The sequence below is a fragment of the Citrus sinensis genome, chromosome 3, assembly GCF_022201045.2.
Source record: "Citrus sinensis cultivar Valencia sweet orange chromosome 3, DVS_A1.0, whole genome shotgun sequence".
In the NCBI taxonomy this organism is placed as follows: domain Eukaryota; kingdom Viridiplantae; phylum Streptophyta; class Magnoliopsida; order Sapindales; family Rutaceae; genus Citrus; species Citrus sinensis.
This window is the reverse complement of record NC_068558.1, coordinates 21,917,523-21,988,689: the sequence shown is the minus strand read 5'-3', so window position 1 is coordinate 21,988,689 and position 71,167 is coordinate 21,917,523. Positions and strand designations below refer to the sequence as shown.

General features: G+C 32.9%; 2 protein-coding genes and 1 pseudogene across 3 annotated transcripts; all 3 read left to right on the top strand.

Annotated features, from left to right (window-relative positions):
- Positions 1-18,369: 18,369 nt before the first annotated feature.
- Positions 18,370-19,106, top strand: LOC102620362 (60S ribosomal protein L27a-2-like; annotated as a pseudogene).
- Positions 19,107-25,384: 6,278 nt separating this feature from the next.
- LOC102620643 (NAC domain-containing protein 86) lies at positions 25,385-29,202 on the top strand. Of its 2 annotated transcripts, none has more exons than XM_006478067.4 (3): positions 25,385-25,628; positions 25,733-26,013; positions 28,550-29,202. In XM_006478067.4, the coding sequence occupies exons 1-3, from the start codon at positions 25,472-25,474 to the stop codon at positions 28,853-28,855; spliced, it is 744 nt and encodes a 247-aa protein (XP_006478130.1). In that variant the 5' UTR covers positions 25,385-25,471; the 3' UTR covers positions 28,856-29,202. The 2 variants fall into 2 exon arrangements, with proteins under 2 accessions (XP_006478130.1, XP_015385668.1); XM_015530182.3 differs by having other exon boundaries at positions 25,733-26,016.
- A 9,558-nt stretch (positions 29,203-38,760) lies between these two features.
- LOC127901279 (uncharacterized) lies at positions 38,761-65,002 on the top strand (the record flags this gene model as incomplete). The annotated part of the gene is given in 4 exon segments (XM_052438275.1): positions 38,761-39,462; positions 41,668-41,737; positions 42,359-42,796; positions 64,923-65,002. Coding segments are annotated over 4 exon segments (1,290 nt in total), but the record flags the coding sequence as incomplete, so codon positions are not given.
- Between the last annotated feature and the right edge of the window lie 6,165 nt (positions 65,003-71,167).

Sequence of the window (71,167 nt, the reverse complement as noted above, 5' to 3'; positions counted from 1 at the left end):
AAACAAATTATCGATAATATAACTTTATTATTTAATTTGGTCGATGCTTTGTTTCAAATATTTATATATATTGGTCGATGCTTTTTAGAAGTTTCTTTATTCTGCTTCCTTGCCAAGTTGTTGTGTAGTGTGTACTACTGCTGTGCATTGTCGCGAGTGGAGAACACTCATCTAGTCAGCTGACCGTTCTTAAGCTATAGCCGTAATTGTCTTTCACTTTCTCCAGAGAGGTCCGATCACTAGTCCATTTATTTTCCTCCTTTTAACCACTCGCTCAATCGTCGGTGACAATTGAAAAATGCACGGATTGTTTAATGGAGCACAAATAAGAAAAGTGATAAATTAGAATATTGTGTTTTTTCAATGACGTGAATAAATTGAGGTAGGGGTGGGCAAAATATCCGATACGATCCGACCCGATCCGATTCGAAAAAAATTGGGTTCGGATCGGATTGAATTGAAGGCTATATCTAATCAGATGCAATATTGCCAACCTGATCTGATCCGAAAACTCGATCCGGTGGCTTCAAAAAAAAAAAAATAAACACTTAACACTCGTACACACAAATCACAATTTAGTATTCACACAAAAACAAACCCGATACCACACCATACACACACGTATACAGACACAAATTACAATTTACACAAATACACACCACACTATCCACATGCACACCACACACACAGACCAGTTGCAACCTCCTTCACCAGCTTACCCTCAAGCCTCAACCTCAAGTCAACTTTCAACACTCAACTGTCTCAATAACAGAGCAAAACACACACACTCATACAGATGCAGTGTAGTCACCGTCGATCATCATTTGCAAATGCAGCCACCAGATCTGTTGCTCCGTGCCTGCACAATCACCAATTTCCTCCAAATCTAAGATCCACTCCAACCTATCAATTCGAAATTTGTCCTTTGAAATTTTGATGGTATATACTAATTTTCATGTAAATTGCTAAAGTTTATATATGCTCAGCAACTGTTTAAGCTTTGGGGATTACTTGTTCATATTATCATATATGTTTTTTTTTAATTTTTTTTTCAAAAGACAATGGGTTTACAATTCACATTGTGTTTTTCTTTCGACTAATTAACGAATCTATATTTTTTGAATTTGTAACATCCAGCTTAAATGTTAATCCAAGGAATGTTTTCAATTAAAATTTTTGTTATATATGAATTGAAATTAATTATTCTGTTCTAATCTGAACCCGATCTGAACCGAATTCAACTTGATTTTTTTACTCGATCTGATCTGATCAGAATATATTCGAATAAGATCGGATCAGGTTATAAGTTTGGGTTGAATTCAGATGAAATTTTTCCCAATCCGATTAACCCGAAACCCGATCAGATTCCGAATCCAATTTTTCCCAACCCTAAATTGAGGATCCATCAGCTATGGTGTTCGTTTGGCACCATACCCCATATTTTGTCCTTTTCTTTTCAGTTCCTATGAACCATTAGATTCAACATAAAACTAGTTTTGATGATTTAGATGGATTTTATAGTTGTTAACTTTATGATTTCTATTATTTGCTTGCACACTAAAAATGATGAAATTTCAATATTTTGACATATAACTTTCGATTATTTAAAATTTTTACACTTAAGTGCATTACCTAATTTGACTTTTTAATAACTTTTTTTAAATTTGCATTAATGCATATTATTAATTTAATATATAATATATCTATGTACTATTTAGTGATCACTATTTAACACATGATAAATTTAACTGCATGCTAAATAAATTGACATTTATAACTCCACTCTCAACATTTAGAAGTGATTAGCCCATCATCATCGGTGAGATTTTTTTATTTATCACTTTAATCACATAAAATTTAATTATACCCTTATTAAAATTAAGGTAGAAAAAGATTTAATCACCATCACATTCAGTCTCAAAAATGAATTTCTCCTTTTTGTTCTATCTCAAAAATGAATTTCTCCTTTTTGTTCTAACCATATCATATGTCTCATGGCATATGCAATTGCAATTACACCTAAAAATTATGAATCAAAATTTTTCATGCCTAGAAGCGGCTAAAAGGTTTGGTTGTTGAAATAGAAAGTTTGAACATATTATTTGTAATCATGATAATAAAATTGGCGGTGATTGTATGCAATTTGTTTTTTAACTTATAATGATTATATGCAAATGAATACTAAAAAGTAAAGTTATTTTATCATGTACAAAATATAATTCTCTAAAATAATAAAATCTAAAAAAAATCTACTTTATAATGGATGTTTGGGAAGTGAGAAAATGAAGGAAAGTGGAGGAGATGAGAAGAGAGTGGAGAGAAAAAGAGAGAAAAGAAAAGAGTAATGATTAAACATTAAAATAATATTAGTGGGTATCTTAGTCATTTCAAGTTAAGATGAGTGAATGCTAAAAGTTAAAGGATAAGATTATTTGAATTCATAAAATATTTTTTATATGAGAATAGTTTAGGAATATAAAATTTTAGATGAAAATGGTTTTGAATTTTGAAGAGTAATTTTAGGGGTTTGAGTAATGAGCTAACTGTAATTTTTTATTATATTGAAGTAAAAAATGTAGATGAATGAGAAAGTAAGGAGCAAACTTTAATTTGCCAATAATTATCTCACAAAAGCCAAAACCGGAGGAATGGTGTCGCAGGGGCACAATAGCTGGACCCATAAATTGATACTGATTTATAAATATTTCAACACATTTTCTGTTAAATATCCTTCTTTAAATATCATTGCCAATGATCAAAATAATCGGTGGTCCACACTTCACACTACAGTTCTATTGCATGTAAAAAATTTAAATATAGCAAGTATTATCAAAATATACTGTCTTTTTTTTTTAACACTTATTTTGATTAACCAAGTTTGATCATGAAAATGAGTAACAATATTAGGTGTTCTGAATTTATAGTAATTAATTTATGACAAGATCATTACTTTCTATCTTGGTAGTTGTTATCTTTTTACCTCATTATTGAGGCCAAGGGTTCAAATTCCCTCTTGTATTTTGCCCATGTGTGGTTAGAAAAAATGGTAAGAGAGAAGAAGAATGGAAAAGAAAGAGAGGAAGGGAAAATAAGTGAAAAAGATAGTTAATATCATTTTCATTATTTGGTTAGATATGAAATTTTTCTCTCTCATTATTTGTTTCCCTTCTCATCCTTTTTTTTTCTCTCCTCTCCTTATATTTCTTCAAATAAAAAAAGGTAATTTTTATATGAGTAAATTTCACTGTGCCCCCTAATAGAGTGACTATCTTCAAAATAGCCCCCAAGGATATGAAAACATCACTCTACCCCCCAATTGTCGTGACTTTAAACGGTTGACTAATGTTGAATAATTAAATTACGAGATTATCCTCTTGAGAAACATAATATTCTATCTAATAGTGTTATTGTGTGAGGTTTTGATGTGACATCTCTGTCAAAAAATGTGGTAGTGTTAGCCTTATAAATATTTAAAATGTATATTTACTTGTTTAGTCAAAAAGTTTTAAGTTGATTCCTTATTTGCGCTTTGGATTCAAGAAAATTACAAGACATGCCATTAAATAACACTTATTTACTGGGATTTGCTCTGTGATTTCAACCACTCATTTTGAAAAAAAAAATCATTCTCTCTCCATGACTATAACAATTCGAATTCAAAAATCAAAATCATCATTCTCTCTCCATGACTATTACAATTCGAATTCAAAAATCAAAATCATCCTTCTCTCTCCATGACTATTACAATTTGTATTCAAAAATCAAACTGACCATTATTTTACAGATTTGAACAAGGTCCATACTTAGCAAAATCCCAAACATGACATAACAAAAAAAAAAAAAATAACAGTAGGTATGTCATCTTCAAGAGGAAGTTGATTTAATGTAGAAGACGAAGATGAAGATAAAAAAGAGAAGTTGGAGATCAATGAGAAGGTGCTCAAGTTCAGAAACAAAACATGCAGAGATTATGGTAAACATGCATCTATATACATCTTAGAGTCTGCTGCAAATCCTAAGAAGCTGTATTACAAATGCAATAATAAAGGCTGTAATTTCTTCAGATAGTGGAAACTAAGTATGTACGAGTATAGATTACTTATAAGAGGATTGGGAAAGTTACATGACGGTTTCGAAAAGTGATGATGATATGTGAATTAAAGACAAGAAGATGCTGGAGATGGGAATTAATAAACTTATTGCAAAATCACATTCAATCATTAGGGTACTGCATATTATCTTGCTCATGCTGGTACTTTGCATGATGTATGTGCTTAGTGTTGCTCATAACTGAAGTATGAGGGTAGAAATTAGTAGAAATTAAATTAAATTAAATAGCTGAATGAAAAACTTTTATGTACCAAAGAAGCTCATGTATTATATTTAGTGATATGTATTTTCAATTCAACAAAATATTACACTTATGTTGTTGTAGTTAATATTCACCATCACTAGTAGCATATTACATTTTGCCTTTCCAACTTCTATGAAAAGGGATTACAAACCAGACCAAATATTAACTGCAACAACCCCAAGAAATAGTAATTTAGCCTAACTAATTAGATAAAAGGAAATTATCATTACACCACCTCTATTTACTCTTATGTTCATCCAACCACCACAAAATTATAACATGTTCTCTGTACCACTTTTCTTTTTAAATTTGTATCAATTAGCCATTTTTACACTAACACCGTTAAATAATTAAAGTAAAATGATAATTTTACCCCTAAATAAATTAGAAGACCATTTTATTTTATAAAAACTTTAAAAAATAAAAAAAATTATAATTATAAAAATACCCCTAAATTTAATTAAAATAAATCTCAAAATTAAATTTTTATTTTTAATAAAAAAATATAATTACAAAAATAATTGCAAAATTTTTGGATATAATAAAAGTCCCTAAATTATTAAAAATTTTGATTTATTTTTTAATAAATAAATTCATTTATTTTAATAAAATTTTGTAAAATTACATTTTTTAATAAATAAATTCAGTTATTTTTTATTAAAATTTTACAAAATTATAATTTTCTAATAAAAATAATTATTAAAATTTTTATAAAATCTAAATTTAATAAAAATCAGTTGAGCACCTCTAGTTGAGATTTATTTTTATTAAAATTAGGGATATTTTTATAATTATAATTTTTTATTTTTCAAAGGTTTTTATAAGATAAAATTGTCTGTTAATTTATTTAGGGGTAAAATTATCATTTTTTTAAATTATTTAACAGCGTTAGTGAAAAAGTGGCTAATTGATATAAAATAAAAAAAAATGTGGTGCAGAAAACATGTTCGAATTTTGTGGTGGTTGGATGAACGTAAGGTAAAACAGAGGTGGGGCAATTATAATTTCCCTTAGATAAAATTATCAAATTAACAATTACACAAAAACATGAGCACACATACTGCATCTTAGTTTTTTAAATCTACAATTAGGTTTTAATTACATATATATATATGCACTGTCGTAGTAGTGTATTCAAAAGCATCAAAATATCAAAATCAACAGCACTATTTTCTATAAATGTCCATACTGTTGCCATCATGCCATTTACTGTAGCAGTATTTCTCTACAACATAAATCCCCAATTAGTAGTTACCATTTTGGCAAAACAAAAAAGATTAATTTTTTAAGAAAAAGAAAAAAAAATATCTTATATAATTTTTAAAGAAAAAGAAAAAACTTACAACCAATTTGAGCGACTGCTTTGCCCTTCAAATCTCTCTTTGTTTGAACTAGGGCAGATTGTGAAGTGGTCCCACCATATTTGTCTCCCTCTCTAATTTTAATGCCACTTGTTGGTGGCACTGAAAATTGATCAAAAGGTGTGTTTGTTATTGTTGATGCATTCTTTCGTCTATCTTTTCCTCTGCTTATTCCTGCTGCTTCCTTTGTTGCTGAACCCCTTGTTGATTGTTTTGGGGTAGGCGCAGAAGTATTAAGTGATGGCTCAACTGCTGATCCATCAGATGCTGAGTTTCCAACAACGTTCACTCCTGTAAATGATGATTCTAAGCTAGAGGTTGCTGCCAAGTTCTTGCGATGCTTCTGTTCAGTATAGTTAAAGTAAATTTTATAGTTATAATGTTAGTACACCTAATCCTTATGATAAATTCATATTACTCCCAACATATAGTGACAAAACTTCAATTTACATCCCAAAAAATGTAAAAACATCAACTTACCTCCCATATGTAGTCACTCTAGATAGGGGCAATTTGAAGATAACGTAACAGTAACTAAAAATATTTTCAAAAATAAAAAATTAAATTGTAAGCAAATTCAAACTTACCAATATACGCGTTGTCTTCTTACCTCGACAGTATGAACAACATACTACAAACCTTCTTCTATGTACTAGTGGTTCATCAACCTCCCTTCTTCTACATGTTTTAGGTCTGTCAGGTGGTCTTTGAACAATTGCAGGTAATATTTCATTAGCTTCAACATGTGGCCATTTAGATTTGTCCGGCAATGGATGAATAATGCCAGCATAACATCTCAAATATACATACTTTAGGAAACAAGGGCAACATACTTCTCATAAGTAGCCCAAATATGAGCTATATTAGGCATTGCATGCTTATAAGGTAAGCCACTAATCTGCCGCAGCCGACAACTAAATGTATTCTCTTCAAGGTTGACAATATAAGACTATTGGCCTGTTTTAACTTCATATAAGGCATCACTTCTTGGTATGACGTGATAATTTCTACCAACCTTCAGCATGCTGATCATCTTCTTATTAATAAAAGCAGGAATATCACTTGACCACTTCAAACAAGTTTGTCTTCTCTCAATTATTATTTTCATCATGCTCTTTCTAGTGTGCTCCACCAAAGCTATTGTGAGGTACAATTTTCACACTTAAATATAATATAATTTAGGAAAAATATCCACCGTCCACCTGTTTTTTACAACTTTTTCAAAAATACACAATTCCTTCTTTTTTTGGCTGGAATCCACCTAAAGTTACATTTTGTTTCACTTTTCCACTTCCGTTTGGAATCCGTTAAGAAAATTAAAAGAAACTTAAAAAAATGATCATTTTACCCCCAAAATGAAAATTACAATTTCACCCAAAAAAATACAAAAAATAATCAGATTTAATGATGAATATCATTATTGGTACGTTAATGAAGTACAAAAAAATCTTAATTACTAGAGATTATAACTCAATGAATAATAAAACTCTATTTATCTTAAATTCAATTCATGGTTTGTGAGATTGTGTTATTTTTAATACTACTGTTATAATTTAGCATTCTAATTACAGACATATTTAAAAAAAAACATGCATTTGATGGTTGGGGAATTAATTTCTTTATTAACCGATGGAGAAAATAATTAGATTTAATCTAATTATTTTTGACAAATTTTAAGGTGAAATTATAATTTTCGTTTTGAGGGGTAAAATGGTCATTTTTTTAAGTTTCCGTTAGTTTTCTTAACGGATTCCAAATGGAAGTGGAAAAGTGAAACAAAATGTAACTTTAGGTGGATTCCAGCCAAAAAAAGAAGGAATTGTGTATTTTTAAAAAAGTTGAAAAAAATTGGTGGACGGTGATATTTTCCCTATAATTTATTTTAAGTTAACAAGCTCCCTTAAGTATTAAAATAATAATAATATAAAATATTTATTCTAAGTAATGATGACATAAGCAATGACATGAGTGATGATGTAAAAGAAGTATGTAGAGAAAGTTAAGAATTATATAATTTAGTAAGTAATTTATGAAGATTAATCTCAAGCATTTCAAGATTTATGGTGGCAAAATCCTAGCCATCCATTAGCCTTAAGAAATTCTATAAATACCCCTTACCCCCTTTCATTTTCAATCCAACCTAGAAATTTCATTCTCTTCTATTCTAAGTCATAATATCAAGAGTAGAGAAATCCTTAATTTAGAAAGATCTAGAGAAGTCAAGGTCAAGAGGTAAGTAACATTTCAACTACAATGTAAGGAAAAAAATATTTTCATATTTAACTTCAGTTTTAACCATTCCTTTATATTGTGATGGCTATTATGATGTGATTAGTTATAATCTAAATTCTTATATGGTCGGCTATGCCGCCTAATCTATGATACTTAATTACGTAATGGTCGGCTCTACCGCCTAATCTATGATACTTAGTTACGTTATGGTCGGCTCTGCCGCCCAAGCTATGATACTTAATTATGTTATGGTCGGCTTTGCCGCCCAATCTATGATACTTAGCTATGTTATGGTCGGCTTTGCCATCTAATCTGTGATACTTATACTTAATTATGCTATGGTCGGCTATGCCGCCTGTATTAAAGAATCTTGTTCTTAAATAGTGTTGTGTTGATTTTGTTATGCATCTAGGAACTTCAAATGTTATAATATAAGTTGCATTAGATACATGTATATCATGGATTACATTATGAAGAAGATATTTCAGAAAATGAATTTATAAAAAATAGGTGGCAAAGTTTCTAAGGAAGGAAAGCCCTCAAAGTTAAGTAAAAAGAAATCTTTTGGGGACGGTGATACATAACGCCCAAAAAATAAACTAATGAGGCCCAAGGGCATAACGTTTAAAGAATAAAAGTGTCAGCCTTATAGTGCAACATACCTAGGGCTTTAACAAAGTTGTTTTGTAAGTTTCTTTTAAAAACTTAATATGATTATCCATATGCATAATAAGTTATACATGCATCTAAGTGTTATCTTACTGGACATTAGCTCATAAAGTCCTTACAATGCAGGTAATGATAAATAGGGTAAGCTGGCGCCAAGTCCTAGGCAAGACGAAGTGCATATGGACATAATAGACCTTGGGATTTTATGATGGGCTTAGTTTTGTTTTAATAAAAAAAATATCTTAGCTTTAAGTAATAATCCAATTTTGAAATAAATTATGGAATCTCTGTATGACTTTTACTTTATGTAAGAAAGTTTTGTTTGTTGTGTGAATTTTTTTTAATCCATATTTATAAAAGCACAGTGTTTTAAACATCTTTAAAATGAATATTTAAGTGGAGTGTTACAGCTATAACTGGTGCTTTTCTCATTTCACCAAGCCATGCATTCCAACTTTTTGTCATGTTGTTTGTTGTGTGATTACACTTTACTCAAAGACATGCACTGACTAATGCTTGAGATTTAACTTTCTCAGCCACTGAAATGCATCTTCATCAATTTTTCATATACCATTCATTGCCTTTACAAAAATATCTTTAGTTGATACTCTAACTGCCCTTCAAAACTCATCCCTTAACTCCACTTATAGGAATCTTGTCTCGAGGTTTGCAAACACATGTCTTGCACAGAACCTATTTTGTACTTTAGTGAACTCCAAATGAAGTGCATTAAGTACTCCTTTTGTCTGTCAGTCATGAATGTCAACTGCCTATCATCAACTAAATACTCTTGCAAGTGGCTAAAAAACCGAGTCCAGCTTTCAGTATTCTCATATTCACAAACACAAATTGCAATGGGAAATATCCTTTGATTTGCATCCAAACTTACTGCTAAAAACAACACACCTTTAAATGGTCCTTCAAGTGATAGCCATCAAGCCCTATGAATGGCCTACAACCCTCCTTGAACCCATATATAAGGCCTAGGAAGTTTACCATAATCTTTTGAAACCCGCACTTATCAGCGGGTGTGTCATGATTTGTCACTTTCAACAAGGCCAATGCCCCTGGCATTTGCTGTTTGATGACATTTGCATAATCCTACAATGACTTGAAACTCTCAACATGGTCACCACCATAGCTGATTTTAAAATTCTTCTCTTTGCCCTATAAACCTTTTGTGGAGCAACGGTCACCCCATGCATTTTTTTTTTCAGATCATCCACAAGTATGTCAACACCTATCTTTGGATTAGCAAGCACTTTATTATGGTACTTTCTTGTTATCCAAGCTTCAGTTACCTTAAGATTGTTATCGAGACCTTTACATGTGTGTATGTTGTGCAAAGTCCGAATCTGAAAGCACTTGCCCCAGTTTTGAAGTGCAACATATACTCTAAATGGGCACTTGTCTGCATAACAACCACACAAAATCCTTTTTCTCTCGAACTTGATCCTCATACCCTTGAAATTTTGTTGAATACAGTAATCCTTCAGAGCCCATGCAAATTCTCTGAAATTCTTGAACACTATTCCCTCTCTAAATTCTATTGAACATGTGCTCACACAATGCATGAGACATCCTGCTAAATGAATGCTCATCCTCTGAGTGTCAAAGTGGCCCATAGTCACCATTGTCACTTTCATATCCATCAAGTAAGTCATCATCTTCTTTGTTTTGAACTTCGTCTTCAAGTTGACTCTTATATGCTCTTGTGGCTTCACACATGTCATCTTCTAATTCAGACTGGATGTGGAAGTCTATTTCCTCAACTGGTAGCATCTCATCATCTTTGTCTGTATGTCTTGTTGGGCCAGCACCATCATCCAAGTGGCTTGATTTACTCTTTTTGCTTGCCTTGGGCTTGTTTATGACTTGCTCAGAATCTACAAAGTTAGCCATTCTCTTCTTCTTTATGGTCTTTTTATCAGCCTTAATTGTAGTAAAATGAGGCATCCTCTGATTTGTAATCCTTTGAGAAGCTCTAATTTGGACAACAATAGACTTTTTCTTGTTAGCTTGCCTATGTGAATGGGTGATAGTAATAGGTGACTTGCTGACATTTTTCCTCTTTCTTTTACAAGGTTCATTTTGCACAATCTCTGATGGTAAATCATTAGTAGGCACTGTATCTTCTGCTTGATCAATTGCTACCTCTGATTGAGAATGTGCAACCATGGATCTTCTAGACCTATGGGATGTATTACTCTTTAAAGATTGGGACAATGGTGGATCAACAGCCTCAACATCTTCCTCATTAGCTTCCACTGCAAAGTCATCCAAGCCTTCATCAACAACATGAAAATCATATAAGTGATCATTATGCTGTGAAAGGTGTACAGAGTTAGTTTTACCCTCATCAGCACCCTTTTCTAGACCACCATCACCTAAAGGATGATTAAATGTAGGTATTGATAATGAGGTTTCCTCAAACTAAGGTGGTACTGTTGTTGCTGGTATTAAGAATGAGGTTTGATCAAAATGTAGTGGTAGTTCTGGTGTGACTTGATTAAAACATGGAAATGTTTTATCTGTAGCCCCTTTTGTAGGAGTGACAAAGGGACCAAACACATTGAGTTGTATATAGTTGCTGATAGGTGCCTTCAATTTCTCTAGTACCTTTTGTGTAGTTTGAATATCATGTTCAACTTTAGTGGGGACTCATGAGTAAGATCCGAATGTGGTGTGGACTTAAAACTGGTGATTTGAGCTGTGGTTTGTGTTGCAATCTCAGGTTCTGCTGCTATGGTGGGTTCAGTTGTAGTTTGTTTTGCAAGCTCGAGTTTTGCTGTAGTGGTGGGTTCAGTTGTGGTTTGTGTTGCAGGCTTAGGTTCTGCTGCAGTGGTGGGTTTAATTATGGTTTGTGTTTCAGGATTGTCAGCTTTTGTTGTAGTATCAAGTTCAGTTATGATTTGTGTTTAAAGATTATCTTTTGCTGTAGTGGTGGCCTCAGGTGTAGACTCTGATTCTGAAATGGAAAGCCTACAAAATTTGGTCTTTGAAATTTTTCTTGAACACTTTCTTGCCATTGACTTTCTTTTACCACCTCTTTTTTCAGTAGCAGTTGCATGTACCTATTGTTGTGCTTCAACATTGTCGGTTGGTTGCCTCTGAAACACAAATAACACACTCTAAGGTTCAGCATCAGGCCCAGTAGTAATATCTTCTATATCATCCTCGAACAACTTCCTTTTAATTACATTCGTCACATTAAGTGGTATGATGGTCATGTCAAACACAATCTCTGTAAACTTCTTCTCATTGCACAACTGCCATATCTGATACAGCTCATGATCATTATCTATTGTACCTTTCTTCTCATTCCATGGCAGTGTAACTTCAATGATGAATCTCTCATCTCTATAATTGTTTCTCCCAACCATTTTTTTCATTGCAGCATTGATCAGAACGATTCTATTTAGAAAGTCAGGGTCAATGAGGTCAACCTTAAAAGTTTCACTAAGAAAGCTGACAATGCATTTCACCCTCAAGTGCCCCTTCCATAACAAAAACATTACAAATATTAATAACAACACCAATGTAAGCATGATATCTAAAATTAAAAGCAAAACCAAAATATTCATCACCAAAACCAAAACATACAAGAAATATATCAATAACTCAGTTTCTTAGTTATGTTTGCTAAACAACCACTTTTTTTAATCTCCAGCAGCAACTTGTTTGTGAAGGAAATACTATAAATTTTGTTAATGGTACAATGAAAACAAAATGCCCCAATTCACTAAGAACTAGGGTTTAAACCTATTTTTCTTCAAATAATAACAATAATAGTACAAATTTTTCATATATACAGGTCATTGTTATAGTTAATATTCTCCTGCATTTTAAAAAAATGATGCTAAACCGATTTTAATGGAAATAACTGAATGAAAAAATTAAATTCCTTACCTCTGCCATCGTAAGGTTGTTGTTACCAGCAATCACTCTCCAATGGTCACTTTTTTTGTTGTCTTTCGAACAAAAAATGAGTTGTTTATGGCCAATATTTTGATGCTCTGTTTCAAAGTTTCTCTCTCTAAACTGTGAACAAGATGATGGTTCGCGCCAAGAGAAAAGTATCCTCTACTGTTTTTACATTTAACCACTTATATATTTTCTCATTAAAAAATTTGAAAATAATTTATTATAAAAATATTACCCTATATAAAATTATAAAATTCTAAGGAGTGGTTGAAAGACTACCTTGATTTGACATGTCATAATTCTTTAGGCTAACGCTCGTTACGGTATTTGTTCAAATACAATTTTACCCTTTAAGCTCATAAATTAAACGAGAAGATCACGGCAATTGGGGTGTAGAGTGATGTTTTAGTATCCTTGGGGGGTATTTTGAAGATAGTCACTTTAGTAGGGAGGCACAATGAAATTTACTCTTTTATACTTGGTTGGAAGTTGGTTGGGCTTCAATAGGCCAACATACTTGTAATGTAACATTGAGAAAGAAATCATCAACTACTTAACTTTTGATAAAAGCTTAGACATATACTCAAATATCTACAAGTATATGGTATTCTAAATGTATTAATATTAGTAATTAGTATATCCTTTTAAATAGTACTTTTGTTATTGGAGTTTGTATAAGTAGAGCTTTTACCAAAATGATTTTTAGTTATTTGATTGTTAATAAGAGTTTTTATTAAAAATAATAAAAATTACTTTAATAGATAATCTTTTCTAAACTTATGTTATGAAAAAAATGAAATAAAACCATCAAATAAATGAAAGATATTTTAGACATTTTAACACTATACAAAATTGTTTTAACCTCTACTCTCAAAAGTTTAAAAACATCTGTTATGGTCGTCATTCGATTCAAAGAATTCTCCGTTTCAAAACCATACATGAGATGAAAATCTCATACGACTCCTCCTTTATGTGCATTATGAGAGCTTTTAATAGAGGTAAAATAACTTATTTAATCATAAAAACCTCAACTCAAAAAACAACTAAACAATAACAAACTTTTTGAAAAGAACTTATGAGATTAAATATGCTTGTTAGATAAGCAATACCAAACATGCACTAAGGCTCTTTTTGGTATAGATTTTTCAAATATAACTTATTTAAGTAGAACTTTTACAAATAAAACTTTTGTTCGAAAAAATTTTAGTTATTTGGTTGTCAATGAAATCTTTTATTAAAAATTATAAAATTACTTTAATAGATGAGATTTTAAAGTTATATTATGAAAATAATGAAATAATATTGTTAAATAAGTAAAGTATATAAGCTGATAGCCTGATACTAATTGGATTAGTATTAATTATAAATATTGTATCATGTATTGCATTAATATTACTTATATGTGATTCTGCTTTTTATTTTATGATTAAGTATGAACTTTAACAATTAATACTAATACAAAACACTTGTTTGGGATTGAGATTAGGCAGCTGTGACTTAAAAGTTATAGCACTAAAATGTTTAGTAAAACTAGTTATTGTAACTTGAAAGCTAAGTTGATTTGATTTTGCACTTATAAAAAATCTATTATATCTTTATTAATTTTCTCAAAATTATTATTTAAAAATTATATTTACTAAATAATATTAACTTTTATTTTATAGTTATAACATTTTTGCTACAACAATAAGTTATAGCACCTCAATTTCAAACAGAGCCAAAGTTGCTAAGCTTGAACGCTAAAACAAATGCAATTCATCACTAGATGCTAGTGCATAAAAAATAAGTTACTTACTATATTGTATATCACACAAAAGAAAAATCAATGGGAATTTTGTTCGTCTTATTTGTAAGAGATCATCAATTAGTGAATTTTTATGAATTTTGCATGATTTATGATGAATAATATTGGATAAATTATATCATAATTAACATAATATGGTTGAGTGGTTTATTTTGTTAATTGAGTAGCTTTCAAGTTATTTTATTTGGTTGGTCACTCGAGTTCAATTATATATAGGGTAGAAGGTTCAAAAGAAATTTGATTGCACTTTGTTGATTCCTCTAGCTTTAAAAAAATTTAAGAAATAAAAAAAATGTCACGTACATATTGACAGAGACCAAAGACAAGATGTTTACCCGTAGTAGCAAAGTACTTGATCATTTGCAAAAACTTAAGATATTATTTAAAGAAATTATATATTAATATTAGTGAAACTATTACTTGTAGGTTACAAAAGTAGTTTGTAGCTTTTATTTTGCATATAATGGTTGGTTGAATTTATTATGTCATCAGTTGTTAATTTCAATGAAGTAGTTATTTTTTAAGCAAACAATTTTTTGCCTGTAAGTGATCGGCCCATAACCTGCTTTTTAGGTTACTCCTAATTGACTGCATGTTTCTCTACCAACTATGAGATGATATTTACGGTGTGTTTATTAAACGAAAATCTGAATAGGTGGGGATTTGAATGAGCTGGAATGAGAATGGGAAATTTAAATAAAAATAAGTTGTTTACTTAAGCTAAACGAATTAGAATTTGAATGAACTACATTCCTATTGATGTGTTTACTTTATCTTAAAATCGAACTGGACTATTACAAGTTACTAAAATATCCTTTGCTAATTGTTGTGTTATTATTATTACTACTACTATTATTCTATTACTGATAATAAAAGACTTGTTTGTAAATAATACAAAACTTTAGGTATTTTCATAATTTTTTTAGGGACCAAAATGTAAAAATAATGGAACTTGATGTAGGGCAATTTAGGGATTATAAAAATTCAATTAGGGAAAATAGATAGTTTTGGGAATTGGACTTTGATTCTCAACTTCCCTTGGGAATGAAATCAATGGGAATGATTCCCAAATTTGTGGGTTGCGCCCGATTCTGATTCTGATTTTGATTCTCACCCTTATTTTATAAATTAAAAGCTGTGAACGATTCTGATTCCGTATTCTGATTCTCTAATTAGGATCTAAACACACTCTTGAAAATGACCTTGTTAAAACGCAAGCTAATTGGGTATGTTATCCCATTGGCAAAGTAGTCTTGGCCTAGATAAAAAGAATCTAAAGATGAGTGACCAAAAAAAAAAAATAGTAAGAGAGTAGGAAGATTCAAAAGATGAGAGAAAAGAGGAAAAAATATTATGAGCAACATGAATAAAACCTATCAATATGGGGTTGGAAGAGGAAGCTTCACTGTCTGATGGAGAATAGTAGTTTAAAATAAGGTTGTTTTAGTCATTAATAGTGGTGTGTTTTAAGAAAGTTATATTATTTTTAAATATTGTTACTGTAGGAAAAATACATGCTATACAATATAAGAGAAACAAATTCTGAATTTAGAAACATAAATTGGGACATTACAAAATAACAAATATTACAACTAAAATAACATTTACTGCAATGAAATAATAACAAAAAATAAGACAAAAGAATATAATGCAAACCAAGGACTATCTAATACTATAGTTTCTTTAAATTAAATTCAACTCTTAGAGTCAAGTGTTTTAAGATTTAAATGACGTCTGTTTCCTAAGATACAATGATGATTAATAACTTTGGTGCACAATCAAGTTATGCCAAAGCAAACTTCCACTGTGTCTGAACTCTATCAAAATGGATATGTGACAAGGGAAGAATATGAATTAAAGATTATGTAATCCTATTCTTCTATCTGTCATTTCTTTTTGGACATTCTATATGTCTCTTGTTTCTCATTATCACTTTCTTGAAATGAAAAAGAAAGGCAATTTATAGAATTTAGTAGAGGGGCATTTTTATCCATAAATTTTGATTTAAGTTTTTTTAAACCCACTTGTAACCATTACTTTTAACATATAATTAAAAGCATAACCCTATTAAACATTTGATTTAATTCTTAAATTAAATTAAAAATATAAATGTTGCCTCATTAACCATATATTAAATTTTGGATTTAGTTTCATATTAAAATATGAATTAATTTACTGTTATAATGTTACAATAAATTCTAAATTTAAATAGTAGTTGCACATAATAAATTCTAGAATTGATTTCATATTTAACTAGCCATTATAATTTTTATAACTCTTGTTTTTATTCAATGAAGTTAAGGTTGTACTTTAAGGGATAAGTTATCATTCACTATAGCATCATTTTGAGTGTACAAATATATGATCTTGAAGTACTCACAAAGGAAATTTTGAATCATCCTTGACTTTCTATTTACAGTAAGTGAGTCATACTCAAAATTATGCTTTTAAATAGCAACTCATTATTCCATTTTTTCAATAGATACAAAAATGAAAAAAAAAGGTTTTAAAAGATTTCTTGAAGGGTGCCAGAAGTCCAACTCTAATGATAATAAGAGTGGAGTTATTTGAATCCAATAAATTATTCATCAAACCCATAAATTTTACAATATTTTATTACAAACATGTCCTTCAAAAAAATTACTTGTAAAGAGTTCATTTGTTCTTGTCCTTCATCCGTCTTTCCTAGTATTAAATTTGTCTCTCTAGGAAGTCAAATTCAATTAATCTTCCTTTTGGACAAATCATCTTAGGCAATCCAATCAATTATTTTCCATGGAAAACTTAGTCTTTCATCTTTACAGACAAAACATCACCAATCTATTAACTTAATGATTCTATTCATAATATTCTTCTATGGAGATACTTATTTTGCAAAATTCTTCTTTGAAAGCTTGGTTAATGGTTACGACCAACCTATCGCAGTTTACAATTATATAGAATAGACTTAACACGATGATACTTATTCTATATATCTATGGAGATGCTATTAAACATTGAAAACTATAAACACGGCTCAACTAATGATTAGATGATAAAAGTTATTAAATAAATATAACCTAAAAGAATATCTTCGAGAGGCTGGTCTTTAAAAATATTGCAAGTTCATTCTTATCAGATATAGTTGTATTGATACATATGACATGAGAAATTGAGTAGAAAATTACTGTGATTGACTGAGAAAATGGAAGATGATGGAGGATATTTTGGGAATTATGATGGATGTTTAAAGTAAAAATATAATCTTAAAATTTTAATACCGTGTCTAATGAGTTATTAGGTATAGAGAGTAAATTTGTGTAGTTCCTACTTTTAATAGTAATATTCTCTCTCTACTCTTTCTCTTTGTTTTTTTTTCTTGCCTTTTACTCATTTTATCCTTAAAGTGGTACTATTTGCACCTTATAAAAATCCTTATAAAACCCCACTTCTTAGGATACCCCCTTTTTTTTTTCTATGAGGATATCCCATTTAAAGCTATTAAAATATCGGTTTCAGTCTAAAAACCCCCCCTATAATTGCAGTTATAATCCCACATTTTTTTTTCTCTAAAAACCCCAATCTCACTCTCTCTCATAGGGCTCCATTTCATTCTCTCTTCATAACTAGAACATTTTAAAGCTTGTTCTTAAATTCTTCAGTTGCTAATGAATCTTCCTTTACATTTGTATTATCTCTCATAATAAAAAATTATTTGTGCATTTCTCAAATTATAGATGAAAAAAATATTTTGATATTCATTTGTTTATATTTCGAATATACTTCTTTTTTTAAGCAATTATCCACTGACCACTTATTTTTTCATACTTTTTCAAAAAATACACATCCTTTTTTTCTTTGGAGAATTCCACTTGAAGTTTACATTGTGTTGCACCCGTCTATTTCTATTGTCACCTATTAAGACCTTGCTGATGTCATATGGATAAAATTGTCATTTGACTCGAGTAGAAAAAAATAAGTTAGAAACGGAAAAAATGGCAAAAGTGGTCTAGAGTTTCGTTGCGAGTGTCTCCCAAAAATGGCTTATGATATTGACCAATATTTGTGCACCTGAAATTTGCAAGTTGGAGAAGTTGGAGAAGGAAGTGGTTGCATCAGTTTCTAATTATGTTGAAATTGTCTCATTCGATGAAGATGGTAATGGTTATCTTACTATGTGCTTGGATAAGAAGAAAGCAACAAATCTAAGACTTGCTGTAATTGCTGTTAGAACAAGTGGGCATAGGGGGCTTGGGAAGCTTTCAATAAGAGGAAACAAATATAATTACGAAGTCACTTTGCCACCTCAATATTAACCTCGTATCCTTTGTAGATTTTGCTAAAATGACGCATGTTTCAAGAAGAACAACAAGAAGAGAGGGCACCTCAGTGCCATTCATGGTCATATCGGGAAATACAAAAAGGATCTTGGAGGTAGCAATAATGCCAGAGACATGCACCACCACAGAGTCCTCTTCAAAACGTATCATTCAATTTTTTTTACTATAGTAGGTATGAGGTAATTCCACAAGCTCCACAACAAGTACCATTACCCCATCATCAACATCGACAAGATTTTGTCCATACTCCCACAAGACGTGAAAGCAAAGGCCAGCAAGGGCAACATTCCAATGATTAATGTCACTCAGTTTGACTACTTTAAGGCTTTGGGCAAAGGTGTTTTATCAGAGAACTAGCTCATCGTTGTCAAGTCCAAGCTTGTTTCTATACCACTAAGAAGAAGATCAAGGAGGTTGGTGGCGTTATTGTGCTCACAACTTAGGGTTATTTCGGTAACTCTACCTTATTTAGGGCAAGAGAATATTATACGTTTGAGGGGCAATAATGTCATTTGACCAATATTCTGTTAATTCTCTTAACTGAGTGAAGAGGGAAGTGGACAGGAGGGGTGGGCAAATAAGATTTTGGTTCGGGTTATAAATTCTAGTTCATTCATATTAAAAAGCCTAATTTTATCTCCATAAAAAAAATAATTAACTAAATATGAAACAAATTTCTCATAATCTTATTCATATATTAACTAATCAATTAACATAAAGAATTCTATATTTAACAATTAACAAAAAAATTAACAACAATTAACAAAAGAAAATTAAGAAATTAACTAAAAATTAAAGAAATTACTAAATAATTAATTAATAGGAGATTAGAGAGAGAAGAAGAAATATTTGTTAGTGGAGGAAGAAAAGAAGAAGAAGAAGAAGAAGAAGAAGATGTTTGGCAGTAAGGAAGGAAAGAAGAGAAGAAGAATTGAAGAAGAAGAAGATGATGATGTTTCGCAGTGGCGGAAGGAAAGAAGAAGAAGAAAAAGAGAAGGAGAAATGAAGAAGAAGAAAAAAAGAAAGAAAAGAAGAAGAAAAGAAAAGAAGAAGATGATATTTGGCAGTGGCTGAAGAAAAGAAGAAAAAAAATAAGAAAGAGAATAAAGAAGTGGAGGTGTCAGGTGGCGGTTGATAAGTGTATATTTGGGAGTTGTGACGTGTTGTTAGGGCTATGAAAACGTTGTTAAATTATATATACTTTTTTAATTTTCTTGGTTAACCCGAAGCGAAATACAACTCGATCAGGTTTGAATTTTCAACCTAAACGGGTTGCAAACTTCTGTTCGGTTCGGATAAACCTAATTCAAACACCCACCCCTATGGATAGGTGCAACAAATGTAAACTTCAGATGAAATTCTGCAAAAAAAAAAGTTTATTTTTAAAAAGTATGAAAAAACTAGCTATCGGTGGATACTTATCATTTTTTCCCCTTCTTGTAGAGACTTTTACTTAAATAATTGAGAACAAATTTTTAGGCATTCTTTTTAATAAAAGAATCAAATATTATAACTTTTAGTAAACCAGTGATTTTTTTTTTGTTTTGTTGTGTCTTATGAGGAAGAAACGTGGGGTTTAATTAGTTTGTTTTCAAGTATGAAGGGTGAAATTTCAAATATATAAATAAGAGTTTGATAAAAGTTTTGAAGGGGTGTCAATAGTCCAACTCTTGTCCTTCTTGGATTTCTCACTCTCCAATTTTTTGGGGTTCTCATGGGCTTTAAATGAAGATGCGCTTTTGTGGCTTCCTTGTTTTAGAATAGCGCTATCAGCACCCTTTTATTTTCCTAATAAAACCCTCATGCATGGCATTGTAAATACAGACATTTATTATTCCAAATAAAGAGTATTGCTTTTGACACCCTATTACTAGATAAAGTTACATAAAGGACTTTTATAATTTAATTAAATTAAAATGTCTTTATAAATAATGACCCCTTTAAATCTTAATATATGATATAATTAAAATTTTTTTTTACAAAATCAAAATCAATGAAGAAATATATTACCTAATAATAAGATTTTTTTCTTGAGAAAGTATATTTAGAATCTAGTAACTTATTCTAAATGATAGTAAATTTTAATTAAAACTCTATTAAAAGGGTTTCATAAGAATTTTAAAAGGGTTGGAAGCTCTACTTCTAATTAAACCCTCTAATATTTTTCTCTTAAAAAAAATCATGAAATCTGATCTAATGAGCTCTTTGCCCCTTAATAAACCATACCCACAAAAATAAGTTGATATTGTTCGCTTTGGACACACAATTTGTTATGGTTTTTTGTTATTGGTTTTGCATTCAATTATGTCCATAGTCTACTTATTTAGGAGACCTCATGACTTATAAACTAGTTTAAGAACTCTCTCACCAGCAATATATGATATTACAAGTGGAGATGACCAATGGGCTCATGTGTGTTTGTGCCCGTGTCGCGTCGTGCCCACTATGTGTTTCACGCCGTGCCAATTTTGTCTTTTGCTTAGGCCCGGCTCGGCACACGTGCCACACTCACTTGTGCCGTGCCCACATATACCATGCCGTGCCTAAGAAAAAAAGCCCAATAAACTTTTCTTTTTTTAATTTTTTAAGAGTGCATTCTAAGCTGTTGGCATATTTTTTTAGGTCTTTGTGCTTTTTGAGATCTATGCCTTTAATTAAATTTAATATAATCGAAAATTGAAAACTCAAGTCCATATTCAATAATAATAAACTAATAATAGTAAGAGAATGTAATATTAATTACTAAGTTTGACCTTATAGTATTAGAATTTTTTTAATACTTAACAGTAATAATAATAATAAATTTTTCTTAAGGGTTAACTTAATTGTTAACTTGGACCTACATAAAGTTATAGATCATAGTTCACAATAATATTAATGCATATTTATAAAATTGTGATATTTATAATTTTATTCATTAAAATCATGATATCAATTATAGTTTTTTTTGAAACTAAGAATTAAATGAATTTAAAAAATTCAATTTCAATTTATTTGTAAAATCATAAAATTTTAAGTTTACTTTCATTAAAGAATAAAACGTACTTATTGCGGGCTTTTTCATCGTGCCGTGCTTTTAAGGCCTGCGTGCCTAAAATTTTAAGTCTGACCCATCCCACATGCATGTCATGCCGTGCCGCGTGCCCCACTGAAACGTGCTCGTGTCATGCCATGTTGTACAGACACGTGCCATGTTAGTGCCAATGCCACGTGCCGTTCGGCCCATTGGCCATCTCTAATTACAAGTAACCCATACCTTAAAAGAACTTTTAGGGCTTGGTTTTGAGTCCTAACGTATGATAGCTAGGACTCTTCTCCCTTCTTTATTCCAATATACGCTAGGACTCTTCTCCCTTCGTAATTCCAAAATTAGGTAGTAGTCATTTCCTCCACTATGAGTGGAGTAAGTTTTCCTCCAATATTTATAGATTATGCCATAATAGACCTTATCTAAATTGTCTCAGTATATTTATAAATATTAGTAGAGTTTTAATTGTAAGGTCAAATAAAAAATCTTAAAATTCACATGCATTATTGCATTTTTTTCTTTTCCTTCTGTTTTTTTTTTTGCAATTAAAAATGGCTCAAACATGAGGATAATGAATCACTTTGCGGCGATCTAATGCTAATAACCTTTCCGACCTCATCAAGAATCAAAATACAAAACTGAAAGAGGATTTTGTATATGTGAGAGTGAAGTGGAAGAAAAAATTAAGTTTAACATGTACACGTGCCACATGGCACTGTTCGATTAGTGTCCACACTTCTAACAGTACTCAATGAATCTCATAAATCTGCCACTTGTTTAGATGCTCATCATATGGCCTATATATATATATATGTGTGTGTGTGTGTGTGTGTGTTATCTCGTTCCTTCACTTTTGTGTTGACCTTATTGTTGAAGCTGCTTATAATACTAATAGCCCAGGATATAAAGAAAACAAATTGAAAGAAATTAACTGTAATAAATTAGATAATATAGAAGTGCTTTTCTTTTACCACACAGGCCATAGCTAGCAAAAGAGCAAAAGTAATTCAGAGATGTCAAATGATAAACCATCTTTTTCCACTTGATTGACGACAAAATCTTGAAAGATTGTAAAATGAAGAGGAAAGAGATAAAAGTACAGATTATGAAAAAAAATGTAAACAGATCGAAGATTGATTGTTCCCCGAGCAATTATTTCATAATAGGGTGGGGATTTAAAGAAACAGAAAGTACGACCGATTGAACTACAGAAAAGAGTGCCATTATATCCTTAATTTTGAAACCTATCTCTATTGAATAACATGGGATCAGGGGCAGACCGAGACTCTTAAATTACTCCGGGATATATATATAAACATATAAAATATATATATATATATATACACGTTTGTGTGAATGTCTGTACATATACAATAAGGGTTCCTCTATGATGCTGTAAAGTTTTTTACAGCATCAATAATGTATTAATTGTGAACCGTTAGATCTAATCAATGGTATACAGTATTTGTACTAAAAAAATTTAAAAATAATGGTAACCGTTCAAGTGGGTGGATAATTTTTGTAAAATAATTGTGATCACCCTTAGAGTTTGAAACAATTTCACTTAAATAGTATATTTATTTAAAATTACTTTTCAGCCCCCCTTTAAATTTGTAATATGATAATCTCTTTTAAACAAATCTTTCAAAATCAGTTACCATTAAGTATAAAATATAATATCAAGTAGGTTATTTAACACAAAGTCTTGTAATAATTTGTATTGTATGAATTTAATTACAAACCATTAATACCTAAACAATAATGATAATAGAAAGCATTGCAATAAACTATTTTATATGTGTTTTATTAATAATACTATATGAGTCATAACAAATGAGAAATATTTTATTCACCAATTATTATTGAAAAATATATGTCTATATAACTATAGAGTGAGAAATATTATGATTTAAATTTTTATCAAAAAATTAAACTATTTATTTCATGCGATTCAATGGTGGAGGATATAACATTATAAAATGTTGCTTTGACTTTCAATATCAACCATTAGAGTATGAGATATTAGTGGGTCAAATATTGTGCCAAAATTTTAAGTTAAAGTATTCCAAACCATATCTTTATAATAGAAATATAAAAACATACAATGATTTTTTTCCTCATTTTGTCCATTAAATATTATTTGTTGTAATAGTTTATTTATTGTCACTATTTATTATCATAATAAAAGTAATGACTCTTCGTAGCATAAAAATTTTATAATTACTATCAAAGAGTAACAATAAAATTATCTTTCATGATTCATAAACTAAAGTTAATTAGGAATATGTGTTAGATTTAACTTTTATGAAATTAACAAAGTGACATTTGAAAATAAAATGAAAACAAACTTGTGAAAGTTAAATTTTATAAGGCTGAGATAATTTCCTACCATGTTAATAAAAATCTAAAAATATACATGATATTCTTCACTTTTTTTTCCAACGTAAATATTATTGGAGGCAATATTTTATTTATTGTCACTATTAATTATCACAACAAAAGTAATGATTCTTAATAACATAAAATTTTATAATTACAATCTAAGGATATCAATAAAATAATTTTTCACGGTTCATAAACTAAAGCTCATTAGGAATATATATTAGATTTAACTTTTGTGAAATTAACAAAGTGATATTTGAAATTAAAATGAAAATATATAGGCTTATAAAACATAAAATTCCTATCATGTAAGGATATTAATTGTAAGATAAATATAAAGTTAAGAGAATAAGTATGTTAAATGGGTATTAAAAATAATACATACTTCATGATCAATTATACAATGACCCTTAATATTATATAAAATAATGAATATTTTAATATACGATATTAAATTTTATTAAAACATGTGTGATCAAGTAATTTTTATGTTACAAGCAATCTCAACAATGAGTTTATTGATGTAACTATGATATTTACTTAAGTATATGTACTTAGTTGTGTTATTTATTACTATTATATCATATATAAAATTTTCAATTGCAACTTATTTATTTGATTTGTATTAAATAACCTACCATTATATTTTATACTTAATGGTAATAGATTTTGGAAGATTTATTTAAAAAAGATTATCACATTTCAAATTTAAAGGAGGATTGAAAAATAATTTTAAATACAATATGCTATTTAAGTGAAATTGTTTCAAACTCTAAGGATGATCATAGTTATTTTACAAAATTCTCCACCCATTACACGTTTACCATTATTTTTAAATTTTTTTTTAGTACAAATATTGTGTACCATTGATTAAATCCAATGGTACACAATTAAAAACATTATTGATGCTGTAAAAAAATTACAGCATCATAGAGGAACCCAATAAATAATAAAGAAAAAACATAAACATCAACCTAACGGCGTGCGTAAACCTATTTCTCTTTGTTTCATATTCCATATATGTATATACATATGGACTTAAATAGCAGCATGCATAAACCCAATGGCGTGCATGGACCACCACATACATATGAACCGATGTTCAAGAATATATAAATAGGCGGTTATTAGAGTTGGAAAGATGTGGAAGAGTTAATGGATAAAGAACTCGAAGCATTATTTTTATGAGAAAGAAGAAAGGGCTTGCAAGAAACGTTTGTCTAAGAATCTTTAAAAGGCAAAGTGAAAATGAACCAAAGAGAAGGGGACTTTGAATCCTTTATTTATGAATTACAAGTCATGATAGTTGTAGAGATAAAAAGAAAAGAGTATAACTACTACACTTTGCACAGAGAGCAAGTGCTCAATCATAAGGTCGGAAAATCACAACAAATTAAAATGGCACCTGTAGGATTACCTCCTGGTTTTAGATTTCATCCGACGGATGAAGAGCTTGTGAATTATTATCTGAAGAGAAAAATAAACGGCCAAGAGATCGAACTTGACATTATCCCTGAAGTTGATCTTTACAAATGTGAGCCCTGGGAATTAGCAGGTCTTTACTAATTAATTTCTGTTTGATGTATATCTCTTGTATTAATTTCTCATTACAACTTACTATAATATTTTCTTGTCGTAATTTCATTTGCATTATTGTAGAAAAATCATTTTTACCAAGTAGAGATCCAGAGTGGTACTTCTTCGGACCGCGAGATCGGAAATATCCGAATGGGTTCAGAACAAATAGAGCAACGAGAGCCGGATACTGGAAATCGACCGGCAAAGACCGGAGAGTTACGTACCAGAGTCGAGCCATTGGAATGAAGAAAACGCTAGTTTATTACAGGGGGCGAGCTCCTCAGGGAATTAGAACTGATTGGGTCATGCATGAATATCGCCTTGATGACAAAGAATGTGACGATATCTCTGCTGGAATTCAGGTAGTTGGTACATTATAAAATTTATCATTACTCAATCTTTATACACACACACATATATATTTACTGATTAATTAATTTATATGATTATCATCATCATCGTATGTATAATTCTTTTTAATCAGTCCTGGCTAGCTTACAGAACATTTTAATTTCCAAATCATTGGCTTTCTTCATACCATCCTATGGTTAAAAGATCAACTTTGAATTTACTATGAAAATAAAAATTAAACACACATAATTTTAGCTACAATTAACTTTTTTTGGATAGAAGCGGTTGTCGACTCTCAGCCAATTACTTGTTTTTGAATATCTTCTTCCATCTTACGAAACAAATTCTGTCTTTTAAAATTCTAAATTTGCAAACTTTTGTCTGTAATAATTTTATTTTCTTTTAGTTTGTTTCATTAATTTTGACAATTATATGACCTCGGTTGAGTTGCAGGTGAACTAATAAGTCTTAATAATTTTATCTCTCAAGGCATAAAATTCAGTTGAATGTATGCCGTAACCATTGAGAAAAGTATTTTTTTAATCATTTCTTTATGGTACAAAGTACATAAAGTAAGTTAAAGTTTCCTCTATTCACCTAAGGGCTTGATCGTGTATTTTTCATGTAAATTTATTTAACTGACCATTTGAGTTCAACTCAAAGAAGATAAGGACAAAAAAATTAACTTTATCATTGGAGTTCATTATTTCATCATCATCGTAGATAAATTAAAACTCTTACAATGTAAAATGTTCTTATAGAGTAGTGGGAAGAATTAATTAAGGGTCATTCATATTTAGGCCTTCGCTATTTGTAAAAAAATGATTAGTAAAATGGATGATTGGAAAATTGTTCAATTAAATTTTAGGATTAGGCAGCATCAATGATATACGGTAATGATGAAATCTCCAAACGTGAAAAGTGCATGACGTGCATGGAAAGTAAGAAGCCAGCGTCACTGTTCCCTCACATTTCATGTCTTTTAATTGTTTTTAATTGTTTTGTTTTTGCAATAAAAATCAGATACAAAAATCGCTGACATATTCGTTGCTTGCTCTAGAATAGATCTTTGATCTCTTAAGTTGGAAATATTGGCTAAACTTCGATTTTGTTTTTCTTTAGTGAGACAAAAACAGTATCCCCTCAGAAGCCACGACTTGTATTAAATTTGATTCAACATACTTTATCTTTTTTAAAACTCTCTGATCTATGATTGTAGATTCTGTCAAAAATGTCTTATGTAAATCATTTAGGCTGTTTATATGCTAGAGCAAACCCAAAAAGCGGCTTCTCCATCACTTTCATGGTGAAGAATGTTGTCGGCTGCTTTTTTACTTTATTCCAAACACCAAAATAAGCCAACGAATATCAAAATCTAGAGGCATGCCCTGATCTGAATATCTCATTGGTTAACCTAGCCTTCATTTTCCTATTTTAATTTGTTTCACGTTCCATATTTATTATCTAATATCAACATGAGCTAATTGTGCGTGACTCTATTATATTGCAGCATTTGTAAGTAATATAATCACTTTTTTTTTTAATTTGTAATAATTTTTTGTTGTCTGTACAATTTATGAGCTAATTGTGCGTGACTATATTATATTGCAGCATTTGTAAGTAAAATAATCACTTTTTTTTTTAATTCGTAACAATTTTTTGTTGTGTGTACAATTTATGTATTTAGTAGAATAAAAAAGTTGTTACTAATTTACAGAATGTTTTTCGATGATAACGGTAATGTTGAGGGGCTTAACTTAAGATTTTTAGATATCCAATCCAAAAAACTAGTTTATTGGGTAGAGTGATCTATTCTACTTATAAATCCAAGTAACTCTCCCCACCCCACACTATTGGACCCCGGTCAACAATCTTGAGTTGTTCCGCCGCTATATTCTGGTTACTAGAGTCTAGTTCTGACAGCAATTGTTGGGAGACTTGTCCTAGGATTTATACTTTCTAGGTATCAAATTCAAAAGATTAACCTATTGGGTGGAGTGACTTATCTTACTTACAAACCCAAGTAACTTCCTTTACTATTTAATGTGGGACACAACTCAACAGGAAAAATTATAGGTTGACTTCTGATAATTAAGTTGCATTAGGATACCTCATTTGGACGTCTATTATTTGGAAACAATATATCTACTTGCCACTACCCACTAGGATCAACCTAAAACATTGACTCTTCACTTTCATATCTTGACTCTAGGCATTGCTATCAACAAGGATTTGGTTTAAGACCTTTACCCTTTACAAGCTAAATTTGAACCTTTTTTTTTCCTCTGAAGTTTCTTTAAGGACGAAGAACAGAACACACTAATCACCAGTTCTTACCTTTATTATTACTCAAAATCGGGTGACATAGGTGCAAAAGCACATATATGGCTAGCTGAAATACACATAAAGATCACTTTGTATGTTTCTCACAATCCAATGTTAAGGTTCCACTAATGCATGCAATAATGTTATTAATTTGTTACTATTTTATTCAGTATTCAATTTTTGACATATATTTTACTAATTATATTTGGCTGTTTTTGGCAGGATTCTTATGCATTGTGTCGAGTATTCAAGAAAAATGGAATTTGCTCTGAAATGGAAGATCAGCACGGGCAATGTAGTGGTTTATCATCATCCTTAATGGAGAACTCGCAGCAAAGTCATGGAATCAGCATTGAATGTGAAACAATGTCACCAGATGTTCCAATAAATTCATCATCTTGCATTGATGAGGAAGACAAAGATGATTCATGGATGCAGTTCATCACAGATGATCCGTGGTGTTCTTCCAACAGTACTTCTACTACTTTTACTGGTGACCAAGTTTCTCATTTGGAATTCACTAACTGAAATTAAGTGTTATTATTATGATATTCAAAGAAAACAAGCAAAAATATTGATGCTAGTGGGTGAATAACATAATGAAGAAGGACCAAAAAAATATATTGGTGTTGCTGATTTATTTCTTACAATAAGTTTCAGAAGAAGAAAAGAAATATATTCATAAAATTTGTCGGTTCCCATTGGTAGATTCTCTTTAATTTGCTGTAGTTACGTATTTTGTCATATATTGGTTTGGTTGGTGGTTTCTGTCGAGGCAATTCACAGCATGCTATGTGGATTTTTGTTTTGACGTTTTGTTCGAGGTGATGGTTCGAGTGTTATTCATAACTTGTGCATGGAATAAAACGCAGTTATTATTTGGTGCTATACACTAGGGAGATTGCCAATTTTCTCCGTACAGTAATCAACATATACCATTTTCCTCTTATTATTTTTATAAGTGCCAAAAACCTCCCTGATAGCATAAGTTTACAATATTATCCTTATTTTCAACTACTCTTTTATTTATGTTTATTATAAATTAAATAAATCACATGAATAGAAACTAAATAAAAAATTAAGCATTAAAAATAAGAAATATATGTTTTGATATAAGAAAAAAAATTAATAATAAAATTTTGTTCTTGTACTTATTTATTTTGTGAAAATTTTCTTATAATAAATGTATAAGAAAGTTATTATAAAATGATAAAAAAATTGTTATAAGAAAATTTGAATGACAAATAAAAATTTATTATAAGATAAATAATAAAATATTTTGCCTATACTTTTTACATTTAATTTTAAAATATTACAAAATGTTTATTATAAGAAAATGTTCACAAAATAAATAATTACAAGAAAAAAAATTTATTATTAATTCTTTTGCTCATATCAAAACATAAATTTCTTGTTTTTAATATTTAATTTTTTATTTAGTTTCTATTCATACAATTTATTTAATTTATAACAAATGTAAATAAAAGAGTAATTAAAAATAAGAGTAATATTGTAAACTTATGTTGTCAGTGGGGTTTTTGGCCATTATAAAAACAGAAAGAGTGTAAATGGTATATGTTAATTACTGTAGGGGGGAAAGTGGCAATCCCCCCTATACACTATGGTATTAGTTTTGTGTTTTGGCTTTTTATCGTCTTGTGTCCATGCAACTTCTTCTATCAATATCAAATTACGTGTTAGAAGCATAAAACATCAATTTTACATAATTGGGGGAATCGAAAATGTATAATTACAAAATGTATTTGAAACTCCAAGTACACATGTTCAATATCGAATTTCTAACAAATTAAGGCTTGTTTATAATTTTTGGTCGTTGATCGTGCTTCCAAAAGACAACTTCACTCTTAATGTTATGGGTCAAAGATTAATTATTTAGAACAGTATGGGTCAACAATTAATTATGGGTCAAAGATTAATTTGTTTACGACAATAATCCAAACTATGATTCTTCAAGCAAAAAAAAATCAAACAAATAGCAAATAGAAAACAAAAAAGAAGAATAAAATTAATCATACAACACAAGAATTTACATGGAAACTCTTATATTGGAAAAACCATCACTGCCAAATGGACAAAGAAAAAATCCATTATGCATTTCCAGGTGATGTCGTTTGAGAGAACAACATTTCATCTGGTGGTATTCTTTTCTAGATGCTCACAACGTTCATCCTCTTTGAAGGTCAGAGGCAACACTCAAAACCCTGATAACACCTAATCTATTAATAAACTTACTGTTTACTTGCAAAGAAAATTGAATATTCTAAATTCATACAAACAAGTTAACCTAACATCCTTATATATAGAGAATATTTTTTTGCAAGAGAAGTATTCATTTCCTTATGCAAATTGTATTCCTCTTTGAATAAGTTAAGTCCTAAAAGGAAATTACTTATTCCTAAAATAAGAATCCTTCTAAATAAGAAAGTATCTTAGGAGACATATTTCCTAGTATTTTCATAACATAAAGCCTTATTGAAAAATGCGACATATTTCTTAACATAATTAAATATTTTAGATGCGGATTTAAGCTTATGACCCACTCATGAGAATATAGTTTTTCTATTGCTAGTACAGTCGGATTTGTTAGGGGTTATTCAATTATTTAGAAAAAAAAGAATCATTAATGTATTGAGCTATATTTTGGATTATTTTGGAGGTGCAACAACTAATTACACCAAAGACATATTGTTTTTAGAATTTCTCATATACTAAGAGTTTTTAATTAAGTTATAGTTACTTATATGGGTTGGGAGCATCACCTTAGCATGATCAGTAGGAGCTTGTAATTTAGATAGATAAAGTGGATCCCACATTGAGACCTGCTAATTTATTGTTTTAAATAACTATTCTACAATGTCAAAGTGGGTGGGTCCAGAATAGAATCCACTAACCTGTCCAAATGACTCACTGGTGAGAATAATTTGTCTTTATTGGTGGTAGAGTCGGATTTGTTAAAGGTTATTCAATTAGTTTCCAAAAAAAAAAATAATAATTCAAGTATTGAGCTATAATTTAGATTATTTGTGAGGTGCAACAACTTATTACACTAAAGACATAATATTTTAGAAACCCTCATATAAGTTTGTAATTAAGGTTAGCTACTTATATGAGTCGGGTGCACCACTTGAGCATAATCACTAAAAGCTTGCCATCGGATAATGGGGCATAATTTATTGTTTTTAAATAAATATTTTACAATGTTAAAGTTGGTGGGTCCCATACTGAATCCACTAACCTATCCAAATGACAATATTTGAATGGTCATGGACACCGACTTATGTTAAAGTGGTGGACCAGACTATGTAAGTTTTTGTTATTATCTAAAAATTGATACTATAGTAGACTCAAGCCACTATATTACGACATCCAATTTAGGTTGTGGTTTACAAGACATAGATGTGTTCAGAGTTCAATTTATATTAAACTCTTAACTAAGTCCATTTAGAGGACCTTTGCCTAGAAGGGCATGCCTTATAGAATGGGCTAATAGAGAATCAATAACCCTATAAAGCCCATAAGTGACTTAAACAACCCATTAGTGCACTACCCATATTTGGGCTACATAAAGATCATTACTTTGATGTAATCTTAGGCCTAACCTAAAAGACCTTCTAGAAGACTCACTAAATCCTAATTTTATCCTAAATATAGCCTATCCACACAATTCATGTTGTCCGGTGGTAGGAAAGGTAATCCAATTCTAAAAGAATCATGACCTCATCCAAAGAAAGGAAAGACAATATATTCCTCATGATAATCATCACTTACCTTTTTCGTCAAGGATTCCAACTATTTTGTAGGGATCAATTTCTTAACTAATAGGATTAAGGTTTTACCTCATAGACCTATTCTTAATCGAAGTAACTGTATATAAAACCAGCGAGAAAAGGTATCAAGATCTTCTCCAACACAACATCACTCTTAGAAACATATTATAGAATCTTAAATCCTATCTTTTGGGATATGGAAATCTCAAAACATTATCCTTAAAGTCCAGGCCCAATTAGGGTTTCTTTAGAGCTCACCACTGGATTAGTCTCTTAGATATTCATTAACAAAAGTTCTTTATTATGTTGTGAACATCATCAACTCCTACACCACTATCTATAGTAGAGATCATTGTCTAAAGCCTAATACTTGCTAACAAGTCAACACTAGAGTCAAAACGTTTTTTGGGTCAAACAAATGCTAGATATGTTTGTGGAACTTTCTCTCGAAACATAAAATAGGAAGGCAAACTCATAGACTACGCAAAGCTTGAATTTGTTGTCCTCTAGCTAATCCTAAGATGAAATGTAGCCAATTGAAATTCATCTCCAACTACAAGAATGAGGTCAAGAATGATTGATTTCAAACCAAAAAATATACGTTAAGGGAAATAAAATTAATAAATATGTGGAAACAAAATTATATCTCAGCCATTTTTTACTATAAATTTAATTTTACCATGAAACCCAAACAATAATCTCCACAAATTCTATAAGACTTAAATTCAAAAAAAGAAAAGGGTGGCCCCAAATAAAGTGAAATTGAAATTAAAATTAAACACTAAAACCCCCAATCATATGAAAGTTTGGTGGTAGTGTCGTTAGGGTGCATCGACTATAAAACCTTGCAAATAATATAAAACAACTAGTATAGAGCGAGTAATGATCGATCCCATGAAGACTATGTGAGTTATATTTGTTGTCAACTTTAAAGCAGGACTTAAAATAATAATAATAATAATAATAATAATAATAATAATAATAATAATAATAATAATAATAATAATAAAAATTAATCTAACTAAAGAAAATGCCAACTATAAATAAAGGGGAGGTTTTTATGAAATTTTAACTAAATAGCAGGAAATAAAGAAATTAAAACTACGAAAACAATAATTTAATAAAAACTCTAATTAAAGGAGAAAGAAATAATAATGATGAAAACTTTGGTTAAACGATCATTCGCCACCACCAAACATGCACATGATATATCAATTCTATCATCAATTTCTATTGAAACTATCAACCGTAGATAATAATAAGCTCTATTAGTCTCAATATGTGAGATACAATTTTCTCACTTAAATGTAATAGAATTTATTTTAACATAAGTAATGATGACGTAAGCAGTGACATAAGTGATGATGTAGAGAAGTTTGTAGAGAGAGTTAAGAATTCTAGAATTTAATAAGGTATTTATGAAGGACAATCTCAACCATTGATCAAGAGTTATGGTGGCAAAATTCTAGTCATTCATTAGCCTTAAGAAATCCTATAAATACCCCCTACCCCCTTTAATTTTTAATGCAATCTAGAAATTTTACCCTCTCTATTCTAAGTCATAACATCAAGAGTACAGAAATCCTCAATTTAGAGAGGTCTAGAAAAGTCAAGGTCAAGAGGTAACACTTCAACTGCAGTGTAAGGAAAAAATTCTTTTTATACTTAACTTCCACTTTAATTAATTCTTAATCTTGTGATGACTATTATGATGTGATTTGTTATGATCTCAATTTCTACACGGACGGCTATGTGTTGTGCAAATTTATTGAACTCGCAAGTGCACGAATCTATTGTAGAATAGATTAATGGTGACGAGTGTCGATCCTACGAGGATGTAGATTTTAATTACGTGTAGAGTTAATTTTTAAATTGGGTAATTGGATTTGTGGTGGAAATGATTTGGAATATTCTAAAACTTAAATTAAAATGACGGAAATGAATTGAAGTGAAATATATTGAAATGATGCACTTGGGTATCTAGATTCGTATCAACATGCACCATGGGCTAAATATTCCTTATTAGTGCCAATTAAATCATGACGGGGAAATCCATACCTCATGAACCACACTCTAATCAATATGGTGCTAAGGGCTTATCGTGCTAAATAATAATAACCTTATACTAGGGAGCCGGTGAAACCAGGGCGGTATATAGAAGAGATTATTATTATTTGTCGACGAAAAGTCAAAACATCCACAATAATTAGAGGGGAAGAGAAAGCAAATTTACCAAATAAAGCCCATGACACATGTTGAGACTTCACCTTCAACCCAAGCTTGAAAGAAAATTAGCTACTCATAATTGAATTAGGGGCAAAATGAAAATTTATTAAAATACGTAGAAAATACAAGATGGAGAAGGAATTACAAAAAAATGGAGCCCAAAAATGAATTCAGAGATGCCAAATTAAGGGGGGAGGCCCCCTTTTTATAGATACATTGAGTAAATCATGGCCATCATATTAAAAACAGTTTGGACGCTCAGGATTGCACCACGTCATCAGTGAACAGTACGCGGTTTGACCACGTGGTTTGAACAGTGACACGGTTTGACCACGCGGTTTGAACAGTCAACCGGCTTGAACAGTGACGCGGTTTGGTTGAAAATAATCCTGTGTATATGCATGTACCGTACGCGCAATTTTTAGTCCACTAACATGTTGCCACGTCACCGATCAACAGTGCATAAGAATTTTCTCCTCGTGACATCTCATCAGTCAATGCCACATCATCGGTCAATGCCACATCATCGTTTCGTATATGTGAACAGTGTCGTGAACAGTAACATGGACAATACCGTACATGTGAATAGTGCCGTACATGTGAACAGTGACCTTTTTTCTTTTATGATCCTTCTAAGGTTTTCGATTGTCCTGAGTTCAAAAGTGATGTCCATTTTACCGTCTGATTTCTCGTTCATTGTGAAATGACTATGATGCTCCTAAAATACATAAAATACATAATTAAAATAAAACACACGTAATTAAATCACAAAAAGCTTAAATACACAAAAGTAAGGGTGTTAGTAAGACTTGAAATGTAAAATGATGATTTTCTCCTTTATAAATATACATTTTCTAACACTCAACACAATGCCGCCTATATTATAGTAAATTCTTACTTATCCTTATATAGTCGGCTATGCCGCCTAATCTATGATACTTAATTATGTTATGGTCGGCTCTGCGGCCTATACTATAATTCCATTTTGTTTAATCTCTGTATGGACGGTACTGCCGCCTATATTAAAGATTGTTATCCTTAAATGGTGTTGTGTGTTGATTATGTTGTGCATCTAAGAACTTCAAATATTATGACAGAAGTTGCATTGGATGCATGCATATCATGGATTGCTTTATGAAGAAGACGTTTCATAAAATGATTTTATGAAAAATGAGTGGTTGTACTACCAGGTGGCAAAGTTTTTAAGGAGGACAAACCCTCCAAGCTAAGTAAAAAGAAATCTTTTGGGGACGGCGATACGTAACGCCCAAAAGATCAACTAATCAGGGCTCTAATAAAGTTGTTCTGTATTTTCTAAGTTCTTTTAAAAACTTAATATGATCATCCATATGAATAATAATTTATACATGCATCAAAGTGTTATCTTACTGGGAATTAGCTCACAAAATCCTTACATTGCAGGTAACGATGAGTAGGGCAAGTGTTGAGTGTTAGAAAATGCATATTTATAAAGGAGAAAACCGTCATTTTACATTTCAAGTCTTACTAACAACCCTTACTTTTATGTATTTAACCTTCTTGTGATTTAATTACATGTGTTTTATTTTAATTAAGTATTTTATGTATTTTAGGGGCATTATAGTCATTTCACAATAAAGGAGAGATCAGACGGCAAAACGGACATCACTTTGAACTCAGGACAGTCGAAAACCTTAAGAGGAGCATAAAAGGAAAAATGGCACTATTCATATGTACGGTACTATTCACGTGTACGGTATTAATTACGTTACTGTTCACAACACTGTTCACATAGACGGATCGATGACGTGGCATTGACCAATGATGTGGCATTGACTGATGAGGTGTCATGATCCTGTTGGGCTAAAATTCTTATGTACTGTTGATGGTGACGCGGCAGCATATCAGTGGATGAAAAATCTCGCGTACGGTACATGCATCACACAGGATTATTTTCAACCAAACCGTGTTACTGTTCATCCGAGTCAAACCGCGTTACTGTTCATCCGCGTGGTCAAACCGTGGACTGTTGACTGATGACGTGGCGCAATCCTGAGCGTCCAAACTGTTTTTAATCCGATGGCCATGATTTACTCCATGTATCTATAAAAAGGGGGCCTCCCCCCCTAATTTGATATCTCTGAATCCATTTTTGGGATCCATTTTCTGTAATTCTTTATCCATCTTGTATTTTCTTCGTATTTTAATAAATTCCCATTTTGCCCCTAGTTTAATTATGAGTGGCTAATTTTCTTTCAAGCTTGGGTTGAAGGTGAAGTCTCAATATGTGTCATGGGCTTAATTTGGTAAATTTATTTTCTCTTCCCCTCTAGTTTTTTTGGATGTTTTGACTTCTCGTCGACAAATAATAATATTCTTGTCTAGTACCGCCTTGGTTTCACCGGCCCCCTAGGACAAGGTTATTATTATTTGGCACGATAAGCCCTTAGCACCATATTGATTAGAGCGTGGTTCATGAGGTGTGGATTCCCCCCTCATGATTTAATTGGCATTAATAAGGATTATTTAGCCCATGATGCATGTTGATACGGATCCAGATACCCAAGTACGTCATTTCAATAGAATTCTCTTCAATTTCTTCTCGTCATTTCAATACCAATTTTAGAATTTATTCTCGCCATTTTAATTTAAGTTGTAGCATATTCCAAATCATTTCCACCACAAATCCAATCACCCATTCACAAAATTAATTCTACACAATTAAAATCCACCTCCTCGTGGGATCGACACTCGTCACCATTGATCTATACTATAATAGATTCGTGCGCTTGCGAGTACATTAAAATTTACACAATAAGTTTTTGGCGCCGTTGCCGGGGAGGTAAGTAATTTTAATTAATAGGATTAATTTTTGTGAATAATTTCTTTTATTTGTTTTCTTGTATTTTTTTTATTATAAAAAAAAGAGAAAAAAAAGAGTGAATCTACATTTAAAGGTTAGTATTTCTTTTATTTTTTCTCTTCTTTAAAATTCTATAATTTAATTTTCAATTTATTTTTCTTTGTAATTTTTTTTGTTTATTTTATTAATTTAATTTTTAGTTAATTTATTTCACGTATTTGTTTTTGTGTATTTTTATAGAAAGGTTTTAATAGCGCAAGAAGGTTAGTATCGTAATTTCTCCCTCTTCTTTATTTTTATTTGTTTTGTTCTCATCCTTATTTTTATTTTATTTGTTTTGCATGCATGGTCGTAGGTCATTATTACCTAATCTTGAACCTATAGACCTTGAATTAGAAAAAACACTTCGCACACACAAACAAATTAAAAATAAAATGGATTTACAAGCACCACAGGAGAGGCCATTTAAGGACTATTTTAGTCCCTTAGCTAATTTGAGCACATCATGCATAAGATACCCAAATGTAGCTGCTAGGAGTTTTGAACTAAAACCTAGTGTGCTAAATTGTCTCCCCACATTCTATGGCCTAGAAAATGAGGACCCATATAATCATTTGAATGATTTTCATGCAATTTGTCAAACATTTAAATATGAGAATTTTTCAGATGATGATGTTAAACTTAGATTATTCCCATTTTCTTTAAAAGATAGAGCTCGTTCATGGTTAAATATTTACCTGCTAATAGCATTTCATCATGGGAACAAATGGTAACGAAATTTTTGAATAAATATTTCCCAGTGCATAAAACCAATGCTATTCGCAGGGAAATCTCGGAGTTTACCCAGAGAGAGGACGAGCAATTTTTCGAGACATGGGAGCGATTCAATGGGCTACTCTTGAAGTGTCCACATCATGGGTACGAGAAATGGCACCAATGCCAATAATTTTTGGAGGGATTATTGCCGAATGTGCAAGAATGGCTAATGGCAACAAGTGGAGGAGAGCTAATGTCAAAAAGTGCATCAGAGATTTGGGAATTCTTCCAGCGACAAGCGGATAATTCCCAACAACGGAGTCGATCACTCAGGAATACTAGAAGAATTAAGGGAGTAAATGAGGTTCACATTGGCGAATCAAGTTCAGAAATTAAAGAAGTCAAAGCGATAATTGAAGGTCTCTCGACAAATAGCATCATTATCGATTGCTAAATCAACAGAGCCACATGACCATGACTCATACTCAGATCAAACCAATGCCATAGGTGTAATGAGAAAACCATCGAATTACAACCCATACTCTAACACATATAACCCTGGATGGAGAGACCACCCCAATTTTTCATGGTCTTAAGGATTCCAACAGAACGGACCAGCAGCTCCAGCTCCACCAATTCCACAAAATCCTCAAGCCTCTCAGCCAGCATTTAGACCATACAATCAGAACCAAAACCACTCTCAACCTAGACCATGGGAGGATGCATTCCAGAATTTCAGGAATGTTACTCACTCCACGATTGAGCAACAGAACCGCACCATTGATGGACTACGAAATGAGTTGAGAGCAGGCTTCAACTCACAAGCTCAATCAGTTTCAAGCCTCGAGAAGATGGTGGGACAACTTGCTTCTTCAGTTCAGACCTTGGCAATGACTGTTGAGAAAGGCAAATTTCCAAGTCAACCAGTGTCTAACCCTAAAGGAGTGCATGAAGCAAGTACCAGTTCACCACAGCAGCATGGAGAAGTCAAAGCAGTCATGACCTTGCGAAAAGGAAAAGAAGTCGACAACAAAGTGGAGATGCCGGTGACAAAAGAAAATCAAATCGTACTTGTGAATGTTGAGGACTCACCACCGGAGGAAAAAGAAGAAACCAACCCACGAGAATATGTTCCTAAAACTCCATTTCCTCAGAGGTTAGCGAAAGGAAAGAAGGGAAAATCCACAGGTGAGATTCTTGAAATCTTCAAACAGGTAAGTGTTAACATCCCTTTGCTAGATGCTATTAAACAAGTTCCATCTTATGCTAAGTTTCTTAAAAACCTTTGTACTAAAAAGAGAAATATGCATGTTCAAAAGAAGGCATTTTTAATAGAAAACGTTAGTTCTATACTCCAACATAAAATTCCTTTAAAATGCAAAGACCCAGGCTCCCCCACTATCTCATGTAGTATAGGGAACCGCACAATTGAGAATGCTTTGTTGGATTTAGGAGCTAGTGTAAATTTGTTGCCTTATTCAGTATTTGTGAAACTTGGACTGGGAGAATTACACCCAACTCTAGTGGTGTTACAGCTTGCAGATCGGTCCACGAAAATACCTCGTGGTATTGTGGAGGACGTGCTTATCCAGGTAGACAAGTTTTATTTTCCTGTTGATTTTATTGTAATTGACACTCAACCAATACAGGATTCAAGGAAGCACATCCCCATTATTCTAGGCCGACCTTTCTTGGCAACTGCGGATGCTCACATTCAATGCAAGACTGGAAATATGCAGTTGTCCTTCGGCAACATGACTATGGAACTGAACATCTTCAACATTGCCAAACAACCTCACAATGCAGATGATGGAATTGTTGATGTGGATTTAATTGAAGCATTAGTTGATGATACTTTTGTTTCAAACCTTAGTGATGATCCTTTACAAACATGTTTAACTCACTTTGGTTTTGATTTTGATATTGACAGATCGGTTGATGAGGTCAACGCCCTGCTTGACTCAGCACCATCTATGGACACTAATAAATGGAAGTCAAGAGTTGAACAACTAGCACCATCAGAGAAGAAACTCATCCCATCATCAGAATCACCACCGAAACTCGAGCTCAAATCATTACCCAATACATTGGAATATGCATTTTTGGGAGAAGAAAGTACTCTACCGGTAATCATCTCAGCATCCCTCAATGACGAACAAAAAGGTAAGTTGTTGGATGTTTTGAAAGAGCACAAAGGGGCATTAAGATGGACCATAGCAGACATTAAAGGTATAAACCCAGTAGACTGCATGCATTACATTCACCTTGATGAAAATGCTAAAACTACTAGGGAAATGCAACGTCGGTTAAATCCTAATATGAAAGAAGTTGTTAGAACTGAAGTCCTTAAACTATTAGACGCAGGTATTATTTACCCAATTTCTGATAGTTCATGGGTCAGTCCTGTACAAGTTGTCCCCAAAAAGTCAGGAGTCACAGTAGTTACGAATGCTGATAATGAATTGATACCCACTAGAGTAACTACAGGATGGCGTGTATGTATTGATTATAGGAAGTTGAATTCTGTCACACGTAAATACCATTTTCCTTTACCATTTATTGATCAAATGCTTGATGGATTAGCAGGCCATGAATTTTATTGCTTTCTAGATGGCTACTCAGGATATAATCAGATTCCCATAGCACCAAAAGATCAAGAGAAAACTACTTTCACTTGCCCTTTTGGCACATTTGCATATAGGAGAATGCCATTTGGATTATGTAATGCACCTGCTACATTTCAACGATGCATGCTAAGCATTTTTTCTGATATGGTTGAACGATTTCTTGAAGTCTTTATGGATGACTTTTCTGTCTTTGGTGACTCGTTTGATCAATGTTTACATCATTTAACACTAGTTTTGCAGAGATGTATCGAGAAGAACTTGGTCTTAAATTGGGAGAAATGCCATTTTATGGTAAAACAAGGTATTGTTCTCGGTCACATCATTTCGAGCAAAGGTATTGAGGTTGACAAAGCCAAGGTGGATCTCATTTCTAATCTTCCTCCACCCAAAACAGGCAGAGAAGTAAGATCTTTCCTTGGGCATGCTGGTTTCTATAGACGTTTCATTAAAGATTTTAGCAAAGTTTCTAGACCCTTATGCAATTTACTTGCTAAGGATGCACCTTTTGTCTTTAATGATTCATGTCTTGTGGCATTTGAAAAATTAAAGCATTTGTTGACATCATCACCCATAATTCAGCCCCCAAACTGGAGCTTACCATTTGAGCTCATGTGTGATGCATCTGACTATGCAGTAGGAGCAGTATTAGGACAAAGAGTTGATCGAATTCCGCATGTTATTTACTATGCTAGTATGACATTGAATGATGCACAGTTGAACTATTCAACTACTGAAAAAGAAATGCTAGCAGTAGTGTTTGCATTGGAGAAATTTCGATCTTATCTCATTGGTTGTAAAATAATTATATTCACAGATCATGCTGCTCTTAAATATCTTCTCACAAAGAAAGATGCAAAAGCTAGACTAATTCGTTGGGTGTTACTTTTGCAGGAATTTGACTTGGAATTCAAAGATAAAAAAGGGACAGAAAATGTTGTGGCGGACCACCTCTCTCGTCTCCATTTTGACACAATTACAGAATCATTACCATTGAATGAGTCATTTCCAGATGAACAATTAATGAATGTGGAAGTATTACCTTGGTATGCTGATATAGTTAATTATCTTGTTACAGGTAAACTTCCAGAGCATTGGACCAAGCAAGATAAGGCTAAATTCTTTGCAGAGATAAAGAATTTCTTTTGGGATGACCCGTATTTGTTCAAGTATTGTGCAGACCAAATTGTTAGACGATGTGTCCCAGAAAGTGAAATTCAGAATATCCTTTTATTCTGCCATGAACAAGCTTGTGGAGGCCATTTCAGTGCTAAGAAAACAGCGACTAAAGTTTTACAATGTGGTTTCTATTGGCCATCTATATTTCGAGACGCTTACACTTTCTGTTCTTCATGTGATAGGTGTCAACGAATGGGGAGCATTACGCGAAGGAACATGATGCCACTAAATCCAATTTTAGTGGTTGAGATTTTTGACGTATGGGGTATCGACTTCATGGGACCCTTTCCCCCGTCTTTTGGTCATCAATACATATTGGTTGCTGTTGACTATCTATCAAAATGGGTAGAAGCTATTCCATGTAGGACCAATGATCACAAGGTGGTGATAGCATTTTTAAAAAGCAACATTGTTTCACGCTTTGGATTCCCTCGAGCGATAATCAGTGATGGTGGTGCCCACTTTTGTAACAAAGCATTCAAAGCTCTTTTGACAAAGTATTCAATCACACACAAAGTGGCAACTCCGTATCATCCGCAAACCAGTGGCCAAGTTGAGATATCCAATCGAGAAATAAAGCACATATTAGAAAAAACGGTGAGGCCAGACAGGAAAGATTGGTCATTAAGACTTGATGATGCATTATTGGCATATAGAACGGCTTTCAAGACCCCGATTGGGATGTCACCCTACAGGCTAGTGTATGGAAAAGCTTGCCACCTACCTGTGGAACTCGAGCATCGTGCGTATTGGGCCATCAAGAAATTCAATTTTGACATGTAGTAAGCCAGCTCAGAAAGAAGATTACAGTTGGCAGAACTTGAAGAAATTCGCAATGATGCATACGAAAATGCCAAGATTTACAAGCAACGAATAAAAGTCTTCCATGATAAGCAAATTATGAGAAAATTGTTCACTCCAGGTCAGAAAGTGCTTTTATTTAATTCTCGCTTGCACCTATTCCCAGGTAAGTTACGCTCTCGTTGGTCTGGTCCCTTTATTGTTCATACTGTTTTTCCACATGGGGCAATTGAAATTAAGGACCCAAAGAACGGTGTCACGTTTAAAGTTAATGGTCAAAGATTAAAGCCATATCTAGAGTACCAACCACATGACGAAGACACCGAAATAAATTTGAGTGACCCACCAAATTTGAATTGATTTTCTTTTCTTTTCGTTGATTTGATTTTTCTTTCTTTCTTTTTATTATTATTCTTTTGCTAATTGAAATTGTTTTTGCATAAGTGTGTTTATTTTACCATTAAGTTTTCTCTTATCATTTTTAATCATGAGTCTCATACTTAGACCGTTCCTCCTGAACATTCTTAAACCACTTCAACGTGTCAAAACTCATCTCAAAAGGCAGATTCAATTTTGTAAAACACAACGCATTTGGGCTCTACAACCACCAGAGTTAGTAGCCTATGTTGAGGGTTTAGAACGCCAACTCAGAGACATTGAGAGAAGTGTTTACGACATCCAGTTGGAGCTTGAGGTAAATTCAATAAGAGGACGATTTTAATTGTGTGTTTTAATTTGTTTTTCTATTTGTGTGCTTTAGTTTGTTACCCCGGTGAAGTGGCGGATAACGGTACTCCGTGACAATCAAGTCGGTTACTTCAGTTTCCCATAATAACTGATATTCTGAGGCGAAAGTATGGACAGAAATGAGATTCTAGCGAAGCTTCACAAGCGATTCCCTTCACTTCCTCAGAATGCCCTCCTTACGATTTATAAAGCTCGGTCCGAACGCATGCGATTACTCATGAGGAATAACATACTTGCTGACATCCGTTGGTTAATCGAGGCTAAAGTACGATCGGCAGGTGAGTTACCTCCAAAATTTATTGCATACATGCCTGGTTGTGGTAAAGGAAATTATGCAAGAAAACGACGAGCTCGAAGAATTTCTGTTGCTTGTCATAAGTGTGCCAGAATGAGTTGCTATAAAAACCCATGTTCTTTAGGAATGATGTCTGATAACAGGGAAGATAAGATTCAATTCATTAGGGATGGCTTGAATAAGGAGTCATTGGATGATATCCTTTTGTCTCTTGAAACGCATCCCAGTGGATATGTGCAAGGAGCGATTCTCCAGTTATAACCATTATTCCAGAAAGAGCATGCACGATATAGTCTCGGGAATCTGACTATAAATGACCCTGTTTGCCAGTTTATAAGAAAACTGGATAGGAAGCCTATCCTCGACCCATAGAGGGCGTTCAAGCCGTTTCTGGACGTAAAACCAGAGGAAGATGTGAGCCACAGTCGCAACTACCTGTAAATATCCTTTCACTTTACTGTTATTTTATTTCACTATTGTTTTATTGTGTGCATTATTGTCTTTAATAATTTTATTACTGTTTGCTTTTTTCTTATTACTGTTTACTTTTTCCTTTTTACTGTTTCCTTTTTGACTCACGAGCCACGTGCTTTACGCGTTATTTGACACTGACATATTACCTCATACACAACCATGACCCACTATCACCAAGACTCTTAAATGTGATATCTTTTGTCAAGCACTCACAAATTGTTTTTGAGAAGTATCACAATGGCAGCTACTCCCAATAGACAATTCAAGAACATTTGTGTGTTTTCCGGTTTTACCTATGGCAAACATAAAGAGTTCGTTGAGGCAGCCATAGATCTTGATCGAAGCATAGCAGCGAGAAAATTACACTTGGTGTATGGAGGAGGTAACCGAGGGTTATCCAAAATGGTTTCAGAAGCAGCTTTTATCAGAGGAAGTCAAGTGTTAGGCATCATCCCAAGAGTCCTAAAACCATTGGGCAGTTCGTCTGACTCATCAACTGGAGAAGAGTTAGTCGTCTTAGGTATGCAAGAAAGAATAACTGAAATGCTTAATCATGCTGATGCTTTTATTTTCCTTCCAGGAGATCTTGCAACACTAGAGGCACTTATCACACTAGCATCTTGGCCCATCTGCACATCCACCAGAAACCCATCGGTTTGTTAAATGTCAATAACTTTTATGATGGCTTTATCGCATTTCTTAACCATGCAATAAAAAACTATTTCATTCCCTTTAATGCGAAAAAAATCTTTATTTGTGCTCACACTGCTAATGAGCTACTTGATATGTTACAAGCTTATCGACCGGAGCCAGACCCCTGGACCTTTGTGTTGGAGCGTCCAAATAATGATGGTAACAGTAGCAGCAGTAAGAAGTACAAATTAGATTTAACTCTCCGCCTGTAAATATTTTCTTCTGTGTTGCACCACCCAGGTGATGTCTTCTAAACTCTACTTCTTTCCTTTCAAACATTGAGGACAATGTTTCGTTCTGGTTGGGGGGAGGGAATAGTCGACAATTGTGGAATCTTGGTTAGGTTTTTACTGATTTTTTGTTGTAGAAACTAACTGTTGCTAACTTTTTGTGTTGAAGATGGCTGAATATGAAGTGTAGTTACTCTAGAAACGCATCTTCATCGTTTGAAAAAAAAAATTCAAAAAAAAATTTACACATTTTCTTTTTCTTTATTAAGTTTTGATGTTTATTTTTCTTCTTATTAATTTCTCCTCTATGAATATATATTTTCCAACTTTTGAGTCGAAGATGGTTGAATATGGAGTGTAGTGCCTCTAGAAACGCATCTTCTTAGTAAAAAAAAAAAATCATTTTCTTTTTCTATCATTTTAAGTGTACTTTTTCTAATTAGTTTTTTTTTTTGCATCATTTTCACATTTCTGCATGCATATTTTCCTTTCATGTTTAGAATAGGTTGGGGGGTAGAATGTTGTTTAAAAAAAAAAAATTGTGTGATTTGGTTTAACATTGGGTGACATGATTAATTTTAAATTTTAGTATTTGTATTATCTTTGGTCTTAAGTGATGTTACATTATGTTTGCTACTCTACATGTTGATGTCGGAGACATATATGAGTTGCTTGAAGGAATGAACATGTCATAATAAGTACCAAGTGAGTTTTTGAGCCTATCATTTTTCTTGGAGAGTAACCCTTTTGCCCATTCTTTATACAGCTTAATAGTTTATTATTGTATACACGATTTTTAGATTTCTTTTGAGTTAACCCTTAATAAAAATAAAAAAAAAGAAAAAAAAGTGTGTTGCTACATTTGGAGGCCCATCTAACTAGTACATATGGAAGGTTATTTAGAGCCCTAAAAGACGATGGAAAGGCCATCTTTGATCCGTTTGAGCCTTTCTAGCCATCTCTTTTATTAAATATCCATAGTTAACCCTTTTGAGCCTTTAAAAAAAAAACATTTTCTTTGTCAACTTATCATCTTGACCCACTCCGATTTGGAGTATTACCCGATATCTTATAAGTTCCATCACCTATTTATGTTTGAGAAAATGTAAATAATTATGTTCTTCAGTGAAGTTATACTAAAAAAAAAAAGCAAAAAAAAAAAATAACAAAACAAAAGTTGTTGTTTCAAAAGAATAAAAATAACAATAATAGGTGAAATCCACCTTGCAACTTCCAAAAAAAAAAAAAAATTCTCTGCATTTTTCTCAAACATACACTTTGTTTTCCTTATTTCCTTTCTTTGTTAACCATGTCCCTAGCCTACGTTACATCCTAATAAAAGTCCTTCCTGATTTTAGGGAACTATAATCTGAAGTAGAAGCTAGTTATATGGGCTAAAAAGATGTAGTGGTGCATATAAAAAAAAAAAATAAATTAGGTTGACTAACAGTTTTTATTTGACTTGAGATCGTATTATTTTTAAGCTGAGGGCATATTTATTTCATCTTGGTGAGAGCATGTGATATCACTTCTTCATTATTTTCTCTCAATTATCATTCATTGGAGTGACTATTTTTATTGGGTTTAATTTCTTTGTGAGAGTGTCACTACTTCTAGTGAGATTTTGGGGTTTGACATGTCATTCTTGAAAGTAGTTATAACAAAGTCTACTGGGCTGATTCATGTGGATGGTTGATGTGGGTGTGATGTTACTTTAGACTGGAGATAATGCTTATACTTTTATTTGATTGCTATCATTAATCTCATTGAATAAACACGAGTGTTTCTAAATTTAAAAAAAAATCATTTTGAATTTGAATTTTATTTTCGCTTCATTTGCTAGGGACTAGCAATAAGCTGGTTGGGGGGTGTGTTGAGTGTTAGAAAATGCATATTTATAAAGGAGAAAACCGTCATTTTACATTTCAAGTCTTACTAACAACCCTTACTTTTATGTATTTAACCTTCTTGTGATTTAATTACATGTGTTTTATTTTAATTAAGTATTTTATGTATTTTAGGGGCATTATAGTCATTTCACAATAAAGGAGAGATCGGACGGCAAAACGGACATCACTTTGAACTCAGGATAGTCGAAAACCTTAAAAGGATCATAAAAGGAAAAATGGCACCATTCATATGTACGGTACTAACTACGTTACTGTTCACAACACTGTTCACATAGATGGATCAATGACGTGGCATTGACCGATGATGTGGCATTGACTAATGAGGTGTCACGATCCTGTTGGGCTAAAATTCTTATGTACTGTTGATGGTGACGTGGCAGCATATCAGTGGATGAAAAATCTCGCGTACGGTACATGCATCACACAGGATTATCTTCAACCAAACCGCGTTACTGTTCATCCGCGTGGTCAAACCGTGGACTGTTGACTGATGACGTGGCGCAATCCTGAGCGTCCAAACTGTTTTTAATCCGATGGCCATGATTTACTCCATGTATCTATAAAAAGGGGGCCTCCCCCCCTAATTTGATATCTCTGAATCCATTTTTGGGATCCATTTTCTGTAATTCCTTCTCCATCTTGTATTTTCTTCGTATTTTAATAAATTCCCATTTTACCCCTAGTTCAATTATGAGTGGCTAATTTTCTTTCAAGCTTGGGTTGAAGGTGAAGTCTCAATATGTGTCATGGGCTTAATTTGGTAAATTTATTTTCTCTTCCCCTCTAGTTTTTGTGGATGTTTTGACTTCTCGTCGACAAATAATAATATTCTTGTCTAGTACCGCCTTGGTTTCACCGGCCCCCTAGTACAAGGTTATTATTATTTGGCACGATAAGCCCTTAGCACCATATTGATTAGAGCGTGGTTCATGAGGTGTGGATTCCCCCCTAATGATTTAATTGACATTAATAAGGATTATTTAGCCCATGATGCATGTTGATACGGATCCAGATACCCAAGTACGTCATTTCAATAGAATTCTCTTCAATTTCTTCTCGTCATTTCAATACCAATTTTAGAATTTATTCTCGCCATTTTAATTTAAGTTGTAGCATATTCCAAATAATTTCCACCACAAATCCAATCACCCATTCACAAAATTAATTCTACACAATTAAAATCCACCTCCTCGTGGGATCGACACTCGTCACCATTGATCTATACTATAATAGATTCGTGCGCTTGCGAGTACATTAAAATTTCACAACAGCAAGCTAGCGCCAAGTCCTAACCGAGACAAAGTGCATATGGGCATAACAAACCTTGGGTTTTATGATGGACTCAGCTTTGTTTCAATACAAAAATAAGTATCTCAGCTTATGTAATAATAAAAGTTTTGAAATATGGTAAGGAATCTCTGTATGACTCATACTTTTTGTAAGAAAGTTTTGTTTGTTGTGTATAACTACTTTTAAAATTTATATTTATATTAAAAGTACAACGTTTTAAAACATTTTTTTAATAAATATTTTAGTGGAGTGTTACACAATCTTTCCTTAATATGTCGTTCAGTAAAACAAGTTCTTCACCTAATCTCTAACCAATAAATAATTTAAAACAAGCTTTTTAAATTTAAAATAATGGAAGCATTAAGTAGAGAAATATATTAGGTTGAATTAGAATTAGATTCATATATGGGCATAAGCAAATCCACCAAATTGAATTAGATTCAATTTCTTCCTTAGTCTCCACGTGATGGCCATAATCTTCCGAATGAACATTAATTAATTTTATTGGCTTCCCAAAAATCTTCAATTGTTTTCCTTTCTGATTCTTTAAAGCATATTTTTTTCCCTGAATGTCCTTATTTAATTCCTCTTTAATCCTTGAATATACTTAAAATTACAAAATATAAAAACTAAGATAAAATTAACATAATAAAGTAATTAGAAAATAACTAAATTAAAAATTTACTAAAGTAATTAGAATCTTTAAGACCAAAACAAGAAAAAGATGGAGAAATTAATTAGTAAAATGTAGAGAAAATATGCACTTATCAAATTCCCCCATACTTAACCTTTGCTCATCCTTGAGCAAACCTAAAATAAGACAAAAAGAAAACTTAAACTAGTCCAATTTCGTAGGAAATCACGATTGCATTTAGCATATGCAACAAGTCTTAAAACCCCTAGGCGGCCCTAGCGGATGAGTTAGAGTCTTGTGAGAACTTCAGCGATGATCCCACAAAGATCATTCATTTTTTCCCTTTGGAATAGTATAAGCCTTAAAGATTGCATAACTTATATAGCTCAAAGAAAATTTCAAATATTATCAAAGTTCTAACTTTAATTCAATAGTAAATTACATCTCTCTTTTGATTTTTATAGTGTGTGTGTGTGTGTATGAATCAATTCAATCAAAATCCATTGCCAAAATCTTCAATATCAATAGCCTTTGCCTTGAATAAAGAAAAGAGTAGGTCAAACTAATCTTATCATCTTGATATCCACTTTTTTTTTTCATAGGCATTTATGTGCATTTTCTTTTTATTTTTCTTTTCTTTTTATTTTTAACCACATGCCCTTGATTGATATTTTTTTTTAACATCTATAGTCAGGAGCTTTTACTTTACCCCTTAAAGTATCTTTCTCCTCATGATAGATTATCATCTACATATTGGTGGCACATTGACCCAAATTACTGAAGAATAGCTTCAATCTTAAGGGTTATAGGTAGCTATTTCTAACTATGGTGCCTGTGTATACTGCACTATATTCAGGAGATAAGAATCAAGACAAACAATCATTTACTCAATTTAAAATTCTCAACTCAGTTTGTATCAATCTTAAAGTTTAAGTCAAAATTATGAAAGAATAGATATTAATGCTCATGGTGAGGAAATTAACATAAGAATCAAGTATAAACTAAAACCATATTAAACCCTTTCTAAGAACCATATTTATTGTCAATCAAATTCTTATCATTGGGTTATTCAAGACAAACAATTTGTTTTTGGTTTTTTTTAATGCAAAAGTTGCCAAAACAACAAAAACTACGTTTGAAATCATCGCCCCCCCACACTTAATTCTTACATTATTCTCAATGTAAGCCTAATGTCACGGGATCAGTGTTTTGCGCAGCCAACCCGTGCGACACTTAGACGATTTCTAGCACACAAGTCGCTAAGTAAGCCTTTCGATCTTCTCAAACTAGCCAAGCAACGATTCTTGCGACAATGCTAGAAAGAAGAGAGAGCAATATCAGCAAATATAATTTTATTACACACTAAAAAGAAATTACAAGAGAGCTTGTGCTGGTAGTTGTGTGTGTGGTGTGGTGATGAGTAAATAAAGAGGGCTCACCCCTATTTATAGTTGTTGGGTGCTAGGTGAGGAAGCTTCCTAGCAAGTTCTTTCTCAATTGCATCATGAGGAAAAACATTAGTAACAACAACTTAAGGCGAGAATGAAATACCAAAACTTTTTATCCCACTTCAAAGTTCTTTCTCAAAATCTGCTTATCATGAAAAACCTTAGTCTTTTCCTTGTAGATTTGAGAATTCTCAAGGCATCGTTATGAATTTCCTCTAATTCTTGCAATTAGAGCTTCTTGTGTTGGTCAGCAGCATCCAACTCCATGTTACATTGTTTCACAGCCCACTAAGCTTTATGTTCAATCTCCACCGGAAGATGACAAGGCTTACCATATACCAACTTGTAAGGTGACATACCTATGGGCATCTTGTATGCGGTTCTCTAAGCCCAAAGTGCATCATCAAGTTGTAGGCTCTAATCATTTTTATTTGGATTAATTGTCTTTTCAGGGATTGATTTCTCTTCTTTATTAAACACCTCAGCTTGCCCACTAGTTTGTGGATGGTAAGATGTAAAGACCTTATGAGTGATGTTGTATTTTCGAAAGAGAGCTTTTACTCACCTGTTATAAAAGTGAGTGCCTCTGTCACTGATAATAGCCTTAAGCTTTCCAAACCTCATAAAAATGTTGCACTTTATAAAATCTACCACAACCTTTGAATTGTCAATTTGGGTAGCTTTTGCTTCCACCCATTTTGAAACATAATCAACTGTAAGAACAATATAGAGATTACAAAAGGATGAAGGAAATTGTCCCATGAAATCGATGTCCTAAACATAAAAAAATTCTACTACAAGAATGGGAGACTTTGGCATTTGATTTTTAAGTCACAAATTACTTGTTCTTTAATAACGATCACAAGATTTGCAAAAGAGATATGCATCCTTAAACAATGATGGCCAATAAAAACTGCTTGCAAGTACCTTAAGGGTTGTTCTCTTTGGTCCAAAACGTCCTCCACAAGCCAAAGTATGACAAAAGCTAAGAATAGAAGTAAATTCAGTTTTGGGTACACACCTTATAATAACTTGATCAGAGCAATGCTTCCACAAGTGTAGCTCGTTCCACACATAGTGCTTTGCATCACTCTTTATCTTGTCCTTTTGTGCATGGGTCAACTCCTTTGGTATTGTTTTAATAACCAAGTAATTTACAATATTTGCATACCAAGGAATAACTATACCTACCTGTAGTAACTGCTCATTCGGAAAGTTCTCATGCATTGGAAGTGCATCTTTGTTATGGGTAAGACGACTTAAATGATTTACCACTAAATTTTCAAAACCTCTCTTATCTAGAATCTCTAAGTCAAATTCTTGCAATAGGAGTATCCATTGAATAAGGCGCGACTTAGCATTTTTTTTTATGTGTAAGTACCTAATAGCTAAGTGGTTAGAGTAAAGGATTACTTTAGATCCAATCAAATAAGAATGAAATTTCTCCAAGGCAAAGATAATCACTAAAAGTTCTTTCTTGTTGGTGGAGTAGTTGAATTGTGCATCATTCAGTATACGGAAGGCATAGTAGATGACATGAGGAAGCTTGGCCACACGCTGTACCAGCACAGCTCTAACGACATAGCCACAGGTATCGCACATGATCTCAAAAGGTAAATCTCAGTTTGGTGGTTGAATCACAAGGGTTGATGTCAAAAGCTCTTTTAATTTCTCAAAGGTTGTTTGGCATTTTTCATTGAAGTCAAAAGTCACATCCTTTTGAAGTAAATTGCAGAGGTGTGATGCTATCTTGGAGAAGTCGTTGATAAACCTGCGATAGAAGCCTACATGACCAAGAAAGAAATGAACATTCCTTATAGTAGCGGGAGGTGGTAAGGAGCGAATAAGATCTATCTTAGATTTATCAATTTCAATTTCTCTTTCAGAAATAACATGTCCTAGTACAATACATTGATTAACTATAAAATGACATTTTTTTCCAATTAAACATAAGGTTAATGTCAATGTGTCGTTTAAGCACAAGTGTAAAGTTATCTAAACATCTATCAAAATTTTCTCCATATAATCTGAAAAAAATACTTATCATACACTTTTGGAATGTGGCAGGAGCATTACAGAGACCAAACGACGTGCACTGATAAGCAAATATGCCGAAGGGGCATGTGAAGATCGTTTTCTCTTGGTCTTCCAGGGAGTGATAACGATCTGATTATAAATTAAGCAACCATCCAGAAAACAATAATGAGAATGACCATTTAAAGCATTTGATTAACAAATGGCAAAAGAAAATAATCCTTACGAGTGGCCGCATTTAGTTTGCAGTAGTCAATGCAAACTCTCTACCCCGTTTGAACCCTAGTTGACACAAGCTCATTTTCTTCATTCTTGACCACTATGATGCCTATTTTTTTTGAAACTACCTGCACAAGACTTACCATTTACTATCAGAAATGGGATAGATAATTCCTACATTAAGAAGCTTTAATATCTTTTTTTTATGACTTCTATTATTAGTGGATTAAGGCAACGTTGTGCATCTCTTGTTGGTTTAAACCCTTCCTCTAGCAAAATGTGATGCATGCACATCGAAGGACTAATTCCCTTAAGGTTAGCAATGGTCTAGTCAATCACCATCTTGTGATCCCTAAGCACCCTAATTAGCTTTTCTTGTTGAATTGGAGTACGAGTTTTAGCAATGATGACTGGAAGTGTATCATTCTCACCCAAGTAAACATATTGCAGGTGCTTTGGGAGTGGCTTAAGTTCTAAGATAGGTGCTTGCATAACTGAAGGTAAAAGTTTCTCGTTGGATAAAGCAATTTAAGGTAAGAAACATCATACCTGTTGGTATGTAATGGGGCTGCTCCATCTAAGATTGCCATAGCTTCCTCTACCTCATCATCCGGATATTACAAATTTACCTGTTTTTTAGAATCCTCCTTTATAATATTTTTGCTCATGACGATTTTAAAATTGTCGTTACCAGATAACTAAAAGATTTCCTACACTAAAGTGTTCATATCATCTATGCGAAAATATAGTGTAAATCACTGGGATACGTCTTCGTTTCAAAGATATTGAAGTGGATCACTTCACCATCGAATTCCATTGTGAGGGTTCCATCTGAACATAGATCTTGGTTCGGGTCATCTTAAGGAATTGTTGCCCCAATAGAATAGCTGTGGGATTGGGTGATCACTCATCCTTCATTTTAAGGATATAAAAATCAGCTGGAAAGACCAATTCATTGACCTGCACAAGAACATCTTCCACAAACTCCTTCGGGTAAACATTAGATCTATCAGCCAATTGAATAATTATACCATTTTCCTCCATTTGACCTAAATTCAAGGAGTTATAAATCGAATATGTCATAACAATAATTAAAGCCCGTAAATCTAGCATACATCTTTCAAACTTGATATTGCCAATAGTGCAAGGGATAATGAAAGTGCCTGGATCCTTGCACTTAAGAAAGAGTTTTCTTTGAAGTATAACAGAAACATTCTCTCGTATTCTTACCTTTTCGTTACCGCTCAACTTTCGTTTGTTGTTGCGTAATCTCTTTTAAAATTTTTGTATAATGCGACACTTATTTAATAGCATCGAGTAGATGAATATTTACCTCTACTTTACAGAAAGTCTCAAGGATCTCATTTTCTTGCTCATCTTTTTTGGATTGTTTAATCCTATTAAGAAATGGTGGAGGAACATGAAGGGTCTTAACTTGAGATGAAAGGGTACTTATCTTGCCAGATGAGACGACTGGCAGTGTAGAGTGAGAATCGTCCTTTCCTGTTAAAGGAACAGCCTTAGGGAAGGGATTAGTCATAAGATGTGATGATGTTATAGACACATTTGATGGCTTAGCTAATGATGGTTCCAACTGCTTTCCGCTCCTAAGCGACATGACACTAGCATTTTTCTTCAGATTAATTTCTAGTTGAGATGTTAACTTTCCTGAAGTTCTAGCCTTTATCCTACTCATAGATGTGGCCAATTAGCCAATATGATTCTCCAAGTGTTGGAGCTGTGTCTGGATAGTTTATTGGAATTGCATAGAATTGGTAGCAAAAGCTTTTACGAGATCTTCTAAGGACGTACCTTAATTATAGAGAGGAGGAGGTGGCCGAATTTAGTAAGGCTGTTGTATCCGTTGTTTGGGGTAGCCCATTAGGAACGACTTGTTGTTGGTTCCTATACTTAAGATTATGATGATCATTCCAACCTTCATTGCAAAAATTAAAGTAAAGATCATACCTCTGTCTTGATTGGCCTAAGAACACGTCAACTGCATTGGCTTGCTCATGTGAACCCTCTTGGAGAGTAGGACACATATCAGTTACATGCCCAACCATGGACCATACACCACACGGTCTCACCTGTTGCCCTAGAGCTAATTGTTGCACTAAGGAAGTAAGATTTGAAACTTATTATTATAGGGAAGTTGTTCTTACCTTATTAACTCGCTTAGGTGGCGGTAGTTGATTGTTCCCAGTGTTAAATTGTCAGGAATTAGCAGCCATGTTGGCAATGAAATTTCCAGCTGCTTTTGGTGTCTCATCCACCAGTGGTCCTCCACTAGCGGCATCAATCATGCTCTTATCTATCTAGAGTAGACCTTCATAAAAGTATTTAATAAGGAGTTGATCATTTATCTGATGGTCGGGGCAACTAGTACATAACTAATCGTTCTTAGTAGTCATAGAGTGACTCTTCATTATATTGTTGGATTCCATAAATTTCTTTTCAAATGCTGCCAGCTTTTGATGCTGGTAAGTATTTCTCCAAAAATAGCCGACTCATGTCACTCCATGTGGTGACAGTACCGGAGGGAAGAAAGTAAAGCCATTCCTTTGCTAAATCTGCCAAAAAGAACAAAAAGGCCATTAGCTTAACTTGCTCTTCAGTAACTCCAGCTGGTTTCATTGTGGAGCATACCACATGAAACTTCCTTAAGTGCTTATTTGGGTCCTCTCTTACAAGACCATGAAAAATAGGCAGAATATGAATCATTCCATATTTGAGTTCGAAGTTTACCTAAGGATTTAGATTCTAAATGCATAATTGTTGGTCCAAGTTAAGAGCCGCCAACTCTTTAAGTGTTCAGTTGTTGTTCTAGGCCATTAGTTCGGGGTTCTTGGCTACTTGGCTCTATCTTCGGCAGTGGAATGTGGATGGAAAAATCGAGTTCTGAATGTGATGAGGTTGCTCTAAGTTGTTGGAGTTTTAGTCAAATGTCCTCTATGCTCATAAAAATCTAAATATAGAACATAAATAACTAATTAAAATAAAATAAGTAAATAAATAAATGAGAAAATAATAAGTAAGAAAAAAATAAAACGAATGGTAATAAACAAACTAGATACTATTTCCCAGCCACGACGCCAACAATTTGGTAGTGTCGTTAGGATGCACCAGATTTGGTAGGATAGAGCGAGTAAGGATTGCTAGTTATATTTATTATCAACTCTAAAGCTGGACTTAAAATAAAATAAATATCCATAACTAGGCCACCATTCTTTGATGGTAATGACTACCCATATTGGAAAACTAGGATGAGAATTGATTTGCAAGCTTTAGATTATGAAATTAGGGAAGTTGTTTGTGGTGGTCCATTCATGCCTATGACTAAAAATGAAGTAGGAGATGATATTCCAAAACTGTCAAGTCAATAAAGTGAGTTAGAAAAGAAAAAGATATCTTTAAACTCCAAGGCAATGAATGCTTTGTTTCGTGCTCTTGATGAGAAAGAATTTCATAGAGTATCTAGTTGTGAGAGTGCTCAAGAAATATGGAATAAACTTAAAGTTGTCTATAAAAGGACAAATCAAGTTAAAGAGTCTAAAATCAGTAGATACACTCGTCAATACGAATTGTTCAAAATGGAACAAAATAAAAGTGTGTATTTTATGTATACAAGATTTATGGACATAGTTAACACCCTAGGAGCCCTAGGAAAAACTTTTTCAGATAGTGAGAAAGTCAACAAAATTATTAGGTCACTTCCAAAAGAATGGAAACCTAAGAGGACTACCATTGAAGAAGCCAAAAATTTAAATACTTTACCTATTGATGATTTAATTGGCTCTCTTATTTCATATGAAGAAGACTTGACAATAGAAAAAGGGCATGAGGAGAAGAAGAAAAGCATTGCTCTCAAAGCTTAAAAATATGAGAGTGATGAGGAAAGTGAACTGGATGATGAGGAGATGGCTATGCTAACTAGGATATTTAGAAAATTCTACAAGAAAACTAGTGAGCGGAGAAAGTTCAGAAACTTTAAAAATCAAAAGGAGAAGAAAGAGCAAATTACTTGTTATGAATGCAAAAAGCTCGGACATAAATGGTCGGAATGTCCTCTTCTCAATAAGCTCAAGAAGAAAGCAATGGTAGCCACATGGGATGATAGCGATGAGGAAACGAGTGATGATGAAGAGCATCAAGAGATGACAAATCTAGCTCTCATGGCAATCAGGGAAGAATTATTTGATGAACTTGATGAGGTAAGTGATCTTCCAACATATGATGAGTTACATAATGCCTTTAAAGAATTGCATGATGAGTGGATAAAAATTGGTAAAACGAAAATGCTAAAACTTACAAATGAAAATTATGCCCTGCAAAAATGTAATGATTCATTGAATGAACATATAAAGGAATTAGAATTAGACAATAAAATGTTGCATGATAGGATTGCATCTTTAAAAGGTAAACAAAAAATTTCATATGATAATGAAAAATCACATGTTGATGAATTGAAAAAAGAAAATGAAATGCTTAAGAAGAAGAATAATGAGCTAAATGAAATTGTGCTAAAATTCACAAATAGGCAAAAGATGTTGGATAACTTACTTAATTCACAAAAATGTGTGTTTGACAAAGGAGGTATTGGTTATAAGCCAAATTTGAAACAAAAGTATTATAAGAATTACTTTGTGAGTAATACCTCCATTAACAATCAAGTTATATGTTATTGTAATCAAGATGGTCACATGAAAAATATATATCCAGTGAAAAGAAATGCATATTATGGTGTCAAATGTATTTGGGTTTCAAAAGGAACTATTGCTAACACTCAAGGACCCAAGAAGTTTTGGGTACCTAAAACTTGGAAACTTTTTCTTCAGGGATCAAAGAAAAGGAAAAATAAGTGGTACTTAGACAGTGGATGTTCAAGACATATGACAGAGAATTACTATTGGTTTTCAAGTTCTACCAAGGTCGAGAACGGTGGAAATGTTTCCTTTGAAGGTAATTCAAAAAGAAAGATCATTGGTGTTGGCAATGTCAGTAATGTATCCTCTACTCTTATTGAAAATGTGTGTTTGGTTGAAAATTTGAAACACAATTTACTTAGTATTAGTCAATTGTGTGGTAAGGGTTATAAAGTTATTTTTGATAAAACTAGATGTGTTATTGAGAATGCATGTGATGGCAAGATTTTGTTTGTAGGAAATAGATGTGTCAATGTTTATACCATTAATATAGATTGTGCATCTACACATGATAAATATTTTTCCGCATTGCATGATGATGGTTGGTTATGACATAGAAGACTAGGACATGCAAGCATGGACTTAATATCAAAGATTTCCAAAAATGATTTACTCAAAGGTCTTCCAAAAATTAGTTTTCAAAAAGATAGAATTTGTGAAGCATGCTAATTTAGTAAACAAATCAAAACCTCTTTTAAACGTAAAAATCATATTTATACTTCAAAACCTCTTCAACTAGGGGTCGGCATCGGATTGGATTCGAATAAATTTGATCCGATCCGAACTAATTCGGATCAGATTCAGATTTGAAGGCAAATCAGATTGGTTGAAATTTGTGCGATCCAATCGGATTTTGTTCGGTTCGGATTGGATTTTGTTCGGTTCGGATCAGATTCAGATTTGAAGGAAAATCCGATTAGTTGAAATTTGTGCGATCCAATCGGATTTGGTTCGGATCGAATTGAATTCAGATCAATCCGAATCATCCGATCGGATCTGCATTGTAAAAAAAAATGAAAATTAAAAAAAATAAGCTAAACGACTAAGGACTAAGCCTAATTCACCACTCACTAGTTCACTCACTCTCAGATCTCAGTCATAGCCAAGTACCAAGTACCAACTCAAACTGTCAAACATTAACAAAAGACACAGCGACTCAGCGAGTAGCTGACAAAAGCAAAACGCCAAAACCAGCTTCATCCCGTCATCCGTCTTGAACCCATTAACCCACCGGTGACCCCTAAGTCCAACGACACCCCAAAACTCAGCTGCCGCTAGCCCGCCGACACCAATCGACTGGAAGCTAGCTGATTTCGAGCAAAACCTAGGCGAACGGAACCCAGTTAATCGACCCAAACCCAGCTAGTAGCTGCCTCTTCAAGACTTCAACCACTGATCACGTCCAGCCGGCCAGTTGCCACGCCAAACGCCAATAGTCCACTTCCACTATTCCCGAGCAGCTAGCAACTTTACTCATGGTAAGCAATTAAACTCGACCCATGACAATTGAAAGTTGAAACTTAAAATTTCATGCTTCTTTAGTCACGGGTAGCCGCTTGGAAAATGCCCCCAAACGCAAGAGCAAGCGGCTAGCCGCTTGGTCATGGGTTTAAGGATTTTTCTTCCCCTTTCTCTTGCTTTTTTCAACCTCTCTCCATTTTCTCTCAAGGCCTAACACGTCTGTGTCTATGCGATTTGTTTGAAACTTGGAAACTAAAAAATTTACTGTTCTTGAATTGTTCTGTTTTTTCCTTTTATTTTTTCTAATGTATGATTATTCATTTGTAACATTAGTTGAGAAAGACATGAATATGTATTGATGTATAACTATAAAATATAAATTGCGATGGGAAAGACAACAAAAGATGAATTTATTTGTCCATGTATTGAAACTTTGAAATATACGATTTGTTCATATTTTCATTCTCTTCAGTCTCCACAGTTGAAATTTTTTCTTTTGATTTTTTCATTATTTCATTTTCATTGTCTGATAATTCATTATTTAAGGAGCTTAGCTGAATTTTATTAATTATTAATAAACTAAAAAACAATATAGTTTCATCAAAATAAAAAATTCAAATTTATTAATTATTAAATAATCATCATTATTTAATGTATGATTATTCATTTGTAACATTAGTTTATTAATTATTAATAACTAAGGAACAATATCAATTCTTTAAAATTAAAAATTCAACTTCATACCGTACGTTGTGGTAGTAGAATTATTTTATGATAAGTTAATGTCATTAATTGCTTTATTTCCAAATAATAATTTGATGAATGAATTTGTATAACTAGTAAGCTTGGCTGAAGAGATTATATATGGTCAAAAGTCATATTTATTTTGTAGTTGAAAATTCATAAACGAAAGTTACAAAACAATGATGATTGATATCGTTTTTGTATTTTCATATGACTAGACATTAAAAATCAAATTCAAATGATGATGATGAAGTTGAAAGTGTACAAGTACCCACAGAAAAGACAAATACAAAGCGGAAGAAGCCAACTCAGAGACGACCAATGAAGAAAAGATCCGAGACATGGAATCATTACATTGTACTTGAGGACAATCAATATAAAGCAAAGTGCAACCATTGTGGCAAGATATATCAGTGCCATCCCAGGTTTGATGGGATTAGTAATATGGGAACTCATTTAAAAGTATGTGAAGCATACTTGAACATGAAGCGAGAGCAAGATGAAAGACAACAAAAGTTGGCAGCCGACAGTGGTGAAGGAAATGCAAGTAATATGGTTTTGGCCAAAGGATGGAGTCAAAAAGCTTGTAGAAGGGCAGTCAGTAAAATGATTTTCTTGGGCGAGTTGCCGCTTAATTTTGTTGACAACAAAGGGTTTAGGCATTTTTGCAATGTAGCTGTTCCTCAGTTTATTATGCCATCTCAGAGAATTATTAGTAGAGATGTTAGGGATATGTTCTTGGAAGAAAAGGGAATTTTGAAGAGTTTGATATGTAAAAATAAGCAGAGAGTGTCTCTTACAACTGACATATGGACTTCAGTTCAGAACATGAGTTATATGGTAGTCACAATTCACTTTATTGATAGTGATTGGTGTTTACATAGGAAGATTCTCAGTTTCAGCGTGATTAAAGACTATAAAGGGAAGTTGATTGGCAAAAAGATTGAGGCCTGTTTGCTTGAATGGGGAATAGAGAGGGTGTGTGCAATAATTATTGATAATGATGTTACTATTGATTATGTGAAGAACCAAATGCTTATGTGGAAGAATGTTGATGCACTTGTGTTGCGGGGTGATTACATGCATGTGCGTTGTTGTGCACATATCTTAATTTTGATTGTCATTGGGGGGTTAAAAGAGTTGCATGCCTCAGTTGCCGGTATTCGGAATGCTGTGAAGTATGTGAGATCATCCACTTCGAGATTGAAAGCATTTAAACAGTGTGTAGATCATGTGAAAGGCCCTAATGGAATTGTGGTTTTAGATTGTATCACTAGGTGGAATTCCACCTATTTGATATTGATGACTGCTTTGAAATTTCGGGAGGCATTTGAGAGGATGGCAGAAGTAGATAAACCATATGAAGCATACTTTTGAGAGGAAGAAAATGAGAAAAAAAGGGTGGGGCCACTTGAGCTTGAAGATTGGGAACATGCTGAAAGAATTGTGAGGTTTTTAAAGATCTTTTATGATGCTACATTAACTTTTTCAGCCTCTTTGAGTGTCACTTTTAATCTTTGTTATGATTCATTGAGTGCATTAGAAAAAAGCAAAGATGTTTATGTGCATTTGATGGCTTCTAGCATGAGGGAAAAATATGACAAATATTGGGAGTGCACGGAGAAAATCAACAAAATCTTGATTATTGCCTCAATACTTGATCCGCGCTGCAAAATGGATTTTACTAAACATATTTTTAGTATGATGTTTTTCGATAATAGTACGAAGATTGAAGAAATGGTCGCGGTGATGAAAGGCTTGTTGAATTCACTTTCTGATGCATATAGTGGATGGAACTCCTCACTACCATTGCCTAGTGAGAGTTTTCCTAGTGGCAGTGCCAGTGGTGGCAGTGGCGGTTCTAGTTCTTCTCCGCACCTTGTAGATGACACAGATCGGCAACAAGGGTACATAATGGAACATGGTGATGATACTTTATGAGTTGCTCGCTCTTTTCTTGGATATGCTAAGAAAGTTTTAATTCAAAACGAGGGCGAGCTTGTGACGACCGAGGTGGACAGACACTTACTTGACCCGATTGAAGATCCTAGTAATGATAAACTAAGTGTTTTATTATGGTGGAAGGTGAACGGGTCGAAGTATCTAATATTGCAGAAAATAGCAAGGGTTATCCTTGTAATTCCGGTATCTACTGTGGCTTCGGAGTCCGCCTTTAGAACTGAGGGTTGTATCATTGACGAATATAGGAGTTCTTTAACTCCCACTATGATTGAAGCATTGATTTGCATTGAAAATTGGTTACAGTCTAAACATTTTGCCACTCCCATCTACGACCTTAATCAAGAGTTGAAAGATCATATATATCAAATGGAGTTACAAGAAGGTAAATTTTTTATATTACATTTTATATATAATACCTTTTAAATTTATTATAACACATTTTTTAAATTACTCATGCACTAATTATAAGTTATTATGTTTTTTGTTTCATTTTAAAGAGTATGTACAATCACAAGCTTCAACAATTACAACGATGGGTGCTAGTACTCATCATGATATTTGAATAGGTAACTCTTAAATTTAATAGATCTTTTGTTTTCAAGGTATTATATTTATAATTGTTTTACTTTTGGTTTTAAGTCAATTGTAACATGATAATTGTTTGTGATCTTATGTTAGGAAAGTTGAAGTTGGTAGTTGGAAAGCAAAAGTTATGGACTCATCAAAGTGTGTTGTGAGTTTAATTTGGTGTTATTGTACTTTTGGTTTGAAGAATTGTAGTCTATCTAATCGTTTTTGGATGATAATTTTTATTTTGGTTTATTTTATTGTTGGATGATATAATGATAATATTTATTTTGTGTTTATTTATTTGGAGACTTGGAGTTGGAGTAAAGTTTATTTTGTGTTATTCATTTGGACTTTGGAGAGTTGGAGCAATGTTTATTTTGTGTTGCTTATTTGGAGGCTTGGACTTGGAGTAATGTTTATGCACCTAGCTTGTAAGAGCATTACTAATTAAATGAAATGGGAGTGTTTGTACAAAATGAATGCATATGAGAATATAAATGGGCCGTTCATTATAGATTATTAGATTTTATTATTTAAATGTTTTCATTTTAATGGTTTATATTTTTTTACTTTTGTGAATGGAAACTTTGTATCGGCTTGTTTTCTTAGTATATGTCAATGCCATATTGTCAAGGAAACAATACATTGCCATTTGTCAACTTGTTTTCATTTTTTTTAATGGTTAGTAAGTTTTCATTAATTATAGATTTCATAAATTTTTGTGAGAATTGTGAAAAAGGTCCAAATCCGATTTGAATCCAAATTAATCCGAATCCAAAATATAATCCGAAGCCGAAAAGTAATCCGAAATCCAAACTCATATGATCTGATCTGAATCCCAGTAATCCAAAATTTTCACCCGATCCGAATAATTCGGATCGGATTTAAAGTCGGATTGAATTCGGATGAATTTTTTTTCAATCCGAATTATCTGAAATATGATCAGATTCATCTGAATCCGATCCAAATCCGAAATTGCCCACCCTTATCTTCAACAACTTCACATAGACTTATTTGGATCTTCAAGATGTAACACTCCACTATATTATTTACTTAAAAATGCTTAAAAAAATAATTACTCTTAATATAAATACGAATTTTAAAAGTTTAGCACAATCCAGCAAAAACTTTCTTACAGAAAAGTAAAAGTCATATAGAGATTTCTTAGGTTATTTAAAAACTTAATTATTACATAAAGCCAAGATATTTATTTTTATTAACACAAAGCTGAGCCCATCATAAAATCCCAAGGTCGGTTATGCCCATATCAGTGGTGTTACAATTTGCAGATCGGTCCACGAAAATACCTCGTGGTATTGTGGAGGATGTGCTTATCCAGGTAGACAAGTTTTATTTTCCTGTTGATTTCATTGTAATTGACACTCAACCAATACAGGATTCAAGGAAGCACATCCCCATTATTCTAGGCCGACCTTTCTTGGCAACTGCGGATGCTCACATTCACTGCAGGACTGGAAATATGCAGTTGTCATTTCGGCAACATAACTATGGAGCTAAACATTTTCAACATTACCAAACAACCTCACAATGCAGATGATGGAATTGTTGATGTGGATTTAATTGAAGCATTAGTTGATGACACTTTTCTTTCAAACCTTAGTGATGACCCTTTACAAACATGCTTAACTCACTTTGGTTTGGATTTTGATATTGACAGATCAGTCGATGAGGTTAACGCCCTACTTGACTTAGCACCATCCATGGACACTAATAAATGGAAGTCAAGAGTTAAACAACTAGCACCATCATCGAAGAAACTCATCCCATCATCAGACTCACCACCGAAACTTGAGTTCAAACCATTGCCCAACACTCTGGAATATGCATTTTTAGGAGAAGAAAGTACTCTGCCGGTAATCATCTCATCATCCTTAAATGACAAACAAAAAGGTAAGTTGTTGGATGTTTTAAAAGAGCACAAAGGAGCATTAGGATGGACCATAGCGGACATAAGAGGTATAAACCCAGTAGACTGCATGCATTATATTCACCGCGATGAAAATGCTAAACCTACTAGAGAAATGCAACGTCAGTTAAATCCTAACATGAAAGAAGTTGTTAGAACTGAAGTCCTTAAGCTATTAGACGCATGTATCATTTGCCCAATTTCTGATAGTTCATGGGTCAGTCCTGTACAAGTTGTCCTTAAAAAGTCAGGAGTCACAGTAGTTACCAATGCCGATAATGAATTGATACCATCTAGAGTAACTACAGGATGACGTGTATGCATTGATTATAGAAAGTTAAATTCAGTCACACGTAAAGACCATTTTCCTTTACCATTTATCGATCAAATGCTTGATAGATTAGCAGGCCATGTATTTTATTACTTTCTAGATGGCTACTCAGGATATAATCAGATTCCCATAGCACCGAAAGATCAAGAGAAAACCACTTTCACTTGCCCTTTTGGCACTTTTGCATATAGGAGGATGCCATTTGGATTATGTAATGCACCTGCTACATTTCAACGATGCATATTAAGCATTTTGTCTAATATGGTTGAACGATTCCTTGATCAATGTGACTCGTTTGATCAATGTTTACATCATCTAACACTAGTTTTGCAGAGATGTCTCGAAGAGAACTTGGTCTTAAATTGGGAGAAGTGCCATTTTATGGTAAAACAAGATATTGTTCTCGGTCATATCATTTCGAACAAAGAGCTCGAAGAATTTCTGTTGCTTGTCATAAGTGTGCCAGAATGAGTTGCGATAAAAACCCATGTTCTTTAGGAATGGTATCTGATAACGGGGAAGATAAGATTCAATTCATTAGAGATGGCTTGAATAAGGAGTCATTGGATGATATCCTTTTGTCTCTTGAAACGCATCCCAGTGGATATGTGCAAAGAGCGATTCTCCAGTTATGGCCATTATTCTAGGAAGAGCATGCACGATATAGTCTCGAGAATCTGACTATAAACGACCCTGTTTGCCAGTTTATAAGAAAACTGGATGGGAAGCCTATGCTCAACCCATAGAGGGCGTTCAAGCCATTTCTGGACGTAAAACCAGAGGAAGATGTGAGCCACAGTCGCAACTACCTGTAAATATCCTTTTACTTCACTGTTATTTTATTTCACTGTTATTTTATCATTTGTATTATTGTCTTTAATTATTTTATTTTATCATTGTTTCTTTTTCTTTTTACTGTCTCCTTTTTGACTCGCGAGCCATGTGCTTTACGCGTTATTTGACACTGACATGCCACCTCATACACAGTTGTGATCCACTGTCACCAAGATTCTTAAATAAGACTTTTTGTTAAGCACTCACAAATTGTTTTTGAGAAATAATCCAATGGCAGCTAATCCCAATAGACAATTCAAGAACATTTGTGTGCTTTCTAGATTTGACTATGTCAAACATAAAGAGTTCGTTGAGGCAGCCATAGATCTTGGTCGAAGCATAGCAGAGAGAAAATTACACTTGGTGTAAGGAGGAGGTAACCGAGGGTTATCAAAATTGGTCTCAGAAGCTGCTTTTGTCAAAGGAAGCCAAGTCTTAGGCATCATCCTAAGAGCCCTAAAACCTTTGGACAGTTTGTCTGACCCACCGATTAAAGAAGAGTTAGTCGTCTCAGGTATGCAAGAAAGAGTAACTGAAATGCTTAATCATGCTGATGCTTTTATTTTCCTTCTAAGTGATCTTGCAACACTAGAGGCACTTATCACACTAGCATCTTGGGCCCATCTGCACATTCACCAGAAACCTATCGGTTTGTTAAATGTCAATAATTTTTATGATGACTTTATCGCATTTCTTAACCATGCAATAAAAAACTATTTCGTTCCTTCCAATACGAAAAAGCTTTTTATTTGTGCTCACACTGCTAATGAGCTACTTGATATGTTGCAAGCTTATATACCGGAGCCAGACCCATGGACCTTTGTGTTGGAGCGTCCAAATAATGACGGTAACAGTAGCCGCAGTAAGAAGTACAAATTAGATTTAACTCTCCGCCTGTAAATATTTTCTTCTGTGTTACACCACCCAGGTGATGTCTTCTAAACTCTACTTCTTTCCTTTAAAACATTGAGGACAATGTTTCGTTCTGGTTGGGGGGAGGGAATAGTCGACAATTATGAAATCTTGGTTAAGTTTTTACTAATTTTTTGTTGTAGAAACTAATTGTTGCTAACTTTTTGTATTGAAGATGACTGAATATGGAGTGTAGTTACTCTAGAAACGCATCTTCTTCATTAAAAAAAAAATTTCCAGATATTTTCTTTTTCTTTATTAATTTTTTTTTACAATCATTTTTCTTCTTCTTTCTAATTTCTCCTTTATAAATATACACTTTCAAATTTTTTGAGTCGAAGATGGCTGAATATGGAGTGTAGTGCCTCTAGAAATGCATCTTCTTAGTTAAATTTTTTTTTATTATTTTAAGTGAAACTTTTCTAATTAGTTTTTCTGAATCATTTTTATGCATATTTTCCTTTTATGTTTAGAATAGGTTGAGGGGTAGAATGTTGTTTAAAAAAAAAAATTGTGTGATTTGTTTTAACATTAGATGACATGATTAATTTCAAATTTTAGTATTTGTATTATCTTTGGTCTTAAGTGATGTTACACTATATTTGCTACTTTACATGTTGATGTCGGAGACAAATATGAGTTGCTTGAAGGAATGAACATGTCATAATAAGTATCAAGTGAGTTTTTGAGCCTATCATTTTTCTTGGAGAGTAACCCTTTTGCCCATTAATTATACAGCTTAGCAATTTATTATTTTATACATGATCTCTAGATTTCTTTTGAGTTAACCCTTAAAAAAAAAGTAGTTGTAAAATTAATTAAAAAAAAGAAGAAAAAAAAAGAAAAAATGTGTGTTGCTACATCTGGAGGCCCATCTAACTAGTAAACATGAAAGATTTTAGAGCCCTAAAAGACGATGGAAAGACCATCTTTGATTCGTTTGAGCCTTTGTAGCCATCTCTTTTGTGAAATATCAATAGTTAACCCTTTTGAGCCTTAAAAAAAAAACCTTTTCTTTGTCAACTTATCATCTTGACCCACTCCGATTTGGAGTATTACCCGATGTCTTACAAGTTCCATCACCTATTTATGTTTGAGAAAAATGTAAATAATTATTTTTTCAGTGAAGTTGTGCCAAACAAAAAAAAACAACAAAAAAAAATTGCTAAAAAAAATAACAATAATAGGTGAAATCCACCTTACAACTTTCAAAAAAAAAAATCTCTCCCTACATTTTCTCAAACATATACTTTGTTTTCCTTATTTGCCCTCCTTTGTTAGCCATGTCCCTAGCCTACGTTACGTCCTAATAAAAGTCCTTCTTGATTTTAGGAAACTATAGTCTGAAGCAGAAGCTAGTTATATGGGCTAAAAAGATAAAGTGGTGCATAAAAAAAATAAAAAATAAATAAATTGGGTTGACTAGCATTTTTATTTGACTTGAGATCGTATTATTTCTAAACTGAGGGCATATTTCTTTCATCTTGGTGAGAGCATGTAATATCACTTCTTTATTATTTTCTCTCAATTGCCATTCATTGGAGTGACTATTTTTATTGGGTTTAATTTCTTTGTGAGAGTGTCACTACTTCTAGTGAGATTTTGGGGTTTGACATGTCATTCTTGAAAGTAGCTATGCCAAAGTCTACTGGGCTGATTCATGTGGATGGTTGATGTGGGTGTGATATTTCTTTAGACTGGAGATAATGCTTATACTTTTATTTGATTACTATCATTAGTTTGATTGAATAAACATGATTGTTAAAAAAAAAAATCATTTTGCATTTGAATTTTGTTTTCGCTTTATTTGCTAGGGACTAGCAATAAGCTGGTTAGGGGGTGTGTTGAGTGTTAGAAAATGTATATTTATAAAGGAGAAAATTGTCATTTTACACTTCAAGTTCCACTAACATTCCTACTTTTATGTATTTAAATTTCTTGTCATTTAATTATGTGTGTTGTATTATAATTAAGTATTTTATGTATTTTAGGAGCATCATAGTCATTTCACAATGAACGAGAGATCAGACAACAAAACAAACATCACTTTTGAACTTAGGACGGTCGAAAACCTTAGGGGGAACATAAAAGGAAAAATGGCACTGTTCACATGTACGGTACTGTCTACGTTACTGTTCACGACATTGTTCACATTGACGGATCAATGACGTGGCATTGACCGATGATGTGGCATTAACTGATGAGGTGTCACGATCCTGTTGGACTAAAATTCTTATGTACTGTTGATGGTGACGTGGCAGCATATCAGTGGACCAAAAATCTTGCGAACGGTACATGCATTACACAGGATTATTTTCAACCAAACCGCGTCACTGTTAAAGTCGGGTCAAACCGTGTTATTGTTCAAACCGCGTGGTCAAACCGCGTATTGTTGACTGATGACGTGGCACAATCCTGAGCGTCCAAACTATTTTTAATCCGATGGCCGTGATTTAATCAATGTATCTATAAAAAGGGGGCCTCCCCCCCTAATTTGATATCTCTGAATCCATTTTTGGGATCCATTTTCTGTAATTCCTTCTCCATCTTGTATTTTCTATGTATTTTAATAAATTCCCATTTTGCCCCTAGTTCAATTATGAGTAGCTAATTTTCTTTCAAGCTTGGGTTGAAGGTGAAGTCTCAACATGTGTCATGGGATTTATTTGGTAGATTTATTTTCTTTTCCCCTCTAATTTTTGTGGATGTTTTGACTTCTCGTCAACAAATAATAATAATCTTGTCTAGATACTGCCTTGGTTTCACCGGCTCTTTAGTACAAGGTTATTATTATTTGGCACGATAAGCCCTTAGCACCATATTAATTAGAGTGTGGTTCATGAGGTGTGGATTCCCCCCTCATGATTTAATTGGCATTAATAAGGAGTATTTAGCCCATGGTGCATGTTGATACGGATGCAGATACCCAAGTACGTCATTTCAATAGATTTCTCTTCAATTTATTCTCGCCATTTCAATTCCAATTTTAGGATAATCTAAGTCACTTTCACCACAAATCCAACCACCCATTTAGAAAAAATTAATTCTACACACAATTAAAATCCACCTTCTCGTGGGATCGACACTCGTCACCATTGATATATTCTACAATAGATTCGTGCATTTGGGAGTTCAATAAAATTTGCACAACACATATCATAATTAAGTATAAGTATCACATATTAGGCGACAGAGCCGACCATGACATCACGTATTAGGCGGCAAAGCCAACCATAGCATCACATATTAGGCGGCAGAGCCAACCATGACATCACATATTAGGCGACAGGGCCGACCATATAAAGATTTAGAATATAACTAATCACATTATAACAACCATCATAATATAAAGGGATTGTTAAAACTGAACTTAAGTATAAAAGTAATTTTGTCCTTACATTGCAGTTGAAGTGTTACTTACCTTTTGATCTTGATTTCTCTAAACCTTTCTAAGCTAAGATTCCTCTACTCTTGTTATTATGACTTAGAATAGAAGGGAATGAAATTTCTAGGTAGCATTGCAAATGAGAGGTGGGGGGGTATTTATAGGATTTCTTAAGGCTAATGGATGGCTGATTTTGCCACCATAACTCTTGATCAATGGTTGAGATTAACCTTCATAAATAACTTACTAAATTCTAGAATTCTTTAACTTTCTCTACACTTCTTTTTACATCATCGCTTATGTCACTGCTTACGTCATCATTTCTTATGTCATTGCTTATGTCATCATTCCTTAAAATTAAATATTATAAACTCAAGGGGCTTGTTAGCTTAAAAATATATTCTACTTTATTTAAGAAAATTGTACCTCACAGTTTCCTTCCCCCTTTTTTAAAATTTCATCATTGAAATTTACTTACTGAATAGCTCAGGATGCTTATTCTTCATTTCTTCTTCACCCTCCCATGTTGCCTCCTCCATTGAGTTATTCCACCATAGTACCTTGACTAAAGAAATCTTCTTGTTCCTTAACTCCTTTATCTTTTTATTAAGAATTTGAATTGGACATTCTTCATAAGTTACGTTTTCTTCTAGTTGAAGAAGCTTGTAATCTAGCACATGAGAGGAGTTTGGAACATATTTCTTTAACATGGAGACATGAAAGACATTATGTATTCTTGATAATAATGGTGGGAGGGCAAGTCAGTAGGAAACATTCCCGACACGATCGAGTATTTCAAATGGCCCAATAAACCTTGGGCTTAATTTTCCCTTATTCCCAAATCTCATTAATCCTTTTACTGGGGTAACTTTTAGAAATACCTTATCACCAACTTGAAATTCCAAAGGCCTTCACCTCTTATTTGCATAACTTTTCTGTCGATTTTGAGTTGCCTGCATTCTTTGATGTATTTTCTCGATTGCTTCAGATGAGACAGTAATTAACTCGGGTCCAAGATGCCTTCGCTCGCCCATTTTATTCCAATGAATAGGCGATCTATATTTTCTACCATATAGAGTTTCGTATTGTGCCATGTCGATTGTTGCTTGGTAACTATTGTTGTAAGCAAATTCAACCAATGGTAAATACTTTCTCCATGATCCTTGAAAGTTAATAGCACATCCTCGCAACATATCTTCAAGCGTCTGAATCATTATTTCTGATTGGTCGTCTGTTTGGGGGTGAAATGTTGTACTGAACTTCATTCTTGTCCCCATAGCCTTATGTAACTTTTCTCAGAATGTTAAGGTAAACCTTGCATCTCGGTCAGAAATAATAGAAATGGGCACACTATGTAGAAATGTTGTACTGAACTTCAATCTTGTCCCCATAGCCTTATGTAACTTTTCTCAGAATGTGAACCTTGCATCTCGGTTAGAAATAATAGAAATGGGCACACCATGTAGTCTTACTATCTCCTTTACATATATTTCTGCAAGCTGGTCTATGGTGTACGTCATTTAAATAGGTAAGAAGTGAACAGATTTTGTAAGTCGATCGACGATCACCCAAATGGCATCATGCATTTTGGTAGTTTTTGGAAGACCAACGACGAAGTCCATCGTGATTTCTTCCCATTTGCATTGAGGGATTTGATTGGATTGCAAAAGTCCTGCAAGTCGCTGGTGCTCCGCTTTGATTTGTTGACAAGTGAGACATTTTGCCACGAACTCCACTATATCCTTCTTCATTCTAGGCCACCAATAATGCTTCTTTAAGTCTTTGTACATTTTTGTTGTGCCAGGGTGAAGTGAATAT

What these genes read in the sequence shown, in the direction of transcription:
- LOC102620643 (XM_015530182.3), top strand. Translation starts at nt 25,472, where the DNA reads ATGGCACCTGTAGGATTACCTCCTGGTTTTAGATTTCATCCGACGGAT. An exon ending in TGAGCCCTGGGAATTAGCAG is followed by an intron (nt 25,629 to 25,732) that starts GTCTTTACTAAT and finishes GCATTATTGTAG; the next exon opens with AAAAATCATTTTTACCAAGT. An exon ending in TCTCTGCTGGAATTCAGGTA is followed by an intron (nt 26,017 to 28,549) that starts GTTGGTACATTA and finishes TGTTTTTGGCAG; the next exon opens with GATTCTTATGCATTGTGTCG.